This window comes from Ranitomeya variabilis, chromosome 7 (assembly GCF_051348905.1).
Source record: "Ranitomeya variabilis isolate aRanVar5 chromosome 7, aRanVar5.hap1, whole genome shotgun sequence".
NCBI classification, from domain to species: domain Eukaryota; kingdom Metazoa; phylum Chordata; class Amphibia; order Anura; family Dendrobatidae; genus Ranitomeya; species Ranitomeya variabilis.
Genome location: NC_135238.1, coordinates 161,624,636 through 161,696,724, shown reverse-complemented (window position 1 = coordinate 161,696,724; position 72,089 = coordinate 161,624,636). Strand labels below are relative to the sequence as shown.

General features: G+C 44.2%; 1 protein-coding gene across 2 annotated transcripts; it reads right to left on the bottom strand.

Annotated features, from left to right (window-relative positions):
* Positions 1 to 29,741: 29,741 nt before the first annotated feature.
* ADPRH (ADP-ribosylarginine hydrolase) lies at positions 29,742 to 59,073 on the bottom strand. 2 transcript variants are annotated; one of them, XM_077272143.1, is made up of 4 exons: positions 58,970 to 59,073; positions 46,579 to 46,933; positions 34,589 to 34,949; positions 29,742 to 33,462 (listed from the first exon to the last, which is right to left on the bottom strand). In XM_077272143.1, the coding sequence occupies exons 1-4, from the start codon at positions 59,003 to 59,005 to the stop codon at positions 33,075 to 33,077; spliced, it is 1,140 nt and encodes a 379-aa protein (XP_077128258.1). In that variant the 5' UTR covers positions 59,006 to 59,073; the 3' UTR covers positions 29,742 to 33,074. The 2 variants fall into 2 exon arrangements, with proteins under 2 accessions (XP_077128258.1, XP_077128259.1); XM_077272144.1 differs by having other exon boundaries at positions 30,677 to 33,462; positions 58,899 to 58,986.
* Positions 59,074 to 72,089: the final 13,016 nt, after the last annotated feature.

The following is a 72,089-nucleotide window of genomic DNA, read 5'->3' as shown; positions in this document are numbered from 1 at the left end:
CCTCGGTTCATCGGCCCTTATAGAATATTGGAGATTCTTAATCCTGTTTCTTTCCGTTTGGACCTCCCTGCGTCCTTTTCCATTCATAACGTTTTTCATCGGTCGTTATTGCGCAGGTATGAGGTACCTGTTGTACCTTCAGTTGAGCCTCCTGCTCCGGTGTTGGTGGAGGGTGAGTTGGAGTACGTTGTGGAGAAAATTTTGGACTCTCGTGTTTCCAGACGGAGACTCCAGTATCTGGTCAATTGGAAGGGTTACGGCCAGGAGGATAATTCTTGGGTCAATGCATCTGATGTTCATGCTTCTGATCTTGTTCGTGCCTTCCATAGGGCTCATCCTGGTCGCCCTGGTGGATCTGGTGAGGGTTCGGTGCCCCCTCCTTGAGGGGGGGGTACTGTTGTGAATTTGGATTCTGGGCTCCCCCGGTGGCCGCTTGTGGAATTGGACTTGTCATCCTCTTTCCTGTTTCACCTGTTTCCATCAGTAGTGGGTGTCGCTATTTAAGCTCATTTCTCTGGTGGTTTCTTGCCGGTCAACAATGTTATCTGATGCCTCTCAGTGCTTGTTCCTGCTTCTGACAACTACTAGATAAGTTGGACTTTTGTCCATGTTTCGTTTTGCCTATTTGTTCCAGTTCACAGCTGAAGTTTTGTTACTGTGTCTGGAAAGCTCTCGTTGATCAGGGATTGCTACTCTGGTGTTATGAGTTAATGCCAGAGTTTAAGGTAATCTCTGGATGGTGTTTTGTTAGTGTTTTTCTGCTGACCATGAAAGTATACTATCTGTCTTCTGCTATCTAGTAAGCGGACCTCAAATTTGCTAAAGACTATTTTCCTGCTGCGTTTGTTGTTTCATCTGAACTCACCGTCATTATATGTGGGGGGCTACTGTCTTCTTTGGAATATTTCTCTAGAGGTGAGCCAGGTCTTATATTTCCCTCTGCTAGCTATTTAGGTCTTAGGCCAGAGCTGGGCATCTAGCAATAAATAGGAAATGCTACCTGGCTATTTCTAGTTGCGCGGCAGGCTTAGTTCATGGTCAGTATAGTTCCATCTTCCGAGAGCTTGTCCCTCTATAGGCTTGCTATGATCTCTGCCTGCAGAGATCATGACAGGAACTGTGACCGGGAACCCTCAGAGCCGAAGCGCAGAAACCGGGTACCGGGAGCCCGAGGCTTTTGTGGGATTCTAAGACACATAGCAGAACCGGAGGGCACTAAACTACATGTAAACTGCCCACACCAAGCCTGAGGTACAGCAGTACTCTAAGAGCCTGGGTCGTGGTAGAGACCCTATAAAAAGGCTCAAACTGCCTACCGTGCAGGCAGCTTTTCCTGGACAGGAGAGATAGGATACCTTGCCAGTAAGCTTCGAGCAGCAGGGGCCTCGCCATCTTAGGGCAAGTAGGAAAGGCTTCCGGCCTCACCTGGGAGAGGGGTCACCTTTGCCTCCAAGCCGGCTGGACCACATCACCACCTGTGCCTGGTACCCTGGACTGTGGACTACTACCAGCAGTAAACCAGGTAAAGACTTTACAACTTGGGTCCTCCACTTAATCGTCGGCATACAACATCCTTGCCACACACCTTGGGAGCCCTGGGGACCCCGCTTCACCTGTGGGAAGTGTCACCATCCAGCCGCCATACCATCACCCCAGAGGACCCCTTTAAGCGGCTTCGGTCCCTTCTGACTGAGAACCACAGGTGACGTCAAGAGCATAGACTTTACAAATCCCCTTAAAGACCTTTCCCTTTAATTCGGCTCCCAGGGCCATGGACCGGGTCGCAGCCACCTTGACATCTCCTTTAAGACCGGACCCGGTATCGAGTATCCCACTGCCCTGGCGGGCGACTCAAAAGCGTTTTTAACGCACTCATCTGCATGCGCATGCCTGCGCATATTTGACGGATTTTTGACGCTTCCAATAATGCAACATGTTGCGTTCACCTGAACCCGCCGCACACTGGGAAACGATGAATGCGTACTCAGATGCATGCGAACTGATGCAAACACATGTCCCTGCGTACACCATGTTAAAGATAGGTACGCATGATGCATGCGGATCTGTGCGGATGATATGCAAATGAGAAACCACCCTTATCTAGTGGACAATATTTGGCTGCTATTGATGACGAATATACTCATTACTCGAGATTTCCCGAGCACGCTCGGGTGTCCTCCAACTATTTGTTAGTGCTCGGAGATTTAGTTTTCATCGCCTCAGCTGAATGATTTACAGCTATTAGCCAGCATAAGTACATGTGGGGGTTGCTTGGTTGCTAGGGAATCCCCACATGTAATCAAGCAGGCTAGTAGCTGTAAATCATCCAGCTGCGGGAAGAAAACTAAATCTCCGAGCACTAAAAAATACTCGGGGACCACTGAGCGTGCTCGGGAAATCTCGAGTAACGAGTATATTCGCTCATCACTATTGGCTGCAAAAAATAGAAGGTTACCTTCAATGCCAGTAAGGCTCCGGTCTAATGAATGATTATAGAAGCAACTTTTTAGCAGAGAGAATCACAAAGCGAAGGAAGATCGCGCCATTCAGTGATGACATCCGTTAGATCACAAAGGAGGTAACGCTCCTGCAGAATGGAAAATCAAAGCCTTGCTGTACTATTTGAAATGCAAAGAAGCTGATAACATCACCAAAGAGAAATAACACATCAATGACTCTATATAGGGCATATCTTGGTTGCAAAAACCCAGTAAGAATAAGGCTAGCTTCATACGCCTGACATTCGTGGTACAAGCATATATTGTAGCGTTCGAGTCAGATGTTTTACGTGGCCCATGAATGACGATTGTGTGTAACCGATCTACGGAAGATGCCAGAAGAACATTTTGGTGGTGGTATAAGAACTGACAAGTGCAGTGAGATGATGAAGCATACTAACTACCTGGAGAAGGAAAATTCGGGATCTAATTTCCTAAAAATTTTTTTTACCCATATCTGCACACTGACGACTTGGTGCACAGTGAGGAGTGAAGTAAAAGCTCATGTTCTTACACAAGTACACATCATATTTAGGAAAAAAAAACAACTTCATACTTGTAAAACAAAGTGATAGCATCAATTTATGTTTTGTAGGTTTCTGCCCCCTGAGATACTCACAGATTCTGCAGTTCTAGTTTAGCAAGTTGTACCCTGAAATCAAAATTCATCAACCCAAATTGCAAATTAGGTTTATTGGTAAAATTTACAAACTAACTTCTATTTGCAAGTAACCTGTTAAACAAAATGTAACTACATGAAGCCAACTAAAATAAGTAGTATTTTCTCTAAAGTCACCAGTTTTCTGTTTCTGGGTGATATGTTATGCTGTTAATAAAATTTACTTAATGTTAATCTGTTTCAAGTACACTTGTTTCAAAATTATACACAGTATCAGCAGGAAAATGACATTGTTCATACAGAAGGGTACTGTCTCACAGTGGCACTTTGATCGCTACAACGGTACGATCCGTGACGTTCCAGCGATATCCATACGATATCGCTGTGTCTGACACGCAGCAGCGATCAGGGACCCTGCTGAGAATCGTACGTCGTAGCAGATCGTTTGGAACTTTCTTTCATCGCTGGATCTCCCGCTGTCATCGCTGGATCGTTGTGTGTGACAGCGATCCAGCGATGCGTTCGCTTGTAACCAGGGTAAACATCGGGTTACTAAGCGCAGGGCCGCGCTTAGTAACCCGATGTTTACCCTGGTTACCAGCGTAAAAGTAAAAAAAAACAAACAGTACATACTCACATTCCGGTGTCCTTCAGGTCCCTTGCCGTCTGCTTCCCGCACTGACTGACTGCCGGCCGTAAGGCAGTGGCACAGCACAGCGGTGACGTCACCGCTGTGCTCTGCTTTCACTTTATGGCGACACTCAGTCAGTGCGGGAAGCACACGGCAAGGGACCTGAAGGACACCGGAATGTGAGTATGTACTGTTTGTTTTTTTTTACTTTTACGGTGGTAACCACGGTAAACATCGGGTTACTAAGCGCGGCCCTGCGCTTAGTAACCCGATGTTTACCCTGGTTACCCGGGGACCTCGGCATCGTTGGTCGCTGGAGAGCTGTCTGTGTGACAGCTCCCCAGCGACCACACAACGACTTACCAACGATCACGGCCAGGCCGTGTCGCTGGTCGTGATCGTTGGAAAGTTGCAGAGTGTGACAGTACCCTTAGTGGGTGAGAGTGGACACTTCTATCTAAATCTGCAGTGACCAGATAATTACAGCAGGGAGATTTGCTGGGAAAAAAGATAACAAGGCTGAGATTTGTTTGCACAGAAGTGTGCTTCCCAGGCAGGCATACGTTTCCTCTGATCAAAAAAAAACTGGACAATTGCAGGTGGACAGTCTGTCTCCAGTGTCCAGATATGAATATTGGGGATGGCATTGATTCAATAATTATGGGACATATATTTTCAGCATCATAGTGAATGGATGAACAGAATAAATTCACTCACATCACCGTAAGGCTGGCAGCACCCATCCAATGTAATAACTGTAAAATGGATGGTGCTATGCAGGTCATGTTTCCAACAGACATACCACATCCCACAATCAGCCCCATATGAGCTCATAAAGAGGAGGTATGTGGGGGTAGACTTGCCTAAACAAAAAATAAAGTTTGGTTCTCTATCTTTGCTCATTCTGGAAGACATAGTTCTCTCTGAGAGTGTTCCGTTTTCCCAATCAGAGTGCTTCCCTCCATAAAGATAAGAGCCATTCCTGCAATATCAGGTTTAGTAATTCCCTTTGGTTATTCCTATTTATTCTATGTAATTGTATATACAGTACTGTTTTGTTCCCGTTTTGCATCATCTTTGTATATTCTTTATAAGCATTTCTTACCTTTCTGGATTAAATATATAAAATGTAATAGCTCTGTTCCTCTTGCTCTGTAAACCACACCCCTGAAGCCATATGTTACCTGGTAATGGGTGTCCAATCAGCCTGTATAAACAATTAGTGGTGGCTGCTAGTAATGGTTCCTTTTTTGTTATTGTGGAGTTTTCATTGACCATACTGGAGTATATATATATACTGTATGTATATTCCATGAGCCGGAATTGGAGGTGTATATACCATACGCTCATTGTTATTTCCCCAATAACTGGCCTAGTAGTGGAAGCAGCTGCAGCCTTGTCCATCACTTGTCCATCAATTGTGTAATTGCCCTAACGATTGGAGGCAGATGAGTTGCGTTCCCCTGACAACTGGTAACAGCGGTGGGATCTGCACGACCCCCTAACTTTTATGCTGGACAAACTGGTGGCAGCGGTCACTCCCCCGGCTGTCATGTTTGACAATCTTGTCCCATTATAGGAGCATAGCAATGGAAAACAGTTGGAGACAGGTTCGTCATTAGACGCACACCAGCGGAGCACGGCTGTCCTCCCTGACTATAATAAGAACCGTCATCTTTCTATCAAGGTATCCATCACATTTCCCACCTAAGTGTTGTTCTCATAAGTCTACACTCAGGCTGTCTTTTCAGAGCTTCTCTCTGCCCTAAGGCCGCCCGTGAGCATTCCTTTCAGCCCTCAAGCAGTCTCCTCAATGCTTCTCTCTGCTCTCTCTCCCTTGCTCTACTCTCTGCCCTCAGGCCACCTCATCAGTCTTCCTCTCTGCCCTCAGGCTGTCCCCTCAATGCTTCTCTATGCCCCTGGGATGTCATCTCAGCAATCCTTTCTGCTCTCAGGCCATCTCATCACTGTTTCTCCATAACCTCAGGCTGACTTCTCAGTGTTCCACTCTGCTCTCAGGCCATCTTCTCAGCGTTCTTTTATGCCTTCAAGCTGTCTCCTCAGCATTCCCCTGTGACTTCAGACAGTCTCCTCATCATTTCTCTTTACTCTTAGGCCATCTCCTTTGTGTTTCTCTCTACCCTCAGGAGGACATCGCATCAGCATTTATCTCTGCTCTAAGGACATTCCCTAAGGATTACTCTCTACTCTCAGTGTTTTCTCCTCAACATTCATCTCTGCCCTCAGGCAAATGAGACTGAACTTCTTTGGACATGTGGAAGCTCTTTTCTAGCCTTTGTCACTCCATACAGTTTTTATTGTCCATCCATTGTCACATTCTCCAGTTTAAAGGGAACCTATCACCCCGTTTTTTTCGGTATGAGATAAAAATACTGTTAAATAGGGCCTGAGCTGTGCATTACAATAGTGTAGTTTGTGGACCCCGATTCCCCACCTATGCTGCCGAAATACGTTACCAAAGTAGTCATTTTCGCCTGTCAATCAGGCTGGTCAGGTCGGATGGGCGTGGCTTCTTCCCCCAGATATTGCGTAGTTTTCCGTTGGTGGCGTAGTGGTGTGCGCATGTCCAAGGTCCCCAATCCTGCACGGGGGGGTGAAAATAGCAGCGATGTCCGTTATTCCATTGGTGGTCGGTGGGCGCGGCCATCTTCCTTTGGCCGCGCGTGCGCAGAAGCGGCGCTCTGCTGGCCGCGGCTTCAGGAAAATGGCCGCGGGATGCCGCGCGTGCGCAGATGGAGATCGCGGCGGCCATTTTCCTGAAGCCGCGGCCAGCAGAGCGCCGCTTCTGCGCACGCGCGGCCAAAGGAAGATGGCCGCGCCCACCGACCACCAATGGAATAACGGACATCGCTGCTATTTTCACCCCCCCGTGCAGGATTGGGGACGTTGGACATGCGCACACCACTACGCCACCAACGGAAAACTACGCAATATCTGGGGGAAGAAGCCACGCCCATCCGACCTGACCAGCCTGATTGACAGGCAAAAATGACTACTTTGGTAACGTATTTCGGCAGCATAGGTGGGGAATCGGGGTCCACAAACTACACTATTGTAATGCACAGCTCAGGCCATATTTAACAGTATTTTTATCTCATACCGAAAAAAACGGGGTGATAGGTTCCCTTTAACTAACTGGCTTCTTTGCTTGAAGTCACACAGAATCGAGGTTGTCAGTCACGTATTAGGAGGTGGCGCTGGGTGGGGAATAGAAAAGGGGAAACAGAGACTTTGGAAGAGCTTGAATGTGCTGAAAGCACTTCAGCCTCATTCGCATATCAATTCAAATGCTAATTTCTCAGTAATGGAGGAACTCACTGGCCATGTAAAGGTATTGCTGGACTTGTCTTTGAAAGAGCTACATGAACATAAAAATAGTTTTGGGGAGAAGTTCTGCTGACAGATCCTTTTAACTTCATTGAATGGGGATAATCCCAGTGTGTGTTGACTGCAAACCTATGGCAGAATCTTCTGCCTCATATTTCTGTTGCGATTTCCACCTCCATTGTGGCACCGGCAGCGCAATAATGTTACTGAATTGCGCCAACACTCTCTTGTATGAAGAGGATTCAGTGGTTCTAGATATGTGGGGATCAGTATAAGCTTTAACTTTTTCTGGAGTGAACTGGCTTCATTACTCAATTTGCCATATGGTCAGAGCCCAATTCGGGCAGTGACTGTAGTTCATATGATGCCCAAAAATATCTGAACTTCAAATAGGTGTATGCGTATTTTACACTGCACATGATGCCAACAGTGTCCGCAGCTTCTTCAAGGGTTTCCCAGCGGTGAATGCTGGTAAAGTGAGGTTCATTGAGACACCTGCTGTTCATCGCTGGTACATGTGGCAGCAGCCTATTGATTTCTTCTGTAAAGGAACTCTGCCATCTAGTGGCAGACTGACATTATTACCTCATCGATTAGAACAAAGTAGGAACATTTCTTGCAAAATTTTGATGGTTGTGTGATTTTAGTAATATGGAGTCACATAGGAACAGCAGGATAAGGCTGAGCTTAAGCTTAAACATCAAAAAGTTTCACGGTTACTACAGACAAAAAAGCTGCAACAAAAATGTGCATAATTCTTTTTCTGGAGTTCTACCATAGCTGACATCTACCGTAATTAGTTCACATTTATGAACTGAATTTCTCAACTTGGTATTTATATAAGTTGTAAAATAAAGCAACATTTTTAAATCTGTACCACAATGTTGTCAGATAATGTTGCAACAGAAATGTACCATTCAGACCAGGATATGTGGCAACTTTCGCACATCATACAAAGTACAAACTAAAATGAGCAGTGCCGTCTGAAATTAAACTCATGCTCACATAGTGCTGTTTTTGATGCATCTTTTAAAAAAGAGGCTTTAAGGGGATTTTTTAATTTAGATTTAGCACCTTCTCTAATTGGTGCTGTTCCATTTATCCTTTAATAGGTTATGTTTTTCTTCCGTACCCCTCCGTTTCAAAGTTGTTTCCCACCAGTTATAATGATGCAAATTTTCGTTCAATCAACTAGTTGTAGAACGCAGAACTTTACTGTGGACATTTACTGTTTTTCGTCTGATGCTCGCCAATCAAAACAGGGCCTGTTAACAAGAGCAAACTACAAGAATGGCAACAGGGGGCGAAAGAGGAGCTAAAACGATATTTTTTAGTGCCTGGAAAATTCCTTTTGACGAGTGCTCAGTTTTAGGCAACACTTCCTGGCTCTGTTACAATTATTGATTTGAACGTTTCATTGCCAAACTGACCTGACTGTACTTAAATCTCTGGTCAGTGTTTTCTTCCAATCACAGCTTGTATTATTTTTATTATTATTATTCCAATACCATGCTTTTATAAAGATCTTCATCTTGTTAGACAGCCATCCAAATATTCAGATAATACAATATTTACAAATAGTCAACTTTTGTTTAACGCTAGGGACGAGTGAACACTAAAATGATTGGATGCTCGTTACTCAAACTGACCAATTCCTAATGCTCGGGTGCTCGTTTCCAGTAACGGGTATAATGGTAGTCAATGGAAAACCCAAGCATTTTTATAGCAAAGCTTTCAGTTAATGAGATTCTCATGCTTCAGGGTGGGCCGGAGGGAGGGGTATTCATCTGTATGGTTGATGACAGGTCACTGATCCCTCAGTGACCTGCCCCCTATTTTACATACTGTATATCGTATTGTTTGGGGGGAAAAAATGACATTCATCATGCGGGCGCCGGCACCTGCACTGTAGCATGATTGGATCCATAATAATATCCATAAATTCATTTTATTTAGTGATCTGATAAATGCTACTGCACAGGTGCCATTTTGAGAAAGAAGTTTTTTCTCAAGAAATTTATATCACTAAATAAAAGGAATATTTGGCTACTATAGATCCAATCATGCTTCAGCGCAGGCGCCGCCGCCAGCTTGATGATTGTAATTTTTTTCTCAAAACAATAAGATATACAGTATGTAAAATAGGGGGTAGGTTACTGAGAGATCAGTGACCCGTTAGAAGCCATACTGATAAATACCTAATCAGAGCACCACATGAGGACCCCCTCACCCCACAGGCCGCCCTAGAGCATGAGCATATCATTAACTCAAAACTGAAAATAAAGATTAAACAACAACCACAAGACAGATTTCATCAACCAAGGTATTATATTAATCAGCATAATGGCACCGACCTGACAGTGTCAATGCCACAACCAACACGGGTAATTCCAGCAGATGACACAACAAACACCAACAACGGAATGGAAAAAGGCAGAGTAAGGCCCTAACAGTAAGGAGCGAGGAATGGGGCACCTCCTAACCACAACCTGAGCCTATCCCTAAGCTCCCCTAATGCTCTATGCAGAGCCTTCCCCCTGCCGCCACCCACAAGGATGCACACCGCAGTCATCTGATGCTCAGGTTTACGGCAAACGCAGCCCGATGGTGATGGAAATAATGTAGGCTCCGGAGATGCAATAAATCTTTAGAGTGACAACTTGTGGAATATGTTGTGTACCTGCATTACTGGGGGTAACTCCAACTGAAACATCCTAGGGCTGAGTACAGCCAACACCCGATACGGCCCGATCACCCTAGAACTCTAGGTCCTAGGTGCGTACTTCCACTTGACGTTTTTGTGGACACCCACACGTACTCATTCATACACAGGTTCAGACCTGAACGTTTATTTCCAAGCGTACGTTTGCCAACAGACGGTGCTCTCATTGAGAATCAGACAACAGAGGCATCCCCCCATGTCACCAAACTCATACTCTCGCTACATTCAAGGGGAACCACCAGCCTCCCATGACACCTTCTCCTGAGAGGTCATCGAGACTCAGGGTTTACCTGTGGTGAGGGTTGAATCTTGCCTCTATTCCCTGGTAGCAGCTTAGCTGCCTCTACCGGCGAAGATGGGGTGGCTTCAAGATGAATGACAGAGACTGTAGCTCCCAGGCAACAGTTTTTACAAGGTCCCAACTAATTCCTTCCCTGGAATGCCAATCTACAACCCCTGTAAAAATTATGGAATCATCGGCCTTGAAGGAAGTTCATTCAGTTGTTTAATTTTGTAGAAAAAAAGCAGATCACAGACATGGCACAAAACTAAACTCATTTCAAATGGCAACTTTCTGGCTTTAAGAAACACTAAAAGAAATCAAGAACAAAAAATGTGGTAGTCAGTAATTGTTACTTTTTTTAACCAAGCATAGGGAAAAAAATATGGAATCATGAAAAACAAGCAAACAAAAAAACACTCCAAAACATCACTAATATTTTGTTGCATCAAATCTGGCTTTTATAACAGTTTCGGTCACAGACGTTGACTCCAGTTTCCACCTATTCGTTCCTCATTTGTTTTGTTTTCCATTTCTTGTTTTGGAAACATATTGCTTTAAGTTTCCGGTCTTGATGCTTTGATGTCTTCCTTGGACTACCAGTATGTTTGCCTTTAACAACCTTCCCATGTTGTTTGTATTTGGTCCAGATTTTAGACACAGCAGACTGTGAACAACCAACATCTTTTTCAACATTGCGTGATGATTTACCCTCTTTTAAGAGTTTGATAATCCTCTCTTTTGTTTCAATTGACATTTCTCGTGTTGGAGCCATGATTCATGTCAGTCCACTTGGTGCAACAGCTCTCCAAGGTGTGATCACTCCTTTTTAGATGCAGACTAACGAGCAGATCTAATTTGATGCATGTATTAGTTTTGGAGATGAAAATTTACTGGGTGATTCCATAATTTTTTCCCCTCAGAATTGAGTGACTCCATAATTTTTCCCCTATGCTTGGTTAAAAAAAGTAACCATTACTGACTACCACATTTTTTGTTCTTGATTTCTTTTAGTGTTTCTTAAAGCCAGGAAGTTGCCATTTGAAATGACTTTAGTTTTGTGCCATGTCTGTGATCTGTTTTATTTCTACAAAATTAAACAACTGAATGAACATCCTCCAAGGCCGGTGATTACAAAATTTTTGCCAGGAGTTGTATAAGAAGCCCCTATATAGTTACCATGAGCTGCATCACATTTAAAGCACCACTCCAGCATTTGTTTTTATTTCACCACTGGAGTGGTGCTTAAAATCCAAAACCTCTAACGAATGTCTGATACTCACATTCATCTGTTTTCTCCACCGCTTGGGTCAGTCTCCTACATTTTGTGACCTGTCTGCTGCTCCAGTGTTTCATGTCACTAAGCAATTTGAGTTTATGAGAGCCGCGTTCTGGCCTCATTCTGGCTCTCATAGACTTACATTCAGAGGTTGTGACGTAGCTTCTAACTCATAAGATGGAGCCACGGGACTGGAGCTGTGGCAAAAAATGGTCAATACGCCAGAGGATGAGTAAATGACCGGGGTAGGGGACTTGCGCTTAAAGCACCACTCCAGCAGTGAAAAAAACCCTGCTGGAGTGGTGCTTTAAATAATTTAATAATAAGTACAGTAATTTATTATTATAAATTAATAAACGCTTGGAATAAATGTCTGCAGACACCTTATGTGACTGCAGATTGCCAAATCATGATAGGGAGCGCCTGCTGTCATAAGTCCTCAATATCACTAGCGTTATCATGTGACCATGTTTGCTATGTGCATGTGTTGACTAGAAAGGCTTGGCTTCTCCCAATAGAAGAGAATTGAGAGAAGCCAAAAGAGTCATCACACGACCCCTTGCTGACATCAGCGATGCCGAGGCCATTGTTTCTGTACATGAGGGGACTTGGGACATTATTTTAAATGTCAAGTTGGCACTTAAGAAGCATTATTGTTTATAGGGGCATCAGTTTCGTAGCTACCGGGTTGTAGATGGTGCTGAACTGGCTGTCAGTCAGGGTCAGGGGCGCAGTTACAGCTGCTGCTCTCTACATACAGAGACTGAAACCATGCCAGCACTGTCCCTATGTCTGGAACAGCGAGGCTGCTGGAAGTAATAAAGTTAATTTCCTCCTGGCAGCGGGACTCTCAGTGTGGGAGCTGCATGGTGTCAGAAAGCTGTTAACTATTATACTGTATTTTGGGGGAGAAGTGGGGACATCATTCTATATATAGGGGAACTGTGCTGCACTTCATACTGTGTGTACGGGAGCAGTGGGTCCATCATACTGTGTATAAGGGAGCTGTGGACCTACCACCATACTGTGTATAGAGGAGCTGTGGGAGCATTAAACTGTATATAAGGGAGTGGTTGGCCCATTATGCTATATATAGGGGAGCTCTGGGGGACATTATGCTTTCTATAGTGGAGCTCTGTCAGCATTAAACTGTGTATAGGAAAGCTATGGGCTCATCATACTATGTATAGAGAAGCAGTGGGTTCATCATACTGTGTATAGTGGAGCAGTGGGGACACCATACGGTGTATAAGGGAGTTATGGGCTCATCATACTGCATATAGGGGATCAGTGGGATCATTATACCATGTAGAGGGGAGCTGTAGGCTCATCATACTGTGTATAGGGGAGCAGTGGACACATCATACGGTGTATAGGGAAGCTGTGGGACCACCATACTCTGTATAGTGGAACTCTACATGCGGGGACTTAGGGGACATTATTAAATGTTAAATGGGCACTTAAGCATTATTGCCACAGGGTAATAATATTCCCCATCCTGCCCCTGTGTATCTCATTCCTGGCTTAAGCCATATGTTCTCCCATCCTGCCCTCTTGAGTATCCATTCTGCCCCATATGATCTCCCCATCCTGCCCCATCTGTCTCCATCGTGTCCATCCTGCCCCATGATCCAATCCTGCCCCCATGTCTTTCTGCCCCGTGTCTCCAATCATGCCCCGTATCTCCATTCTTACCCCACCTGTCTCCAGTCCTGCCCCCAGTGTGTCCAGCATTCTGCCCTCAGTGCTCCAGCATTCTGTCTCAGTGTGTCCAGCATCCTGCCCCCAGTGTGTCCAGCATTCTGCCCCAGTGTATCCAGCATTCTGCCCCCAGTGTGTCCAGCATTCTACCCCCAGTGTCTCCAGCATTCTGCCCCAGTGTGTCCAACATTCTGCCCTCAGTGTGTCCAGCATTCTGCCCCCAGTGTGTCCAGCATTCTACCTCCAGTGTGTCCAGCATTCTACCCCCAGTGTGTCCAGCATTCTGCCCCAGTGTGTCCAGCATTCTGCCTCAGTGTGTCCAGCATTCCGCCCCAGTGTGTCCAGCATTCTGCCCCAGCATTCTGCCCCCAGTGCTCCAGCATTCTGCCCCCAGTGTGTCCATCAGTCTGCCCCAGTGTGTCCAGCATTGTGCCCCCAGTGTGTCCAGCACTCTGCCCAAGTGTGTCAAGCATTCTGCCCCAGCATTCTGCCCCTGTGTGTTCAGCATTCTGCCCCAGTGTGTCCAGCTTTCTGTCCCAGCATTCTGCCTCCAGTGTGCAGCATTCTGCCTCCAGTGTGCAGCATTCTGCCCCAGTATTCTGACTCCAGTGTGTCCAGCATTCTGCCCCAGCATTCTGCCTCCAGTGTGTCCAGCATTCTGCCCCAGCATTCTGCCTCCAGTGTGTCCAGCATTCTGCCCCCAGTGCTCCAGCATTCTACCCCCAGTGTGTCTATCATTCTGCCCCAGTGTGTCCAGCATTGTGCCCCCAGTGTGTCCAGCACCATGCCCAAGTGTGTCCATCACTCTGCCCCAGCATTCTGCCCCAGTGTGTCCAGCATTCCGCCCCAGCATTCTGCCTCCAGTGTGCAGCATTCAGCCCCAGCATTCTGCCTCCAGTGTGTCCAGCATTCTGCCCCAGTGTGTCCAGCATTCTGCCCCAGTGTCTCCATGATTCTGCCCCCAGTGTGTCCAGCATTCAGCCCCGAGCCCCCCGAATCACCGCTCTCAATAATAATAAAAAAAAAGTTCTTACCTGACCGCGCTCCTGCGGCGAAGGCGAAGCTCCCTCCACTCAGCCGCAGCGCTCACTTGCCGGCAACTGACACTGACGTCAGACGCCGGCAACGTGTGCGCTGTGGCTGACGTCAGCGGCCAGCCTCCGATTGGCTGGCGGCTGTTAACTATTGATGTGCGGGCGCAGGCCCGCACCCGCACGTCAATAGTGTTGGCGCAGCGCTGCTAAGGGCCCGGTTTAGCCTGCCGGTAGGGGCCCCCTCTGCCCACCGGGCCCCATACGCCAGTCAGGGCAGTAATGCCCTGATGGAGGCCCTGGGGCCAGATGGAAAAGATGGCAAAAGTGAACGACTCCATAAGAAAGAACATCAGCTGTAAGTCACCATCTATAACTGTACTTAGATCTCTTATATGGTCTGCAGGACTGGTATCTACACTGCAGGATCCCCATATAGTAATATCAGTGTTCGGTTTTGTATACATATTTACTTTCAGTCACTGCGTGGTCATCTGCTGAGGTTCTCCTATATTCACAATTAGGATGCGCCACCATAGCTGTAGTCAGGATTACCTGGTTAGGGGCCCACTAAGATTTTTCACCCCCCGCCCTCCCCAAGCTGAAACCCTAGCCACGCCTCTGCTCCCAGCCATTGGCTGGGGACACTTTAGAATGATGCGGGTGGACCCTAAGCAACGTGCCCAGGGATGTGCGCTCTGTGCATGTACTCCGGACATCAGCAGCAGGAGAGGAGGGAGGAAGTGCGGGACCGCAGAGGTAAGTGAGTTGTCATCTCTGCCGAGGAATGGAGGCAGAGGGCAGAGATGCAGGCACTACAATATGGTTGCTATATGGCGCTAATTTCCTTATGTGAATGGCTCCTGGTATCTTCAGTATTTGTACTATGCCTGTTATATCGCTAAATTATAATCAGGAAGGTTTCCCATAACAAAGATGGTGACTGTATGTGCAGGCACAGCTACCGCACATGCGCGATGCTCTTCTGGACATTCCTATTGGCTGCTTGGTCATGACGCGACCATGACGCGCATGGACATGTGCAGTCGTGTTTTTCACTTTATTTTTGGAGTGCTGCGTGTTTATTTTATTAGATATATATATATATATATATATATATATATACACACATATATACAGTATATATATATATATATATATACACTCACCGGCCACTTTATTAGGTACACCATGCTAGTAACGGGTTGGACCCCCTTTTGCCTTCAGAACTGCCTCAATTCTTCGTGGCATAGATTCAACAAGGTGCTGGAAGCATTCCTCAGAGATTTTGGTCCATATTGACATGATGGCATCACACAGTTGCCGCAGATTTGTCGGCTGCACATCCCAAAGATGCTCCATACAAGGCAGGATGGATCCATGCTTTCATGTTGTTTACGCCAAATTCTGACCCTACCATCCGAATGTCGCAGCAGAAATCGAGACTCATCAGACCAAGCAACGTTTTTCCAATCTTCTACTGTCCAATTTCGATGAGCTTGTACAAATTGTAGCCTCAGTTTCCTGTTCTTAGCTGAAAGGAGTGGTACCCAGTGTGGTCCTGCTGCTGTAGCCCATCTGCCTCAAAGTTCGACGCACTGTGCGTTCAGAGATGCTCTTAGGCCTACCTTGGTTGTAACGGGTGGCGATTTGAGTCACTGTTGCCTTTCCATCAGCTCGAACCAGTCTGCCCATTCTCCTCTGACCTCTGGCATCAACAAGGCATTTCCGCCCACAGAACTGCCGCTCACTGGATTTTTTTTCTTTTTCGGACCATTCTCTGTAAACCCTAGAGATGGTTGTGCGTGAAAATCCCAGTAGATCAGCAGTTTCTGAAATACTCAGACCAGCCCTTCTGGCACCAACAACCATGCCACGTTCAAAGGCACTCAAATCACCTTTCTTCCCCATACTGATGCTCGGTTTGAACTGCAGGAGATTGTCTTGACCATGTCTACATGCCTAAATGCACTGAGTTGCCGCCATGTGATTGGCTGATTAGAAATTAAGTGTTAACAAGAAGTTGGACAGGTGTACCTAATAAAGTGGCCGGTGAGTGTATATATATATATACATATATATATATATATATATATATATGTGTGTGTGAATTATAGCAAAAAGTGAGAGCAGCACAGAAAAAACTAATTCTGGGTGCAAAGCCCCTCAGGCATGTACCAAACCTTATAATGGGAGTCCAAAAAGTCAGAGGCAGCACACCATTGCAAATTAGTTCAAAAAGTGTTCAAGTTTAATAGCCCATCATGGCGACGTTTCAGCTCATGGACAGCCTTTCTCAAGCCTTGAGAAAGGCTCTCCATGAGCTGAAACGTCGCCATGATGGGCTATTAAACTTGAACACTTTTTGAACTCATTTGCAATGGTGTGCTGCCTCTGACTTTTTGGACTCTCTATATATAGATATGTATATATCTATATTATGACACCCTAGATTATGCATAGGATGAGACAGACAGACAGACAGATAGATGACTTTATTAAATTAGATGAGTTTGAACAAGCATCACATGGCTGAAGCAAAGTTGTTTACACACAATTTTGAAAAGTGACAAGAAGTTTGTCCAGTCCATTTTTGGGGTTTTGTGTGAAATTATGCCCAATTTGCTTTTTTTCCTCTGCTTTTTTTGTGTTGTTCCAATACATACAAAGGAAATAAATGTGTATAACAAAATAAGTGTAATTGCAATAATTTTGTGAGAAATATTTCATTTTCCTGGAACAATTTAAAGAGTGCCAACATGTTTGGTCTGTATATACATATATAAATATGTGTATATAGATATATATGTATATAAATAATATGTCACAATAGATTATGTGTAACGGGCTGGGTGCTGGAACCACTGTGCCGAAGCCCAATGAAGACCAAGAAGGGCGTGACTAGGAGCCACACCCAATCTGACCACGGATACGCAGTAGCGTACGACAAAGAGGCGAGGAGAGACAAGGGTGGTGGTCCAGGTCCTACCACAGGACTGACCTTGGGTAGATGGCCGCTGACCCCCTAGGAACGAGTAGCTGAGGTGGCCTGAGGGAATGTCCAATAAATGCAGGCAGGTGAAGTAAGATGACAAGAACCACAGATGCAGACGAGACTGGCTGATTGCGAGATGAGCACTTGTAAGTGCAACTGGACCAGGTGACATAGAGATGAGCTCTGGCAAGTGCAGCGGGAATGGCTGATGTTGAGATGAGAACTGGTAGGTGCAATGTAACCGGCTTACGTTGAGATTAGCTCTGGCAGGTGCAACGAGACCAGCTGTCGTTGAAATGAGTGCTGGTAGTTGCAACGGGACCAGCTGATGTTGAGATGAGCGCTGGCAGGCGCAACGGGACCAGCTCATGTTGAGATGAGCGCTGTCAGGTGCAGCAGACATACGAGAAATGGGACCTGAGAACTCGCAAGAGCGTTAGGAAACAAACTCACAACATTGCACAGGCACCTCCATATTAGAGGAGGTGCTTTTAATAATAAGTGTCCTCCAGCAATTGGCTGGGAACACTTTTGAGGGACCTATGTGCGGTGCACACACTCCGGGTAGCAACAGACCCAGAAGGAACACGATGGGGGCCGCGGCGGTGAGTACACTGGCATCTCTGAAGGGGGAGAGGGACAGCAGGCAGAGACGCCAGCTCTACAGTACCCTGGGCTCCTAGGACCTCTCCTCAGGACCAAACCCATTCCAATCCACAAGAACGAAGGTCTTTCTTCTTACCCTCTTTGTGGCCAGAATGTTCTCTACCTCAAAAACGTCCTCAGCGCTGACAGGAGCCGGAGCGGTACCAGGAACATTAAAGAAAGAACTGAGGACAATATGGAAAGAATTGGGAATTTGCAAAGAGGCTGGGTGTTTGAGTTTGTAGGCTACTGGATTAATTTCTTTCAACACCTTGAAGGGACCGATGAAGCAACGACCCAATTTATAGGATGGTATACGGACATACTTAGATGAAAGCCATACCTTATCTCTGGGAAGAAAGAGAGGCGAATACAGACATCTCTTGTTCGCGTGTCTTTTCATCTGCTCAGAGGATTTTACCAAGGAAGCCTTTGGTGTCCTCCCAGATTTCTGAAAAGGTCCTGACAAGGGAAATTGGCAGCAGGAATATTGGAGGTATAGCCAGAGGAAACGGGACTTTGAGGTGTTGACTGTAGACCACAAAAAACGGCGATATGGCAGAAGACTCGCTTATGTAGTTATTGTATGAGAATTCAGCTTAAGGCAGGAGTTCAGCCTAGTCACGGTGGTGAGCATTGACAAAGTGATGAAGGAAATTAGTTTGTATCTGATTGACTCGTTCCACTTGGCCATTGGACTGAGGATGGGAGGATGATGAGAAATCCAAAGTAACAACCTAGTAGCTTACAGGTGGCCCTCCTGAAACGAGAAGTAAACTGAACACCTCTATCGGAGACTATTTAAAGCGGTACCCCATGGAGGCGAAAAATATGAAGAATAATTTCTTTTGCCAGTACTGGCACAGATGGAAGACAAGATAGCGGGTTGAAGAGGGCTATCTTGGAGAAATGATCCACAACCACCCAGGTGACAATACTCTCAGCTGATAGTGGCAGATCCGTGATAAAATTCATGGAGATATGCTACCAGGGGACAGATGTCACGGGCAAGTGAAGCAATTGACCAATCGGAAGCTGTTTGGGAGTCTAATTTTGGGCACATGAGGGACAAGCAGAGATGAAATTCACAATATCTTTGGCCACCAATGGTGTCGAGAGATAAGGAGAGCTGTTTTCTTCTGTACACAGTCCATGTCCCACTACCTTAGATGAATGACCCCAGAGAAGAACCCGTTTCCTATCAGGTACAGCCACAAAAGTCTTACCGGAATAAAGACAAGACTAGTCCAGATGAGCAACCATGATTATTTTGGAGGGCTCGATGCTGTGTTTAAGATCCTCCTCCTGGTTGGAGGTCTGGAAGAACCTGGAGAGAGCATCTGCCTTGACGTTTTTATTAGCCGGTCTAAAATAGAGGGTCAAGTTGAAGTGAGGAAAGAACAAAGACTACACAGTTTGTTGAGGGTTAAGCCATTGTGCGGATTGCAGATAAGCAAGATTCTTGTTGTCAGTGTATATAACAACAGGGTGCAACAAGCCTTCCAGGAAGTTTTAACACTCCTCCAGTGCCAGCTTGATCATGAGCAATTCTATATTGCCAATAGAGTAATTGTGTTCAGTTGCAGGGAAGAGCTTAGAGAACAAGTCACAGGACACCCGAGCGTGCTTGGGATATCTCGAGTAACAAGTATATTCGCTCATCACTAATCAGCACAATTTTGGAAACATAATTTTTTTTTTGTTTGGAAGTTATAAGGGTTAAAAGTTGACCAGCGATTTCTTATTTTTACAACAAAATTTGCAAACCATCTCACATTTGAAGTCACTTTGTGAGACCACCTCACATTTGAAGTCACTTTGAGGGGCCTATATGACAGAAAATACCCAAAAAGGACACCAGTCTAAAAACTGCACCTATCAAGGTACTCAAAACCACATTCATGAACTTTATTATCCCTTAAGGTGCTTCACAGGAATTTTTGGAATGTGGAAGAAAAAAATAAACATTTACTTTTCTTTCCTTTAGACCTAATTTTTTTTGCTTTTGCAAGGGTAACAGGAGAAAATAGACCATACATTTTGTTGTGCAATTTCTCCTTAGCATGCCGATACCCCAAATGTGGGGGAAATCTACTGTTTGGGCACATGGCAGGGCTTGGAAGGGAAGGAGCACCATTTCACTTTTTGAATGCAAAATTTGCTGGCATAATTAGCGGACACCATATTATGTTTGGAGAAACCCCGATGTGCCTAAACAGTGGAAACCCCCAACAAGTGACATCATTTTGGAATAGACCCCTTAGGGAACTCATCTAGATGTGTACTGAGCACCTTGAACCCACAGGTGCTTCAGAAAAGTTTATAACGTTAACCTGTGAAAAATAAAAAAAATCACATTTTTCCCAGATAAATCTTTTTTAGCTCAACGTTTTGTATTTTTATAAGGGTAACAAGAGAAATTGTTCCATACAATTTGTTGTGCAATTTCTACTGAGTGCGTAGATACCCAAAATGTGGAGGAAAACAACTGTTTGAGTGCACAGCAGGGCTTGGCTGAATAGGAGCACCATTTGACTTTTTGAATGTTAAATATGCTGGAATAATTAGCAGTTGCCATGTCGCGATTGGAGAGCCCCTGATGTACCTAAACAGTGGAAACCCCCAACAAGTGACACCATTTTGGAAACTAGATCCCTTAGGATCTAGATGTGTATTGAGCACCTTGAACCCACAGTTGCTTCACGGGTTTTTATGTTTGACTGCTGTCACACAATAAAAGACGCTTTTTATTGCAAAAGCTGGTTTTTGCATGACCATATTTTGAGAGCTATAATTTTTTCATATTTTGGTCAACAGAGTCATGTGAGGTCTTGTTTTTTGCGGAATGAGCTGACGTTTTTATTGGTACCATTTTCGGGCACATGACATTTTTTGATCGCTTTCTATTCTGATTTTTGGAGACAGAATGAGCAAAAACCAGCAATTCAGGAATTGCTTCTTTTTTTTTTAATACCGTTCCACGTGTGGTAAAATTGGTAAGACCGCTTTATTCTTTGGGTCAGTAAGATTGCAGTGATACCTCATTTTTTTATGTTTTGGCTCTTTTACACAAAAACTCTTTTATAGAAAAAATAATTATTTTTGCCTCGCATTATTCCGAGAGGTATAACTTTTGTATTTTTCTGCTGATAGAGCTGTATCGCAGCTTGTTTTTTTGCAGGGCAAGATGACGTTTTCAGCGGTACCATTTTTATTTACAACCGTCTTTTTGATCGCGTGTTATTGCACTTTTTGTTCAGTGGTATGATGATAAAGCATTGTTTTTTTGCCTTTTTTTTTTTACGGTATTCACTGAAGGGGTTAACTAGTGAGACAGTTTTATAGAGTGGGTCGTTTCAGATGCGGTGATACCAAATATGTGTACTTTTTTTTTTTATTATTTATATAAATAAATGTATTTATTGGAACATATTTTTTTTCTTTATTTAGGTTTTTTTTTTTTTTTTAATATTTTTACACTTTGTAAAACATTTTTTTTTCTACTTTTTTACATTATCCCAGGATGGGCCATCGCAGGGAGAACAGGCAAGGATGATGAGAGTTAAACTGAGCATACAGCGCCTGGAAACAGCGCAAAATGTACTGCTTTTTCCCAGGCGCCAGTACGTGTCACACTGATGACACACGGTTATCATCTGTGTGTCACCAGTGTGCCAGTATGCAACACACATTTTGTCTGTGCTGCATTTGAAGAAAGGACATGTCTGCAGGTTATTCACACGAACATAAGGTCTGTGTGAAAAATCTGACATTTGCGCACCACCACAATTGAATACATATGTCCGTATTTGCGGTCCTTAAAAAATGAACCGTGTATGGACATAAAAATGATGTGTGAAGGGTGCCTCAGATAGTGTAGTTAAGGAGAGGGAATTTTTAATTCAAGTATATTAGAAAATTATTTAGATTTGGCATTAAATACAAAGGAATTTAGGATGAAAATTAATTTGGACTTCAGGCCACCACCTTCAGTAGGGAAGAATGGAGTACATGCTGTGGAAATACAAAGTAGGACAAGAGCTAAAGAGAGGGACATTTTAGTACACAGCAGTTTTAGGGATGACATGTACATTTATTTCACTCTGCAGTACAATTATATCACCCACTCATCTAATTTCCAGGATGAAAGGGCTCTATACAGAGCTTAAACCTTTTTGACTCTACTCAGCAATTTCCATTGCTATAATTCCGAGACAAAGCGGAAGGCCATTCAAATCAAAAGCAGAGTTGAATCCATTCTGCAGAACCATTACATTTCCAGAATCACTCCAGAAGATCCAGAATTTCAGTGCTCAGGTCACAGGCATAAATAGAAATATCGAAGCCACATAGAACTTTTGCTAATTGGATTCTCCCACCTTTTCTGCCCCCAAAATGTTCAGTGAAGTAGGTTGGGGTCATATCTCTCAACTTTTATAAACATGGAGAAGCACAGGTATTGTTGCACGTATACAGTAATTATGTCCCTCTTAAAGCTCCAAAGCCCCTTTTATTCTCTCCCAAAATACGCTTTTCATAGCTATTAGGGAGTATGATGCTCCTAAAACTACCCCTACCCACACGTATAGAGTATGATATCCTCACAGTGAATCCCCGCCTCACAAATTCACTCCATAGTCCTCTAAACCACATACAACCGCATTTGCCAGAAGTGCCCGATGGCCAGTCCGGCCCTGCCCACAGTATCCCCGACATAGTATAATACTCCTACAATATGATAACTCTAAAGTGCCTCATCCTCAAAGTATGATATCCACATACTTCCTCCACAAAGTATGATGGCCGGTCAGTATGATGGCCCTGGCATTGTCTGATGGACTCTACTCAATATGATGCTTCCACACTCAAGTATCATTGTCCCCACAGTATGATGCTCCGCCAGCCTCTCACTCAATATAATACCCGCACAGACCTTCACTTCTAATGATACCCCACTGCACATCCCCCACATATTATGTTGGCACTCACAGCCCTTCACTCACAATGATGGAACCCACATACCCCCACTCAGCATAAAGCCCCCATAAGTACTGATATTTGAGAAAATAAAAATAAACTCAACTTATGTGCCATGAGTCTCCCACCTGCTGCTCCGGTCTGTGCAGTGTAAGGACTCCACACAGCAGACGTGATGCAGTGACATCGTGCCTGCAGTGCACCGAGTCTCAGACAGACAGGCGCAGTCTAAGTGGTGGATATGTGGCATATTTAGGTTAACATGCTTAGTGTTTATTTATTAAACCGTGAGAAATTGTATGCTCCCAAAACTGGTCACGCCACACAAATTAGTTAACAAACAACATTTTCCAAATGTCTACTTTACATCGGCTTCATATTTTTCAAATATCTTCTACATTTTTTTAGAATATTAGAAGGCTTAAAAGTTCAGCAGAAATTTTTCACATTTTCAAGGAAATTTACAAAATCATTTTTTTTTGTTGCAAAATGGATTCAGTAATGGATGGATAGAAAACACATCACATATGTAGTGCTATTGAAGTGCCAGAATACCAGAAATTCCCCAAGGGAGTCTCCATTTTGGATACTTCACTCCTCAAGGAATGCATCTTTGGGGCATTGAGAGCATTTTGAACTCATAGGTGTTTCACAGAATTTTTTAACATTGGACCATAAAAACAAAAAATGTCATATTTTCTTGGAATGGTGTACAAGCTCTATGTCAAAATTTGCAGAGCACCTGAAGTTGCAGAACAGCAGAAACCCCCCAATTGACCCCATTATACAACATACACCCTGTACTAAAGTGAGCATTTTGACTCCACAGACATTTTACAGAAATCAATGTGTTGTGGATGGCGTAAAATGAAACTAAACTAAAATGAAACTTCACTCAGCGGATCAGTATGTGGCGGTGGTTTCTGAGAAGTTGGATAAGGAAGTTGCCTTGGGTCAGATGTCTGGACCGTTTAGTGACCCTCCTTTTGTGGATTTAGTAGTCTCTCCCTTAGGGATTGTTCCTAGGAATGAGCAGGATAAATTTCAGCTCATTCACCATTTGTCTTATCCTCGCGGAATTTCTGTGAATGACCGGATTGACCCAGAGCTTTGATCGTCGTTTATATGTAATTTGAGGAAGCAGCACGTTGGGTCAGAAGTTCTGAGAGGTGGTCACTTATGGCTAAGATAGACATTTAATCTGCATTTAGGTTGTTACCAGTCCATCCTGAAGGCGTTAGATTGTTGGGTTGTTGTTTTTTTGGAGGGGGGTTACATTGATAGATGTTTTTCCTTGGGCTGTTCTCTGTCTTGTGCGTCTTGTGCATCACTTGAAGTCTTCAGTACCTTTTTACAATGTGCTGTTTGTGATGTGTCATGTTTTAATTCACTGATACATTGATTGGACAATTTTTTATGTATTTGGTCCTAGTGATTCTGCTTGTTGTGAAACCATTCTTAGTCGAGTAGGTGGCGGAGTGGTTCGGGGTACCTTTAGCCATGGGCAAAATGGAAGGCCCAAGGAAGTGTCTTTGTATTTTAGGCATTGTGATTGATTCAGTTAATTGGAAATTTCGATTGCCAGAGGAGAACGTTGTAGCATTGAGAGAGGAGGTTGCCAGAGCACAGCATTAGCAAAAATTGTTGTTGCGAGTTCAGTCGCTTCTCGGAAAACTTAATTTTGCTTGCCGCATCATCTAGATGGGGAGGGTTTTTTCTCGTCTTTTGGCTAGTGCTACATTTCTTTGTCTGCAGATCACAAAGCGGATTTGGTGGTTTGGGGTAAATTTTTGGAGCAATATAATGGCCGTTCGTTGCTTATGGAGGAGGTAGTAGATAACTGTGCTTTGGATTTATATACAGATGCGGCAGGTGGTTTTGGTTTTAGAGAATACTTCAGGTGTCAGTGGTATGCATCCAAGTGGTCTTAAGATTGTTTTTTTTGTCAGGCCTGGTTAGAAATTTAGCATTGTTGGAGATTTTTCCCATTTTGGTGGCTGTTCATTTGTGGAGGCGGGAGTTTCAGGACAGGAGGGTGTGCTTCAACTGGGAAAACATGGGGGTAGTGTGTGCAATTAATAGTCTTACTGCATCATCACTTCTGGTGATTCGTGTGCTTTGGCAGTTGGTGTCTATCCATAAATGCTATAAATGCTTATATTATGGCGTCTCACGTGTCAGGTGTGCAGAATTCTATTGCTGACTCACTTTCTCGTTTACAGTGGTAGCGGTTTTGGTTGTTGACCCCGGATGCAGAGGACAAGGGATTGGAGTATCTGGTGGAGCTTTGAAGCGTGGTCTCCGAGCCACAAAGTCTCTGATTAGGTTTTCCTTGGCTGCCAGCACGTGGGCCAGTTAACAGTCAGTATGATGTTTATGGGAAGGATGGTTGGCTTCAGGTGATTATCATTTGAATGATGAGGACCAGGTAGGAGTGCTGCTGATGTGGTTAAGTCAGGTGGCAGCGGAAAGTTGGTCATCGGCTAAGGTATCGTGGGTTACCATGGCCCTGGCATTCAGTTTTAGGTTGCGGGGTCAGAAGGATTTAACAAAAATGTTTTTGGTTAAGCAGGTGGTAAAAGGGTTTCATAGGGGAAGTAGTTGAAAGGACTCTAGACGTTCAGTTTCTTTTAACGTTCTAGAAAGGTTGGGTAGTATTGGGTGTCATCTGTAGTTCGGAGTTTGAGGCTTGTTTGTTTCATTTAGCTTTCTCACTTGATTTCTTTGGGGTGCTAAGGGTTGGGGAGATTGTGTTTCCTACCAAAAGAAAAGTAGGTGGGTTTCTAGCTAGGGATGTTGTGGCTACAACAAAGGGGATGAAATTCTGGATTCGGAAGCCAAAAATGGATCAGGAGAGAAAGGTTAACTGGGTAGTTTTAGGAGCAGTTCTGGAATCCATTATGTGTCCATTATGTTGCTTACAGCTTTTTAATGGGACCCAGCCTAGTCGTGAGAGTCCTTTATTTGGACAGGAAAGACCCATCCGTATGACACAATATCAGTTTACTGCAGAGTTTAGGAAGGGTTTACAGTTGTTAGGTCTGGATGCATATCGTTTTGCACTTCACTCTTTTCGTATTGGGGCTGCAACGAAAGCAGTGGTGTGTGGGCTTGGTCCTGAACAGTGCAGCAGATTGGGAGGTGGGATTCTAGGCACTATCGTGGTTATGTTAGTTACATTAGGCCTTAGAGTTTAGAGGCAGAGTTTCATAGCTAAGGTGAAGTTGTGGTAGGGTTCTCATGGTAGTAAGATGTTGTTTTTAAACCATTTGCATTTTTGCTTCATGCTCCAAATCTCTGTTAATTTGGATCCTGGGCCATTCTTATGTCCATTGTGGAGCACTATGAGCGAATGTAAGAAAAGAGGGTAGACAGCGCGGTTTTTCCAGGAAACCAGCGGAGATCAGGATGGTGACCAGACTGCAAAGCATGTCCTACGAGGAACGGCTAAAGGATTTAGGAATGTTTAGCTTGCAAAAAAGAAGGCTAAGAGGAGATTTAGTAGCTGTCTACATTATTTGAAGGGATGTCACAGTGTAGAGGGATCATGCTTATTCTCATTTGCACATGGAAACACAAGAAGCAATGGAATGAAACTGAAAGGGAGAAGATACAGATTAGATATTAGAAAAAACTTTTACAGTGAGGGTGAACAATGGAGTGGAATAGGCTGCCACGAGAGATGGTGAGTTCTCCTTCAATGGAAGTCTTCAAATAGACATATGTGAGAGAGACATCTGTGAGATGGTTTAGTGAATCCGGTGTTGAATTATTAGGCAGCTTGTTTTCCCTCAGGCAAAATAGGCCAAAAAAATATTTAACTTTCTCTGAAAAGCCAAAAATTGTTAAAAGTCTTGAAAGTGTAGTGACCAGAATCCATTATCCTCTAAGTGCTGTCATATTACAGAACTACAACCTTCATGGAACACCCAGAGGTACAAGGGGTTCAGTGCTCAGAGACATGGCCAATGTAATGAGGCTGAAACCCAACCGCCACTGAAGAAGACACAGAGGTCGAAACTTCAACACTGGCTATATTCATACCCAACACCAACCTATTAGAATTATACATCATATTGATAAGATATTACATTGTTATTTAAGGTAAGTATATAATACAAATTCTGCAAAAAAATTTTTTTTCAAATAACAAAAAGTAACATTAGTGCCTTTTATTGCACTTCTAAGACTGATCATAATTACCATACTTCTCATCATCAAAGGATCCATCATAATAAAGGGTGGAGTATTTGGTCAATATGAATTTGATAACCGCTAAATAGTATATGCTGATATATTGCAATATTGAGGGAGATTGCATTTTTTTTAGGGAGGCAGTAAAATTAATTCCGGGAGCAACTCCTTCATGTTTATAGGAGTAGAGAATTTCAAAAGGGTAGGATTCATAGGTATATAGATAAAGAAAAATAATCTTTGAATATTCAACTAAAAAATATATATCTGGTCTCTCTTGAGTGGAGACCTAGTACAGCAAGAAAGGTGCCCATATTCACATGTATAACTGAAACAGCTGAAGGATAATTGGTCATTTAATCCCTTGAGTATCAGAGATCCTACTTGAAAAATTCAATGACACTCCATTTGGTGTATCAGTTTGTCCCAGTCACCCTTCCTGCCATTTTGTCTAATGACCTCCAATACGCAGAAATTGAAGGTCCAACTGTCCCCTCCATGAAATCCCCTTGCATGCCTAGCAATTGGGGTATCCTTACCATTTCTCATGTCCACTATGTGTTCACCAATCCATCTCCTGATCTCCCTCTTGGCTTTTCCTACATAAATATAGGGGCATTGGCAAGTAGCCATAAATACTACCCAGCTCATCTTGCAATAAGCAAAATCGCACATGTTGAAGGTTTTTCCGGGAGACGTACTGGTGAAGCTCTTACAGGGTCTCATCGAGCTGAAAAAGGGGCAATCACCGCATCTTACAGTTCCTTTAACTTTCCGATCTAGTCATGTTCCGGGATTTGTTGGCCCTTTGTATAAACTGTGCACCAGTGGATCGACTCTTTACCGATTGGATTGTTCCTTTTTGTAGGTGAATTTTGGTTTGCCACATCCTTTAAAATCTGCTCTGAGTATACCCCAATGTTTTTTAATTACCTGGTACGGTCCTTCTGCTTGACTATTATAGTTGCCCAGTAGGCGTATTGGTTCCTTACATTCATTTTTTTATCTTTGGTAGTAACTGAATGTCTCTTTTGATTTAACACATAACGGAAAGCTGTAGCAAATGTTTCTCTGGGGTATCCCCTTTCCGTGAATCTATATTTCAGATCCAAAGCCTGTGTACGAAAGTCACGTGTGTAATTAATTTTCCCTGTTTAACTTTTCTGACTATCAAATCAAGTAAGGGTAACTCTATATGATTGTATTCTGAGGCAAAGGATAGGCCAATATCATTGATGTTTAAATTATCGACAAAATATTTTAAGTCTTCCACAGTGCCTGACCACAATATGAAAACATGATCAATATACCTGGTCCACATGATGATATTAGGAAGCCACCAGGTACATTCTTGGAAGACTGTTGATTCTTCACACCAGCCCAAAAGGAGTCTGACGTATAAGGAGGCACAGGGACTTCCCATAGCCATCCCCCTGAACTGGTGGTAGAATTTCCCGTCAAAGATGAAATAGTTATGATGGAGGGTGAACTATACTCCATACAACGGTTCGATCTTGATTTGCAGTAATGATCTAAAGCAGCAGCGTGGAATGCAGCTGTATAGTGCCTCAAAGCCCACAGAGCATAATAGTGTATCAGAAGATATCACTGTAGATTCAATCTTCAGTAGGAGATCTGATGCATCTCTCAGGTATGACGGTAAGAGATGTCAGAAATGGTCATAATATTTTGTCAATCTAGATCCCTACATTTTGGGAGATTTAATGAATCCCTGATAGGTCTGCCTTTTTTAACTGGTCCAGACCCTTATGGACCTTGGACAGAGTAAAAAGTGGGAATAGTTGGTGTCTTAGGAACCCAGGAGTCAAATTCACACTTTGAGATAACCCTGAGATTCAATCCTTCCTCAAGTATCTCCAAAAGTGAATCTCTAAATGACTGTGTTGGATCCCTCATCAGAGTTTCATAAGTTGATTTATCGAGGAGAATGGAGTTACACATATCTAGATAGTTAGTATGTTCAAGCATGACCACGTTGACCCCTTAATCTGATGACTTCATAATCAGATTTTCATTTCTTTCCAGAATTGTTAATGCTTACATCGATTAGTGAGATTAGACTCCAAATTCTTGTTTAGTTATTGGATTTTTCTAAAATCATCTTCTACCACTCTTGGAAAAATGTCAATACTATTTAGTTCTCCTATACAGTGCATTTTGGTACTCTTCTTTTATAAGTCCATTAAAAGGACCATTCACTTCATCTCTACTATACTGTCATCCATTAGGTCTACAAGGGTCTGGCCCCCTCCAAGTCCCCCTCTTCAATCACCAATTTTTTACACCTATCTTTATTATGATTTTTGAAAAATGTATGCCACTTTAATTTGTGACCAAAGAGATTGATATCCTTTGCCCACTAGAATGAATTATAGTTTACCGTAGGCACAAAGTTCACACATACGGCAGCGACGTTAGTCACATCAATCAAAACTAGGCGCTTGCATAGTGCTGTCTTATGCTCTGCTCACAGCAGAGTAGAGCAGAGTGCGCCTACGGGGTCCTATGAGGCTACTGTGCAGGTGAAATAACTCGGGTCGCAATGTGGATGATGTGTCCACATCAATCAAACCAGGAGAACACGATTAGGAGCAGAGAGGAGGCACAGGCGCCGCAGCGAGGACGCTAATCAGACCACCTTGATTTACATACAGCGTTCAAAAATTGGTGACACATTTCCTTTAAAACAGGTTATTTACTGTGAGGGAAAAAAGTCACCTCTTAGTGTCTGGTAGGCTGTGGTTGGTGCTGCCCAAAAAGTTGACTGTTAACAGATCAAGAAACTGACAGACTCCATGGATGAAGGACTTATGTCTTTTATTGAAAATAAAAGTGACTATATTGGGAACTGATTTTTTTTTAATACTATTCTCTCTCAGTCCATTTGTGGCTCAGTCTTTAGAATAAGGCTTCATAAGGCTCTGTGACAGATTGGCTCACACACTTTGCTCAAAATTTGCCCCAAGAACTTTACATTATTACAAGAGTTGCAATAGTGGAATAAGTGTACTTAATATATGGTTCTCTTGTCAGCGATCTTGGACAAAGCCAGTAGTGGAGCACGGCTGTTGCTTCTTTCATTGATTTTACTTAGTTTATTATTTATAAAAAAAAAAAAAGACTGTATGCAATGCAGAATTCAGAATAAATGGAGAAAATGTCAAGGCTTTTAAGGCTAAGCGTTCACTGCAAGTTCAGCTGCAAGCAGAAGATCTGATGCATCTAGTACCACCAAGCGCAAAGTTATCCAAGAATTTTAAAAGAAATATTAAATCCCTTTCAGCTCCCATACAGATGGTGGCGGCCTCCAACTAGTCTTGGTCTACATTCTGGTAGCAGCAAAGTGACTGCTGCGGACAATACCTGGAGGGACTTGGGAACCGCAGGAGCATCGGAGCTGGAGCACTTGATTATTTTAGAAGTACTGTTTTTTTCTACCTTTGCTCCTCAATTTTTCCTTCCCAACTCTTGAAAACCCTTTAATTAGGCCCCACATGATAACAGCAAATATATTTATACAGCCATAACATCCTAATCTAACAAGTGACACTCGCCATCTGCCCACATAACACTTCACTATAATATAATGTTTCAGAATTTATATTGTTTAGGAGAAGAAGTCAGATAAATGCAAGTCCATTTTTTTTTTTTTAACATTTACTAGTATAAGCCAAGAGCAGTATTACATTTTTATGGTACTGTCATAAAAAGCATCTTTCTTTCTTTTTTTTTTTACACCATATTCTTAAAAGCTAATTATCATTTGATAAGTTCTGTTATCTATTCTAGGGTCTGTAAAGTGATGTCAATCACTGGGGGTCCAAATCTCAAGGCCCTCATTGATCACTCAAATCACTGCTCTGAAGTGTACTGTTCCTGCAGGAGAGAAAGCACGGAGTGGTGTACAGGCTCAATACTAATTCTACGGGTCTGTACACCACTCGCAGCACTTTGTAGCCTCTAGAATAAATTTTAAAAATAAAAAAACCTTATAAGATGAAGATTACTCGAGTCATTACTAATGAAACCTTGATGGATCAAGGATCCAGCGTAAATGTTATAACAATTTATGAAAGGCTAGGACACAGAACACAGAAATTCAGGGCAACTTACAGGGAACCTGTCACTAGATTCATGTGGCCTGAACCTCATTCAGTCATGAATCAGATGCTGGCTGCCTCATTTCTGAGAAAACAAAGTTTGAAAAGACCATAGGGAGAAAAGTGACTAGTCCAGCTGGCTTCTCCTCCACCGCTCTAGTTGATTGACAGGTCTCTCCCTTGTGCGTATATTTGGAGAAACCTATCAATCACCAAAAGCGAAAACAGGAGAAGCTGGCAAGAGTCGACACTGGAATATTCACGTCTCTCCATATTGTATCAAGGCTATGTTCTCTCTGAAACTCCGCACCCAGTGTCTCATCCAATGCGGTCCGAGGTTCAGGCCACATGAATTTAGGGCCAGATTTGATTAATACTATCAAAAAAACATTTCTACAATTCTATGTACAGCTTAACTTAGTCATTTGTCAGAGCTATATACACATAGTATACGTTTGATATAACACACATTTTGACCTCAATATCTGCACAGAATATTATTTTACATACTATATGTGGCATTTCTTATATTCAGTGTAATTTACTACTATGTCTCCAGTAGACACTTTTTAATATGATAAATGCCCAAGCATCACCAGACAGTCACAGGTTGCCTAAGCACGATAGGAATTCTATTTTCACAGCAGGTTCAGTGATCCCTGCCCTAAAGTATAGGCACGCGTATACTCGAACGATATGAATATATTTAGATTATGAAGTCGTAGAACCTCTAGGGAACTATCTTTGTGAATTGCTCGTGTTTTGCATTTCGACACCATTTGTTCTTAGCCAAAGATTTGAATAAAAGAGGTGAATGAATATAAATAATTTGTTCCGAGAAATACTCAAATCTCCTTACAACAAGAGCATACAGTATATAAACAACAGGTGGGTGCAGGTGCGTGCGTGTGCGAGAATGCGAACGTATATACTTGTATCTTAGCGGGTATAAACCTTCCCCAGAAACTGCTGAGATTATTATTTTTTTCACATCTTGCCTGGACTAAAAGAAGTTTACAACGTAGATTCCCCTTTCCATTTTTGGTCACCGGTGGCGGGGGCTACTGCATTGGTGTCAGCTGTTCTTATATTTTTCAATACTTTTTTCCTACAGCACGTTCACATTATTTTACTGCAGGAAGCCTTTTGGAGATATTTTATCTTTATCTTGAACTTGTTTAAAGATTGAACTACTGGTTTCATCCCCTACTGGGATTGCTGGGACGAATACAACAAGTGACATCCTAAAATGATCAGGAAGACAATCAGCTCTTCACTTTCATGGATCCAGCTGTCTAAATTTCTTTCCTCCCGCTGATACATTTACGTGTACAGCTGATGACTGTGCTGTTCTCTTAAACAGCGCTGAATAGCTATTGGAAGCTAGTCTTATGTATTGTATATGGTTAATAGACAGTCAGCAAATGGTTAAGGCATGTGGTCCATCCATCAGGCCATGGGGCATGTAAGATACATGAAAAGAATCTTTACAGTATAAAATTCCTTTCGCTGAGGTTTGGCATGTGAGATGTTATTTTTTTAATTCTTCTTATAGAGAAACTGACATTAAGGAACTTTAAGACTTATGATAAAAAAAACGAAATCAATCGCTATGTACCATCTCACAGATTACCACTAAAATCATCTTGAAACATCTATAGTAATAGAAATATGCGATGAGATCATATTGGTGACATCTGTAATACTGGACCTTATTTCCACATGGTTCTGTAGAGTCACCTTCTGCACTTTTCATATTTATAGTGTAGATTCATTCTAATCAATATTCCATTTGTTATAATGTTGCTTTATGTTTCCAGTTACAGAAACCAATGAGCAATACTAAAGATGTATGAGTGGTGCATAGATGACTTTCATTGTATAGAAGCATTGTGGTCGGAGAGCACAGACTTCCCCCAATTGTCTATGACTTACCAGAAGATAATTTTACTGGGAATTGCCCTTGTTAATAGTATAAATTTAATTTAAAGTGAAAGGAACCTAATACTTTGTGGAAACATGAATCCCATGCTCTATGCAAGATGATAGAGATCCTTTCCAAGCTTTTCTAGTTTATCTCTGTACTCCAATTTCTTGTAGTTGGCTTTGGGGACACCTTTGAATCCATACATGCTTCCAAACCAAGCACCTGCAATGGCTGCAGTGGAATCACTATCGCCACCGTGGAAAAATGCACGGTGAGAAAGTTCTGTCCAGTTGTCACCAGAACCAAGGATTGCATCGTAAGCGATCATAGGTGCATCGTGTCCACTGCTTCCACCCCATCCGCTGTAGCTGACAGATTTATAAAACTCATCTCGTTCTTGAACATCGTACTTCTCTGGAAACTTCGGCTGAGAAGTTCCATCCAAAATTCCCCTTTCTTTAAGATAAGAATTCCACTGTCCTTCAAAGTAAGACCTAGACAACATATAAGATGAAGGTTAATATTACCATTTCATATATGAATACATATTCTCTGCTGGTGTGCCAAGCCACCAAACTCAACAAGCCATTAAAATATTAAAATCTCAATCCGTACAAATATCACAGTTCAGATGTTAGCACAATGAATATCCCATTTATTCTTTGTCACACAATGTTAGGTAAAAAATAGAATAATATATGACTATGAATTGTGTGTCCAGAAGAGTTGCCAACTTGACTATTTATTTTTTCTGGACAGTTTATCAAAAAATCACGGACAAACAATATTTTTTACAGACACATTGGAAAACCATAAAATGATTGTAAGTGATACATGTCTACAGCACATAACTGATATGAAGACATTCTGTGCATTCAACGTAAAATGATGATATTTACAGTCAACATAATCCTTTTTTTTTTTCTTTTGAGGCTGAAAAAGCTAATAAACCGGCACCTTACATTTTTTTTATGGATTGTCATGGAATGTCTGGACAGTTGGCAACCCTGGTGTCCAGATGTGCTATGAAGGGAACATTGTGACCACTGGTAACATCATTTCCCTAAACAAGCAGTAGCTCTGCCATTCCAGAAGTAAATTATCGCGTCTGTGACACTGTAGAACCAATACCATGTGAGCCAAGGAAAAAAAGTCACTGGTGACCACAATGTTCCTTGATGGCAGAATAAAAGGTATCCAATGTGAGGGTCCCAAGTAAAGCTTTCTAGAGAGTAGCATGAAGGAGAATTCTGAGGGTCACAGCTGATTCTTCAAATTGATCATTTACGGTAAGTTTGATGCTTGTCAAAAAAAACCCCACTATCTAGAGGAGAATAATGGTGGATATCAACCTCAAGCTTGCAAGTCTGTACGTCTTAATGGCCAAAATGTTGGTTGTAATAGAAGATGCTGGTAGTACAAATCAGTATTCTCCTTCTTACAGCCTATGTACATACTAATACAACCATGGATTATGTGACGTTTGTTTTGCTGGGTCAATGTATAGATTGTATTCTCAACTGTGAGTTTTTCCATTTGCTGTGAATGCTGTTGTGTCAGTATCCTGTGTACAACAGACAGTAAGAAGATGTGTTTTTCTATTATCATAACTATGCTCACCATGCATCCAGGTTTTCGGAGACATATTGCCCAGCATCTATGACATAGTCTTTTACCAAAGGCAACACGACCAACAATTCCTTCCCCCATTCGTGTGGAGGCTTACGATTTATGGCATAAGCAGTGAACAATGCGGCAGCCACTGAACCAAGATAGCCTGTAGGATGATGATGTGTCATCCTACCGCTCTCTACACTGATGCGTATCAGGTCATTCAGCTGCTCTGGACGTGGAAACCTCAATCCTATGCACATAGCTCTCATAGCCGCACCACATCCTCCAGCGTGACTTTGAAATGGGATTTTCCACCCGTCCGGTGTCTCAGGACTTAGCAAATGTGCATTGTCTACGCAGGTTCCTCCTAGAGGCAGACAGAAAATGTATCAGATTAGCCAATAACATGTTATTGAACACTTTTTTTAAAGCCTTGCTTGACAGATCTACTCTATACTTTTTAATTTTTTTTTTTTTTACTTTTAATGTCTTTAAGACACAAATCCAGTAAAATGTTTTATCTTTTCCTTAGATTAAAAACTATCTCCAGTAAATAATTTTGTTTTGAGATGTCTAACCAATTACTGTTTTAAGCCATTATGAGATTCATTCTAGTGTGAACCAACTGACCCTCACTCCGACTATCCTGATCCCACACTGACTAAACAAGTCTATGTGGTTCACAATGTTACATAGTTACATAGTTATTAAGGTTGAAGGAAGACTGTAAGTCCATCTAGTTCAACCCATAGCCTAACCTAACATGCCCTAACATGTTGATCCAGGGGAAGGCAAAAAAACCCCATGTGGCAAAGAGTAACTCCACCATGGGGAAAAAAATTCCTTCCCGACTCCACATACGGCAATCAGACTAGTTCCCTGGATCAACGCCTTATCAAGGAATCTAGTGTATATACCCTGTAACATTATACTTTTCCATGTGACAATCTTATATTTACTGTTCTGAATTGGGCATCCAGGGTCGTATTTTTGCCCAGCCACTACACCAATACTTCCATCCTGTGCCAGTCATTACATTGGTAGTCCATTTCCTACAGAATACAATATAAAAGGTATCTCTCTCACCCACAAAGCTCTCCACAATTTTGCACCACCCTACATCTCCCCTTCATTTTGCAACTGGTCTAATATTAACATCCTCCATAATCCGAACCTCGTACCTTCATCTCCAAGACTTCTATCGTGTTGTGCCAGTTTTCTGGAATGCATTACCCCAGACAACCCAACTAATACCTAGCCACCACATCTCTTTAGACAAGCCTATCACCTCACTGATCTAACTCTTCCCTGTTGCCCCTTTCCAAGTTTTCCTCAGCATCTGGTTCCTCTTATTCATCTGTCTGCACATCCTCCATGCTCACTAAGTAACTGTACTTACACAGATACTGGCTGATGACCTAAATGCCCTATTTATTATAATGATGGCTGCACCATACATAAAATGCTCGTTCTACCTATGGTGGCCTCACTTCTCCTGTATTTATTGAACTATTTGTTACTTTGCAATGTTTTTATTGTCTGAACTGTACATTTCTCTATGTTAGTGCTTTATCAATTAATTATCAATTATTATCACATAGAACAAGTGACTTCAGCTCTACAGTCGCGGACAAAAGTTTTGAGACAAATTTATCTATTTTTTTATAAAGTTTGCTGCTATGGTGTTTTTAAATCTTTTAGTCAAATGTTTATGTGGTAACTGAAGTACAATTACAAGCATTTCATGTTTTTAAGTCCTTTACCCCCCTTACCCCAAGGTGGCTTGCACGTTACTGACCAGGTCAATTTTTACAATTCTGACCACTGTCAATTTATTAGGTAATAACTCTGGATCACTTCAATGGATCCCATTTTTCCAACAACATTTTTAAAAACATTTTTTTAGGGACCACCTCACAATTGAAGTGACTTTGAGGGGTCTACAGGATAGAAAATCCCCAAAAGTGACACCATTCTAAAAACTTCACCCCTCAAGGTGCTCAAAACTACATTCAAGAAGTTTATTAACCCTTCAAGTGCTTCATAGGAATTTTTGGAATGTAGAGAAAAAAATGAACATTTAACTATTTTTCACACACAAAAGAAATAGTTTAGACCCCATCAGTATGAAGACTGTTGTGAATTCCGTTCTCGGGCTCCCTCCTGTGGTCATGAGTGGTACTGTGTGAGTTTGGTCTTGGGCTCCCTCTGGTGGCCTTTAGCGATATGGCTGGTCTTGGCTGGGCTCAGCTGTTTCATCTCCTGCTAGGCTGGGCCTATTTAGCTCACATGGACCTTTACTTGTCGCCTGCTGTCGGTGTATTCAGTCCTGATCCTGTGCTCTCCTGAATATTCCTTGTGACCAGTCTCCTGCTATGAGAAGCTAAGTTTGCTTGTTCAGTTTCTCATTATTTCCTTGAAAACGTTTCTCATTTTATTATGAGTTCAGCCCAGCTTGCTTTATGTGATTTTTTGCTTGCTGGTTAGTTCTGGGGTGCAGAGTGCGCCCCTCACATCGTGAGTCGGTGTGGGGGTTCTTGTATTCTCTGCGTGGTTTACTTTTGATAGGTGTCTGTGCGGTCAGTACAAAAACTATCTATTTTCTGCCTATCTAGTATTAGCGGGCCTCATTTGCTAAATCTGTTTCATCTCTACGTTTGTGTTTTCCCCTTGACTCACCGTTATTATTTGTGGGGGGGCTATCTAAAAATTTGGGGTACATTTCTCTGAGGCAAGTGAGGTCTTTGATTTCTCTCTAGGGGTAGTCAGTTTCTCAGGCTGTGACGAGACGTCTAGGTTTTCAGGTTACGTTCCACAGCTGCCTTTAGTGTGTTTGGATAGGATCAGGATTGCGGTCAGTATAGCTTCCACATCCCCAGAACTTGTCCTATATACTCAGGGTATATTTGTCAGGTCAGTTTGAGATCCTACCACCAGGATCATAACAGTACAGCAGGCCTGAAAGTGTTAATGCAGCTAAAGAGGGAGAAGAGAAATCTTAAGGTCATTTTTTTTTTCCTCTGCACTGTGTTTTGCCTCTCTCCTCCCCTTAATCTCTGGGTGGTTCTGTATGCAGCTACTAATATGGACATTCAGAGTCTGTCTTCTAGTGTGGATCATCTCACTGTAAGGGTACAGGGCATTCAGGATTATGTAGTCCGCAGTCCTATGTCAGAGCCTAAAATACCTATTCCTGAGCTGTTCTCCGGAGATAGATCTAGATTTTTGAACTTTAAGAATAATTGTAAGTTATTTCTTTCTCTGATACCTCGCTCATCTGGCGACCCTGCTCAGCAAGTCAAAATTGTTATTTCTTTGTTGCGGGGTGACCCTCAAGATTGGGCATTCTCTTTGGCGCCAGGAGATCCGGCACTGCTAAATGTTGATGCATTTTTTCTGGCGCTTGGAGTGCTTTATGAGGAACCAAATCTGGTAGACCAAGCAGAGAAGGTTTTGCTGGCTCTCTCTCAGGGTCGGGATGAAGCAGAGGTTTATTGTCAGAAGTTTAGGAAGTGGTCAGTGCTCACTCAGTGGAATGAGTGCGCCCTGGCGGCGATTTTCAGAAAGGGTCTTTCTGAAGCCCTTAAAGATGTTATGGTGGGGTTCCCCACGCCGGCGGGTCTGAATGAGTCAATGTCTTTGGCCATTCAGATTGATCGGCGTTTGCGGGAGCGCAAACCTGTGCACCCTCTGGCGGTATTTTCTGAGCAGAAACCTGAGCCTATGCAATGTGACAGGATTCTGACCAGAGTTGAACGACAAAACCACAGACGTCAGAATGGGTTGTGCTTTTACTGTGGTGATTCTGCTCATGTTATCTCAGCATGCTCTAAGGCTACGTTCACATTAGCGTTAAGCTAATGTGCGTCGGGTTTGCGTCGGCGACGCAGCGGCGACGCATGCGTCATGCGCCCCTATACTTAACATGGGGGACGCATGCGTTTTTTTTTGTTGCGTTGTGCGACACATGCGTCTTTTTTGCCGCAAGCGTCGGACCAAGAAAACGCAACAAGTTGCATTTTTCTTGCGTCCGATTTTCGGCAAAAACCGACGCATGCGTCGCAAAACGCAGCGTTTTTGCGTGCGTTTTGACGCGTTTTTGCGTGCGTTGTGCGTTGCGTCGCCGACGCAACGGCGCACAACGCTAGTGTGAACGTAGCCTAAGCGCACAAAAAGGGTTGCCAAGTTTGTCACCATTGGTACTTTACAACCTAAATTCATTTTGTCTGTTACTTTGATTTGCTCTCTGTCATCCTACCCAGTTATGGCTTTTGTGGATTCAGTTGCTGCCCTGAATTTGATGGATTTGTCATTTGCCAGGCGCTGTGGTTTTATCTTGGAGCCTTTACAATTCCCTATTCCGCTAAAGGGAATTGATGCTACACCATTGGCCAAGAATAAACCTCAGTACTGGACTCAATTGACCATGTGCATGGCTCCTGTACATCAGGAGGTAATTCGCTTTCTGGTGCTACATAATTTGCATGATGTTGTCGTGTTGGGTCTGCCATGGCTGCAGGCTCATAATCCAGTCCTGGATTGGAAAGCAATGTCTGTGTCAAGTTGGGGGTGCCAGGGGATTCATGGTGATGCTCCTTTGGTGTCAATTGCTTCTTCCACTCCTTCTGAAGTCCCTGAATTTTTGTCGGACTACCAGGATGTATTTGATGAGCCCAAATCCAGTGCCCTACCTCCTCATAGGGATTGTGATTGTGCCATAAATCTGATTCCTGGTAGTAAGTTCCCTAAGGGACGACTTTTTAATTTGTCTGTACCAGAACATACCGCTATGCGGAGTTATATAAAGGAGTCCTTGGAGAAGGGACATATTCGCCCGTCCTCGTCCCCTTTGGGTGCGGGGTTCTTTTTTGTGGCCAAGAAGGATGGTTCTCTGAGACCCTGTATAGATTATTGCCTTCTAAATAACATCACGGTCAAATTTCAGTATCCCTTGCCACTGTTGTCCGATCTGTTTGCCCGGATTAGGGGGGCCAGTTGGTTCACCAAGATAGATCTTCGTGGAGCGTATAATCTTGTGCGCATAAAGCAGGGCGATGAATGGAAAACAGCATTTAATACGCCCGAAGGCCATTTTGAGTACTTGGTGATGCCTTTTGGGCTTTCTAATGCCCCCTCTGTGTTTCAGTCCTTCATGCACGATATCTTCCGAGAGTACCTGGATAGATTTATGATTGTGTACCTGGATGATATTTTGGTCTTTTCTGATGATTGGGAGTCTCATGTGAAGCAGGTCAGGATGGTATTTCAGGTCCTGCGTGCCAATGCCTTGTTTGTGAAGGGCTCTAAATGTCTCTTCGGAGTCCAGAAGGTTTCCTTTTTGGGCTTTATTTTTTCTCCTTCTACTATCGAGATGGATCCAGTCAAGGTCCAGGCTATTCATGACTGGACTCAACCTACATCTGTGAAGAGTCTTCAGAAGTTCTTGGGTATTGCTAATTTTTACCGTCGCTTCATCACTAATTTTTCTAGTGTGGTGAAGCCTTTGACGGATTTGACCAAGAAGGAAGGGTTCTGATGTGACGAATTGGTCTCCTGCGGCCGTGGAGGCCTTTCAGGAGTTGAAACGTCGGTTTTCTTTGGCTCCTGTCTTGCGCCAGCCCGATGTCTCTCTTCCCTTTCAGGTCGAGGTTGATGCTTCAGAGATTGGAGCAGGGGCTGTTTTGTCGCAGAGAATCTCTAATGGCTCTGTGATGAGACCATGTGCTTTCTTTTCAAGAAAGTTTTCGCCTGCCGAGCGGAATTATGATGTTGGTAATCGAGAGTTGTTGGCAATGAAGTGGGCATTTGAGGAGTGGCGACATTGGCTTGAGGGAGCCAAGCATCGTGTGGTGGTCTTGACGGATCACAAGAATTTGACTTATCTCGAGTCTGCCAAACGGTTGAATCCGAGACAGGCTCGATGGTCGCTGTTTTTCTCTCGTTTCAATTTCGTGGTTTCATATCTTCCGGGTTCGAAAAACGTGAAGGCTGATGCCCTTTCTAGGAGTTTTGTACCTGACTCCCCGGAAGTTTCTGAACTGACTGGTGTTCTCAAAGAGGGGGTGATTTTGTCTGCTATCTCTCCTGATCTGCGACGGGTGTTGCAGGAGTTTCAGGCCAATAGACCTGACCGTTGTCCACCGGAGAGACTGTTTGTCCCAGACAGATGGACCAGTAGAGTTATTTCCGAGGTTCATTCTTCGGTGTTGGCGGGTCATCCTGGGATTTTTGGTACCAGGGATTTGGTGGCGAGATCCTTTTGGTGGCCTTCCTTGTCGCGGGATGTGCGTTCCTTTGTGCAGTCCTGTGGGATTTGTGCTCGGGCCAAGCCTTCGTGTTCTCGTGCCAGTGGATTGCTTTTGCCTTTGCCTGTCCCGAAGAGGCCTTGGACGCATATTTCCATGGATTTTATTTCGGATCTTCCTGTCTCTCAGAAGATGTCTGTCATCTGGGTGGTTTGTGATCGTTTTTCCAAAATGGTCCATTTGGTACCCTTGCCTAAGTTGCCTTCCTCCTCCGATTTGGTGCCATTGTTTTTTCAGAATGTGGTTCGTTTACATGGTATTCCGGAGAACATTGTGTCCGACAGAGGATCCCAGTTTGTGTCCAGATTTTGGCGATCCTTTTGTGCTAAGATGGGCATTAAATTGTCTTTTTTGTCAGCCTTCCATCCTCAGACGAATGGTCAAACCGAACGAACTAATCAGACCTTGGAAACTTATTTGAGATGTTTTGTTTCTGCTGACCAGGATGATTGGGTGACCTTTTTGCCATTGGCTGAGTTCGCCCTCAATAATCGGGCTAGTTCTGCTACTTTGGTTTCACCTTTCTTTTGCAATTCTGGTTTTCATCCTCGTTTCTCCTCAGGTCAGGTTGAGTCTTCTGACTGTCCTGGGGTGGATTCTGTGGTGGATAGGTTGCAGCAGATTTGGAACCATGTGGTGGACAATTTGACTTTGTCCCAAGAGAAGGCTCAGCGCTTTGCTAACCGCCGTCGCTGTGTGGGTCCCCGACTTCGTGTGGGGGATTTGGTATGGTTGTCTTCTCGTTATGTCCCGATGAAGGTTTCCTCTCCTATGTTCAAGCCTCGTTTCATCGGTCCTTATAGGATTTTGGAAATCCTCAACCCTGTGTCTTTTCGTTTGAACCTCCCAACATCGTTTGCCATTCATAATGTGTTCCATAGGTCGTTGTTGCGGAGATATGTGGTGCCTGTGGTCCCTTCTGTTGATCCTCCTGCTCCGGTCTTGGTCGAGGGGGAGTTGGAGTATGTGGTGGAGAAGATCTTGGATTCTCGTATTTCGAGACGGAGGCTTCAGTACTTAGTGAAATGGAAGGGTTATGGTCAGGAGGATAATTCCTGGGTTGTCGCCTCCGATGTCCATGCGGCCGATTTGGTTTGTGCCTTTCATTTGGCTCGTCCTGATCGGCCTGGGAGCTCTGTTGAGGGTTCGGTGACCCCTCCTCAAGGGGGGGTACTGTTGTGAATTCCGTTCTCGGGCTCCCTCCTGTGGTCATGAGTGGTACTGTGTGAGTTTGGTCTTGGGCTCCCTCTGGTGGCCTTTAGCGATATGGCTGGTCTTGGCTGGGCTCAGCTGTTTCATCTCCTGCTAGGCTGGGCCTATTTAGCTCACATGGACCTTTACTTGTCGCCTGCTGTCGGTGTATTCAGTCCTGATCCTGTGCTCTCCTGAATATTCCTTGTGACCAGTCTCCTGCTATGAGAAGCTAAGTTTGCTTGTTCAGTTTCTCATTATTTCCTTGAAAACGTTTCTCATTTTATTATGAGTTCAGCCCAGCTTGCTTTATGTGATTTTTTGCTTGCTGGTTAGTTCTGGGGTGCAGAGTGCGCCCCTCACATCGTGAGTCGGTGTGGGGGTTCTTGTATTCTCTGCGTGGTTTACTTTTGATAGGTGTCTGTGCGGTCAGTACAAAAACCTATCTATTTTCTGCCTATCTAGTATTAGCGGGCCTCATTTGCTAAATCTGTTTCATCTCTACGTTTGTGTTTTCCCCTTGACTCACCGTTATTATTTGTGGGGGGCTATCTAAAACTTTGGGGTACATTTCTCTGAGGCAAGTGAGGTCTTTGCTTTCTCTCGAGGGGTAGTCAGTTTCTCAGGCTGTGACGAGACGTCTAGGTTTTCAGGTTACGTTCCACAGCTGCCTTTAGTGTGTTTGGATAGGATCAGGATTGCGGTCAGTATAGCTTCCACATCCCCAGAACTTGTCCTATATACTCAGGGTATATTTGTCAGGTCAGTTTGAGATCCTACCACCAGGATCATAACAGAAGACTAAGAACACAATAGTGTTTGAAACGCGTTCAGTGAGGGCTGTTATGTGATCCTCTTTTCAGCCACTTGTTATTGGGACTTTTATCATGATATTTAAAATAAAATTGGATTTTAACTAAAAATATTTCTTTCTCCTGGAGCTGGATTTCTTCAAGTTTTTCCTGCTTTTGTTTGTCTACCTACTTTTTGAGGAGTGACTACAGGTTCTCAGTGGCAATGGGACTTGGAGATTTTCCTTGCCATGGACCCAGAATATCAATGTTTGCTGAGCCACTTGGTGATCACTTTTGTTTTGTGACTTGGTCTCCATCATGTTGGAAAAACCATTGTTCATCAACAAACTGTTCATGGATCATTGAAAAAAGTTGCTTTAAGAGGATATCTAGATATCCATAGCAGTGTTATTAAAAAAATTGTGAATGAGCCCACTACCTGTGATGAAAATCAACTCCACACAAAATGCTTTGCTACTGGCATGACACAGGACTCTGTAGCATTCACCTTTCCTTCTTCAGACAACTCTTCCAGATGTTCCAAACAGTTTTAAGGGGCTTCATCAGATAAATAACTTTGCACATAGATCAGGGATAGGACTGCGCTTGTAAAGTAATTTTCTCTGATGAAACCATTTCAGACTGTTTGGAATAATTGGGAGAAAGACTGTACAGAGACGAAATTGTGAGCACTACCAGGAGTCTTGTGTCATGCCAACAGTAAAGCATCCTGAGGCCATTCATGTGTGGGGGATGTTCATCCAGTGGAGGGGTCACTCACATTTCTGCCTAAGATCACTGCCATGAATAAAGAATCGTATCTAAACCAACCCAATAGCAACTCCTCCCAACAATCCTGGAGCAATTTGGTGATTAAGGGTATGTGCACACATTGTGGATTTTGCTGCGGATCCGCAGCTGTTTTCCCTGAGTTTACAGTACCATGTAAACCTATGGAAAAAAAATCTGCAGTGCACATGGTGTGGAAAAAAAGGCGCGGAAACGTAGCGTTGTTTATTCCGCAGCATGTCAATTCTTTGTGAGGATTCCTGCTCCATAATAAGAATCCGCAGGTGTAAAACCGTATGTGAAATCCACACAAAAAACGCCAAAAACCGCGGTAAATCCGCGGTAATTCAGCAGGTAATCCTCAGTGCGGTTTACCTGCGGATTTACCAAAATCAGTCCGGAAAAATCCGCAGGACTTTCCGCAACGTGTGCACGTAGCCTAACAATGGTTTTTACAGAATAATGGAGACCATGTCACAAGTAAAAAGTGATAACTAAATGGTTTGGTAAATAAAACATTGAACATTTTGGGTCATTGACCATGGAACTCCCCAGATGATAGAGGAAGTTCGCAGAGAACAAATGGGCACACATACGGTTCAGTGCTGCTGCTCAGCCATTGACCTAGTCCTTGTTGACTGGCTGCAATGATCAAGAAACCACTGGAGACTAGACGGAGGTGGACATGACTTGGGGATGGGTGGACCGAGAACTCCTGCAGCTTTTGTTTGTATTGCGGTGTAGATTTTAAACAAGAGTGTTGTTGCTTTAAGAGGAAGGAGCTTAGATGTTTGTGCCTGGTGTATTACTGTGAAGAGGGTGGGGCTTATATAGGGAGGCAACTCTGGCTCTCCCTCTTTCTCTCACAGGATGGACAGGATGAAACATTACCTGCCCTCCCACCCTGTTTATAATCTCGGTCCTAAAAATTTTTAATTATTGCTTGTATAATGATAGATGCTTTATTGTATTTTTGAATTTGTCATTGTATATCTTGTACCAGGTTCAATTGTATATTGGCTATAAAGAGTTATTATTTGTGGTAACCTTCTAAGCCCAAGGGAAGGGCAATCCTTCAGCCATGGTTCCCTGGAGGTTTCCTCCACAGGGTTTTTTTCCTTTCCTGAGTGCTGTAGGATGACTCTTTGTGAGTCGGAGGTTTGCCAAGTTTAGTCCCATTAATGCTGTTGCAGGGACTTCTAGTTTTTTAAGTTTACAAAAATGATTTAATTATCAAAAAAAAAAAAAAAAGCCAAATGATACTTGGAATTTATAACCCGTCACGGCTTTGCGGTTTAGGAGTCAGGTGGAAGTTGCAGACAAGTTAAGGTGGACTCATTTTAACTAATAGAGGATGTAAAACCTCATGGTGGTGAGCAGGCTCGGCTTTGGTGGCCAGCCTCAAGGACGTTGTAATTGTAACATCAATCAGGGGCGGGCACAGTGGTTAAGCACAGGAGTGAGGATAATAGGGTCATTGGTGCCCTGAAAGTTTACTGGCTCTGCTTGAATGGCAAGCCAGTGTGTGCCGCCCCTTTATGGCTGTCTGTCCTGGTGCTGTATGTCAGACAGCTGGGGATATCGCAGTACTTGTGAATCCCAATGTACTAGCACTCCACCTGACTCCTACTGTGATTATTTAATCCTGTGATTTGAATAAAAGCTGTGGCCATTTTGACAACCAAAATAATGTGTTTTGTGTATTTATTTTAGTACCTAGGTTTACACTAGTTATGGTGGTTTTAAGATGGAGTGGGGTCCATCCCATATCCAAAAGTCATGTATTTGTGACACGACCGCTGCAGTCTATCACAGTGCTCAGCAGATTGGTTGCAATGGCCACATGCACTGGTGTTACTGTTGCAGCTTGTCATCCAAGACTGGAGCAGTAGTGGGGAGGCAGTGCTGGACTGGTGGACAGGGAGTATTCCTGTAGAAGTTATTTTCTACAGCAAGCAGTAAAAAGTATTCCAGGACGTTTTAGATTCTTTTGTCTATGTAGCTGTATGAGGGCTGATTTTTTGCAAGATGAATGATACTTATCAATTGCATCATTTTGGGGTTCATATGACTAATTAACTTTTATCCACTCTTTCCATGAAGGGAATACACCTTCAATTTTCTAGTTGTTTTTTTCTTTTATTTTTAAGGGAACCTGTTTTAAACTAAAACAAAAACGATATTTAACAGCAGCTATAGTGCTAGTCTGCAGGTAAGCACAGTTTTAAACATACAGTATGTGGCCCTCTAACTGGATGTTTGCCTACATGGGTAATATGAAGTTCTAGTCCTGCAGCCTCTCGCTTCCATTCATTGGACCATTGCTGGGGTATGTGAGCAGTCAGCGCTCACTACATAGGTGTGTGCTGTAATGCCCCCACTGCTCCCTGGCTGACATTCATCCTGCTTTAGTTTCTGGGTTTGTCTTTCTGCTGGATGGATCCATTTTTTTCCATTTTTTTTTAACTTCGAGTTACATAAAACATTAACTTTTTTTCTTTTTTGAAGGGGGGATACACTGTAAGCCAATGTATTACAGCCCGTCTGTAACAAACTGCCAATTTAGGAGGCTGCGACAGAGGCCGTTGGTTGTCTACAGACACCCCTCAGTTATGTCATTGGGGATAGTAGAGTGACAGAGGGAGCCTGCGTTATCAAGTGCTTAAATGGCCATATTCTGGGGTGACTCTGGTTCCAGCCCTTGTAGGGGGATGTGAGCCATACATTATAGTCGTCATCCCTTATATCCAGAGCACACACAGCTAACTGCCCATGTCATCCAAAGGACATAGCCATACTTCCATTTGCTTCTCTACCATGAGCCTACAGATACCTCCATGTGTGTAAGGGGTTGAGAAGGATTATTTGTAAAGTCACCTCTTTATTTTGTATGCATCTGAGCCATAATGAATATTACCTGGTGCTCTGCCATCCATGTCCTCCATACATTCCTTGTACTCTTTCGCCAGTAATGGATATAAATTGGAAGGCTCGATGTTTTTCCCGGCCTTCACCAAAGCTTCTGCTGTGGCAATATGCATAACGGTGTCATCACTTACAATCCAATTCTTGACATCTATGTTCTCGATGCCCCCTAGTTTGGCCAGTTCAGCATGGATCTTCATCCCCTGCCTGCAGAATTCCCAGTTACCATTTTTGTAACCGAGGGCATCTCCGGCTGCGCTGAGGACCATGGCGGCCACATAATTCTCCACTAATGCAGAACACATGCCAGCTCCAGAAAAAGGTTTACAGAGACCTGTAAACAAGAGCTGGGAACAGAACGTTACAGTTAATGCTTTGAATGTTCTCAGGTTCTCTTTAAGATTTTGGGAAAAATTTACATGTGAGCATTTCCATATAAAAATTACTAAGAAACTTTAAGATAAAAGTCCATGAAATACCATCTTGTGTAGTCCATTTCCTTTGTCCATCTGCTCAGCCAGTCTATTACAGTCTGTTTGTTGCTTGCATAATATATTTATGAAGCAGGAATCACTGGATGAACATATAAATAGCCAACTAGGATAGGTACAAAAAATTAATAACTACAATTGTGACTTGATCGATGAGAAATATGCTTTCCTAGCAGCAATCTCCAAAACTGTGAAGACCCTTAAGTCTGTATGTCTCCCTATGTACACTGATCAGCCATGTGGCAAGGGCTTTCAGGCAGAAGAACAGCTCTAAACTAATGCAAACAGGTTTACTGCAGTAGTTAATGGGTTTTCAATGTTGACACCCCGTGTGTGATAAGCAAGCGCACCACACTTCTCCCACTACAGCATTACAGAGTTAACCTTTTATTAGTTGCATCGGGTCCATAGCAGACCCAGCGAGTTTGTTTTCATCATATTTCTGCAAATATGGAAGGTAGGTAATTGTCCGTTTCGATAGCTTCCTAGCCCAGGCGCCCGTCCCTCCTCAGTGCATTGTGAGACATGGTGTCAACTACACATGCCACAACGAGGGGCTTTGAGTCCAATGGACCCCGCGCGACTAAGGCCCCTTCACATGTTCGTGTCTCTGGTACATTTGACATTCATTTTCACACGTACCTGAGACATGCTTCCACATGGAAAAATTAAAACCAATGGTGATCTTCACATGGACATGTCTTTTTTTGCGGCTCTACGGTGGACAAGGGCCAATACAAGTCAATGGGTCCATGTACACACGTACAGCATACAGATGACCGACCTTTGTGTGCCGTCCGCGTGGTACATACCAGAATAAAATGCATCCAAGAAATTACTGATTTTTATGTGTTAAAAAAGCAAAGATAAGATAGATAAATATCCGTCAGATATATAAATTTGTGCCGATCATTTATTATCTTTGCACATCTTTAACACATAAAAATGAGTAATTTCTTGAACGCATTTTATTCCGGTACGTGTCACATGGACGGCATACGGGATGACACACATACGGCCAACAGAAAACCACACGTACAGTAAAAACTAAACATCTCACGTGTACATTTTTTAAGCGGATGTGTGAAGGGGGATAGTGAAGAGGAATAGTGTAGTCCTTTGTTGGTGACCCTTCTTGTGCTGGAAGTAGCCAAAGTCCTGTCAAAGGTCGATGTCACTTGTGTGCAAGATCTACTGATAGAAAAACCAAAACCATATGTGCAATGAGAACCATAAGATGATATGGGATTCTTGTGCTAAATAATTACTTGTTTTTTTATAACACATAAGTTGATGTTTAAATTTTGTTGATAAAAGTTTGTATTATCGTTCAGCTAAGATGTTGTACCTTAAGTTCCTAAATAAAGTAAAGATTCTTCTTTCATATACCGTATGTTGCTTATATGTTGATACATGACTAACTGAAGGTTAAACATAGAGGCCTTAAATGAGGGAATCCATCTCTAAATGATGCTGCAAGTAATTCCCAATAAAATCCCCATACCCTGCTATGTCTTTCACCTCAGAGTCTTGCTTGTCTGTTTAAAACATCTAATTATCAAATATGGATGTGTCCTTCCTTATCTGGTCTCCGAACCAGAACTATCCCAAGATGTATGGTACGAGAGATGGGTTCTCCGGGGCTTTTATAATGATGGCTTATCCTCAGGACAGGTTATCAATAGCTTATCGATGGAGGTGTGACAACCAACGTCTCCACTGATCAGCTGTTACCGGTGCCAAACTAATATGATCAGGTGCGGAAGAGAACTGCACAGCTCCACTAACTGCATAGAGGCCACGGCCGAGCCTTGCATATCTGCCTCCATATTGATTTGAATAGATGTGTAGTACCCACCTTGGCCACTATACAGTTGACAGAGCAGCAGTACAATATCTGTGATTTTCTGGCTATTATGGCATCATTTTAATAAAAAGTTTATCCAATGCCTTTAGGCTAGTTTCAGCCATTAGGCATTTGGTGTGGATTTCTAAACAGAAACCCACAACGTTTCTGCATCTAAAATCAAGGCTTACTTTCCCTCTTTATTTGCAGAAACACCCCCCCCAAAAAAACCCAAACAATGGCAAGCCAGCAGATTGCCAAACCCGTATCTTTAGGAGGGGAACACATGGTATTAACATGCATTAGTGTTCCTCTCCTGTAGGGATAAAATGGTAGGAATGGGTTTCCCGTCAAGGTTTGTCTTCCCGCTTTTCCATACGGGGAGAAAGTTAGGGATTGGTTGGAGCATATAGCCAGTCACAAAGATTGTGTTTCTCCACCCTGCAACGCCTGCTGATAGGGCATGGTGCATGAAGAAGGGTTGCTGTACCTGTAAAGAAAGAAATGGATGCCTTGCTGGATGAACTCTGCAGAAGAATGGGAGTGGAAGGTGCCATGGCATGCCTCCACCGCTGCCCCAATGGACAGCCAGACGATGTTCCAGGGCTGAGTGCCGATTACAGACTGACCAGGCAATAAGATGAACGAGCCGCAGCAGTCGAACCGAAGTCGCAATGTCATCCGGTGGTGTGGGCATGCGTACTGGCTGCAGGAGTAAAAGGAGAAGAGTCCTGTATTTCCCATCACCTGTGAGAGCAGAGGACCACCAGGATGCGACGGGAAAGCAGGGGTCCAGCTGACACCTCTTTACATGACAGGACCCGGCTGATCTCAGATGACCACCGGTTGGAGGTAGCCGTTGCTGATCTTGGGATTGCCAGTCCATAAGCTAAAGAGCCAACAGAGAGAGGTCTTCAGGCGTGACCCAGGGTGATAAGAAGAGCCCTCCTAATGTACAATACACGTTAGAATAATTGTCTCTTTTTTATCATCTTTAAAAGATTTACTGCAACCCTCAGCTGAACTTTCAATGTCAGCTAGCCAGTTCGCTAGAACCCCAGGTGTAGCAGAGATATGGAGACCCCTAGATAATGGTCTAGGGGGTGGGATGGGGGGGGAGCAGCAGGAATCCATAGTAACCCCAATAGTGTCAGGGGTGAAAGGGGTGGGTGAAGATTGCTATAAAGAAGCTCTAGTTTGTTCAGTCTCACTCCTGGGATATCACTTTCCCAAGGCAATTAAAGAAAAACATTTGGGTAAGTGAGTTTATAGAGATCCTGCCTTTGCTACCAGCCTCTAAGGAATGTTTGGCAAGGCTGGAGAATGATGAGGATAGACATAGACCTATACCTAGGTCTTTTCACAATTGGCTACAAGCCTTTTGTATTTATGCCAGTGTTATGGGTGAGAAATTCCCCAGTAAATGTTCTGGTCTGTTTCAACATGTTGAGATAGTGTTACAAGCTGATAAAATTGTTGGTAGTTGGAGCTAGTATTTTTATGAAGAGAATGTTAGGCAGAGATGGTCTGTTTACCTATCCTTTAGATGGGAGGGATAAAGACGTGTGTTTGTGGCTTAATTTAATGCTACCAAACAAACTTGCCAATATACAGGGTCAAATGAAAGCTCAAAATACGTTCAGAAAATGTAAATGTTTTGCTTTCAATAAGGCTGGGTTCACATTACGTTTACAGCAGCCCCGTTCAACACATACGGTAACGGGCTGCTGTAAACGCAAGTGCCGGTATGGCAGCACGCTAGCGCAGACAGAGCATTTGCTAGCTCTATCTGCGCTAGCAGTGACGGACCCGGAAACACTGCAGCCTGCGTCTCATGGTCCGTCACTCAATGAGCACATCCCTAGCACACGCTCATTGTGGACGTGCGCTAGTGATGAGTCCAACATAGGAATTAATGGCGGCCGTTAAGGACTACGTTACACCGCGTTTATGCCGTGGTGTAATGTAGTCCGTCTAACGGACGCCCATAGCGTAGTGTGAACCCAGCCTAAGGCACAGTGTAAGGCTGGGTTCACACTACGTTATGGGCGTCCGTTAGACGGACTACGTTACACCGCGGCATAAACGCGGTGTAACGTAGTCCTTAATGGCCGCCATTAATTTCTATGTCGGACGCATCACTAGCGCACGCCCACAACGGGCGTGCACTAGGGATGTGCCGTCATTGAGTAACGGACCCTGAGACGCGGGCTGCAGCGTTTCTGGGTCCGTCACTGCTAGCGCAGATAGAGCTAGCAGATGCTCTATCTGCGCTAGCGTGCTGCCATACCGGCACTTACGTTTACAGCAGCCCGTTACCGTATGTGTTGAACGGGGCTGCTGTAAACGTAATGTGAACCTAGCCTTAGTGGCCCAATACTTCTAAGTGTAAGCATGAGTGTTCCTTTTGTGGAAGGTTGCATCCTATAGCCAGGTGTTTTAAGAAAGCAAGCCTGTCTGGACAAACCTCCACAAAATAATATTTTAATAAATGCAATGACTCTGGTAAATCTTGAGAAAATGTGGCCATGGCTAGAGCGGTACCCAAACCACAAGATGGTCAGATTATTAATGGTTTTGCAGATGGGTTTACAATTCCCCAATTTACAGGGGAAGGGTGCATATGGGTAAATACTTTAAAATCAGTGGAAATACACCCAGATGTTATTGAGCAAAAAAAAATTAAAAAAGAAATATAAGAAGGAAGAGTGGCTGGCCCTTTAAATCCTTTACCACCTTGGGTTTTTCCATTTTTGCGTTTTTGTTTTTGGCTCCCCTTCTTCCCAGAGCCATAACTTTTATTTTTCCGTCAATATGGCCATGTAAGGGCTTGTTTTTTTGTGGGAGGAGTTGTACTTTTGAATGCCACTATTCATTGTGCCATATAGTATACTGGAAAACAGGAAACAAATTCAAAGTGCGGTGAAAAAAATGCAATTCCACAATTGTTTTTTTTCACCATGTTTACTGAATGCTCAAACTGACGTGCCACTAAGATTCTCCAGGACATTACGAATTTGTAGATACCAAACAGGTGTAGGTTTATTTTTTATTCAAAGTGGTGAAAAAAAAATCCAAAGTTTGTCCAAAAAACCCCCCAAACCTTGCCATTTTCCCCGAGACCCATAGCGTCTCCATTTTTCGGGATCTGGGGCCAGGCAATACCATTTTGAGGTAGATACGATGTTTTGATCGGCTGTTATTGCATTATACTGCGGCAGCCAAAAAAATTCTGCCGTTTTTTTTTTTTTCTCATTACGTCATTTACCAATTTAATTGTTTTATTTTGAATGGGGCAAAAGGGGAGTGATTTGAACTTTTATATTTCTTAAAACCTTTTTGTTTTACTTTTTTTTGTAATGATTTGTTATCTTTATAAGTGTAGAACTATGGTTAGTGGTTATTATTATGCAGTATAATGCCGTTATTGGTCTCCATTGAAAATGAATGGATCAAATACAAAACAAAATGGTGCATTTCTGAGAAAAAAAACAACAAGCCAATTTGCACATGTATTCCGTGCCAAATAGAACCCGCAGCACGTGGATGAGATTAGGCTAAAATCTATACTAAATACGCAATATGTGAACCCAGTTTTAAAGATGCCCTGTAATTCACCTTATCCAGTGAATAGGTTTAGAAAAGGTCTGGTCGTTTGGGGACACATGGCTGGGACTCCCACCCGCAATCAGGATCTTCAATGAAGCAGCGGTTGAGCACAAGCTGTGTGGAGCCACTAAAAGTCAATGGATCTGACAGAAAGAGTTGAGCACTGGACTTTTGTCTCAGTCAGCCCCATGGACATAGGAAGTATGGGCAAAGAACACGTTTGGTCACGGCTCAATTCAAAAGTCTCCTGCATGTAGTTGCGCAGTGAAGAGCATTGGGAGGCTCGGTGCCCCTCTTCTGGGAGGCTCGGTGCCCCTCTTCTTGAAATCCTGGGCGTCTCATGGGATCAGACATTTATCACCTACCCTGTAGATAAGGTGATAAATGTCCATTGCTGGAAACCCACCTTAAAGTCACACAAACAAGGAAGTTCCTGTCAGGTAGTTAGTCATGCTCAGGCACACATTAGACAGAAGAGCTCACAATTACTGCTGCTGTGGTAAACACTCTCCTCTTCATTGTAGTGCTGCACAGTTTCATTAGAAATCCTTGTGTCCTCTAATGCTTGTGGTTACAGTCAGCTTATGTACGCCTGACATAACTGCTAAAATAAGACTGTCCCCTCCTTCATGACACACATGCAGGGCGTCTGTGAGGACTCGACAATCACAGCTCCCACCAGTGTCTCAGGGAACAGCACGCCCATGGTTGGCATTTGTCAATGAGCACTTGATCCTCACATCCCTTTAGTGCGGCTTGTCTATTGCAAGCTGCGAATAACTGGGCGTAAGAGAAGGAGGAGATATCTTATGTAGGTCAATGGATGTCATGTATCAGGACTGGATAAAATACCGTAATCTACTAGTGGTCGAGTAATGAGAACAATACAAAACAATAAGAAAAGCACATTGGCATCAGCTCAGGTGATTTACCCTCCATTGGTGCATGCATATAAAGACGGCAGTAACGCATTCTGCCACAGCTACGTCTGTCACCTCCTTTTTGGTATATAACCTGCGGCCACCGCCATCAGGGGCTTATCTACAGCATTCTGTAATGCTGTAGATAAGCCCCCGATGTAACATGAAAGATGAGAAAAACAAGTTAGATTATACTCACCCAGGGGCGATCCCGCTGCGGTCCGGGTCCGGTGCCTCCCATCTTCATGTGATGACGTCCTCTTCCTTGCTTCCTGTCGCAGGGAAAGGTCAGAGAAGCCCAGCGCCTGCGCACTGCGGTACTTTGGCTCTGCCTTCAAGAGGGCAGATAAAGTAAGCCTGTGCAGCAGCTGCGACAGGAAACAAGGAGGAGGATGTCATCGCATGATTATGGGAGGCGTCGAACCCAGATCGTGACACCATCAGACCGGATCGCACCGGGACCGCCCCTGGGTGAGCATAATCTAACTTGTTTTTCTTATCTTTCAGGTTACATTGGGGCTTATCTACAGCATTACAGAATGCTGTAGATAAGCCCCTGATGGAGGTGGCCACAGCTTACATACCAAAAAGTAGGTGATAGTTTCCCTTTAATGGTTAAATTCTTGATAAGAAAAAGGCTAAAAATAGGAAATATGCCAGGGCTGGACTGGCCATCTGGCAAATGCCAGAAGGGCCTGTCTGGTTGTGGGCTGCTTTGTCTGCTACATTGTTAACAGAGTCCATGTCTAAACACACCCATACTGTCTTAGGCTGGTTTCACAAGTCAGTGGCTCCGGTATGTGCGGTGACAGTTTCAACACGTACCGGAGACACTGACACACGTAGACACATTAAAATGAATGTGTCTCTGCAGATGTCAGCGAGTTTTCACGGATCGTGTGTCCGTGTGCAAAACACGGAGACATGTCAGTGTTCGTGGGAGAACACAGATCACACGGACTCATTAAAGTCAGTGGGTGCATGTAAACACATACCACACACAGATGCAGTCTGTGTGCTTTTTTTTTAAGTCATAGGGTTAAAATTGAAACAAATTGCTTCAATACACGGAAACGGACAGCACATGGACACACAGATAGCACACGGATGGCATACATGCCCACACAGACATGGATAGCTCCAGGACCGTTTCTTCCGGTACCGGAAATATCTGGATGTGTGAGACTGGCCTTAACAGTAGGCCAGGGCTCAGCAGGCCACGGGTATCATTAGGAATAATGGTCTTGTAGTAAACCTTGCTTTCCTCTATCCAGGGTAATATTAGCAATATATCCCATCTGTTGCTTGGGGACAGAATGGGCCTGTGTGATTTCAAATGCCAGGACTGAATTTCAGCCCCAGTCCATACCTGAAATATAATAGTATGTCTTACAGAGCATATTCACCTTCCAGGATAACGCTGGTCTCTGCCTTTGGATTGCACTATATGTGACTTAATATAATGTTAACTACCGTATATACTCGCTGAGTGTCCCTGCATCTCCGTTGTCCTGGCGCAGCAGCCATTCCTGTGTTGAGCGGTCATGTGGTACCGCTCATTAAGGTACTGAATATGTACGCGTCTCCACTCCCATAGGCGTGGAGCGCATATTCATTGCCTTAATGAGCGGTACCACGTGACCGCTCAATACAGGAACAGCTGCTGCGCCAGGACAACGGAGATGCAGGGACACTCAGCGACGGAGTGAGGAGGGGGAGTATGACGGGGCGGACAGGGGAAGCCACGCATACGACGGGGGAGCCACGTATACGAGGGGACCGGGAGAGCCACGCATACGACAGGAGAGGATGGGGGAGCCATGCAATGACGGGAGAGCCATGCATACAAGGGGACCGGGAGAGCAGGCCCAGATTTAGGGGGGCCCAAGGGGCCCGGGCCCTGGGCCACCCACCAAGCGCCCTGGGCCACCCACCAAGCGAGGGCCTCCCACCAATATAGGGATAAATATCTCAAAACATGTAAAATACACGTCTCTTTGCTGTGAACCGTTTCTAATGATAAGGAATATTTAACAAAAGAGAAACTATTGAAAGTGTAGGGACCCGGCTACAGTCCTACATCTCAGTGGCTGGCGCAGAGCGGCAGAGTAATGGCACCTGACCTGCCTCTGCATCCACTGACCTGGCTAGCCTAGCCAGACTTCCTTAGTGCCCTCCCTGTACCTAATGCTTAGCTTATGGCATGCGGCAGCCTTCTACCTATTCAGCTATATGATCGCTCCCTTGGATTAGATCACATGAGAGTTTATTCAGCGACCTTTGAGGAAGGAGGCGGAGCCATGATGTCGGCGGGAGAAGAGGATTCTCCACAGCGGAGCGCGGCAGGACTTCACTCTGGATCTTCAGTCTTCACAGTGTCGTGGTGGGTGAGTATGATCTCTGTCTGTCTGTGTGTGTCTGTCTGTGTATCTTTCTTGCAGCTCTTGTCCTACACAGTACCATACTGTATATACAGGTCCACACTATATCCTGCATTACAGTGTGTCTGTGTATACTGTATGTATGTAGTGTGGACCTGTTTACAGTATAGTGCTGTGTATACACTTTATACAGCCTCTATTCTATATATAGCCAGCACAGCAACAACCTCTGATATATACAGCAAATATTGAGATAGCTCTAAGGATATATCTAATTTTGATAGTAACAAACTGCAGTGGTGAGTGTTCCTTCTCAAAACTCAAATTAGTTGAAAACCTATTAAGGACATCCATGAAGCAGGAACGACTTGTAAATTTGTCTATCATGAGCATCGAGTCAGATATACTGCCTGAATTGGACTTTGGTAACATCTTTAGTGATTTTGCAGCACGAAAATCTAGGAAAGTGCCTGAATTGTAAAAAATGAATGATTTTACCTGAAATACTCTGCGTAAATGATTTTTGTAAATAAACTTGCGTTCGTTTCATTTTGTGTTTTTGCATTACATATTGCAACACCTGGAAAAATGGGCCTTCCTCCAAAATGGGCCCCGGGCCACACACCACTTAAATTCGGCCCTGCGGGAGTGCCACGCATACGATGGAGAAGCCACGCATATGACAGGGGAGCCACGTATATGATGGGGGGGCACGGGGGAGCCAGGTATATTACGGGGGAGCCACACAGAGCAGGACAGGGATGAGGGGACAATGCATACCCGGCTCAAGTTAATAAGCTTACCCAGTTTTCCTTGGCAAAATTAGGTGCCTCAGCTTATACTCGAGTATATACAGTATATGGCATTAACCAGTGGTCTTCGCCTTTGCCACTTGACAGCTGGTGTTCTATAGTTTATTTGAAAAACCTAAAATTCTAGGTTTTTTTTATATAGTTTTCAAAAAAATTCATCATCTAGTTTCAATAATTATAGGTTCCATCCGCAGGGTGACGATCAGCAGTTCGGCATTGACAACTACAGTGGGCTCCTGCAGACCCTGGGCTGTCATGCCAACCCATTGGCAACCTGCAACCATGTGACACGGGCGCCGATGAGTGGGGTTTATGACTCGCTTGCGGCGCTGGAATGTTAATTGTTTCTGGCAGGACTTGACAGCAGCATTTAAAATGTTAACAGCAGCAGGTGGATCGTGATTCCACCCGCGGCTGTTAGGGGCACGTGTTAACTGATGAAATCAGATGACATGTCGAAAAAGTTGAGGGATCATTGCCAGAGCCCGCGTCAAAGGTAGAAAGGCGACCTTGGACGTACTTATTCATCCAGGGTCATAAAGGGCTTTTCCGGTTTCAGAAAACCCACTGTTCCCCAGCTAATTAAAAAAAAAAAAAAAAAAAGTTCTTTATTTAATGCTCATTCAGATGTCCATTTTTTTCTGTTTTTTTTTTTTTTTTTTTTACATGAGTTCTATCAATGTTTGTCATGGACAGCACTCAATAGTATAGTTCTTGGGGCTGTTCATATGTGCGATTGTTTTTGCAGACCGAGTGGTCCTTGCAACATCAAGGCAACATGTCACATATTGAATCAAGTGTCAGATCAAACTTGGCAATGCAAATCTATGGATCTGTGAAGGGGAAAACAGAAAGACAACATTCTGATGCCATTGGCTGTCATGTAAGAAAAAAAAAGTTCATTTTCCTATCAGAGAAAAACTAATGATTCTCGGTGAAAAATCGAAAGTACATGTCCAATGCACAGATTGGAAAAAAAAAAAAAAAGTCACATCGTGAACTAGTTGCATCCGATCATCGAATCACATTCGATCATTCATGTCTATTGGTCTGAGAAAAAAAATTGGAACACACTCGGAAAATTAATTGCCCACCCTTGGTCATACTGTAGTAGACTTCATTTTCTGCGGACATGGGTACACATGCCTCAACATAAAAACTCTCAGCATCAAGAAGGAAAAGTCATGGTATTATGGAAATCACAGGATGGATAGACATGTTAATGATATGCAAAGGATGTAAAAATGGAAACAAATTAAAAAAAAGTCTTGATTTATTCAGTATTGAATATGAGTGCCACGTGCGGAAATCCCAGCACTTTCACACCTTGGATGCCATCAATGAAATTATTATTGGTTATCTGAGGAATGCTCTTGGGCAAATCATCAAGATCCACTGCTGGCAGCTCCCTTTGTAATTGTCGACCAATGATGTCCCAGATGTGCTCGATGGAAGATAAGTCTGGAGATGCCGCAGGCCATGGTAGCAAGTTTAGGACACCTTCTTGGTGTTTCCATTTTAATGTTGAGACGTGTACATGTTTATGCGGTGGTTGGCAGGGGGTTAGCGTCTGGGGGTAGGATGCTTATTACGGTGCCCCTCTAGTTTAGATTATGTGTTTTTAACATATTGAGTATCTTTGTGCTGTAATAATATAGTATTCTCTATGCTGCGTTATCGTTGCCTTTGACACTTATCAGCCCTATGTGCAGTTTTACTATATTACATTATCTGGTTTCCTATGGGGGTCTCTGTGGGCTATAAACTTTTCTCCATTTTTTTTTTACACAGACACAAAAATAATAGAAAATTATTGACTCCCATGATGACATACTGGTCTTTTTCACCTCTGGGTGTCACTATAAGGTTTACAAATATTTAGGAAACCGACTCTTGAGACTTTAGAAGGAAACGTTACTCGTTATTCTTTCCTTCCTGTAAGTGATTCATCAGAATTCTTCAGTCAGTCTCTTCAAACTTATACATGGAGACTTCAAAAATGAGCAAATCCGGCTAGTGATTAGTGATGAGCAAAAACATACAGGCAGTACCTGCATGAGTTACGGGTGTCGAACAGCCACAAGACATGCAGCCGTGGGGTCTCAAGCATATTTTTCGAGCACGCCAAAGACACTCGGACAGCACCGGAGCATGATAACACATTATCCCAGCACATTCGCTCATCACTACTGGTGACCACAGACGGCTGCTCACGCCTGACAGTAACAATAATGACATTCCTCAGTCTCTTACCTTGCACTGGAATCTACCTAAACCTCACGTGTTAGAAGCAGAGGCCGCGTTATATTCTGCGTGTTACTCACCAGAAGCAACTCCCAACCTCTTTTCCTGCTGAACATGAAGGAAGTGTAGCACTGCGCATGAGCACAGCTGTTACAACAGATCAGCAAGAGAGAGTGTCAGCGCCACCTGGTGGCAGAAACAGAGTACGATTTAAAGATCTGTCGTTCAGTTATGTCTGCATGGTGAATGTACAGAAATTCCACATAAATATACACGAATAGTGTTGATTGAATGCTCATGAGCTGTAAAAGTTGGGCTGTCCTTAAGATAAACAGGCCCAGTCAAATATTTTTATACAATGAAGACAATTTTCCAAAAAGTAAGTTATCAGTTCAGAAGTTGTCAGTAAACAACCCATAAATGATCAAAAATGTGTTTTTCTTTATTTCTTTTTTTTTTCCACACAAGTATGAAAGAATCAGATGTGGACACAACATATTTTCCCCCATAATATATAATTGTAAACTAAATAAATATTTTATTAAAAAAAAATAGTAATAAATAAAAAAAATAATGAATAATAGTAACAATAAAATGTACAGTGCAATTGCTGAGCAATTAATAATTTACCGGACATTTCTCCATACTTCTCATAGAGGCGATGCTGGGTATTGGGGTTCGCTCGCACTGGCATATATATTTGTGAGAGTATCATGCTGATTTTGCTAATAACACTCAAATGTGTCATTTGAGTGTTCGCCAATTCTCTTACGTGACAGAACCACAGCACAGGTGCGGAGAAGACGGAGAAAATAATTTCTCCATCTTCTCTGTGCTCGTACACTGGACTGCACTCGGATGACATCAGATTGCAGTTCGATGTTTCACAGGCAGCCATAGGCTTGTATGGGTGCGCATGATTGCTTGCTGCGATTGTTTTTTTCATGTTGAATCAGCATGAGAAAATAATCGCAGATCTGAATTGCCCCATAGAATAACATTGGGCCGAGTGCTATCCGATAAAACACTCAGCCGTGTTATATGCCCTTTGTCTGAGTTCATGCACTGCAGCCATCATACATTTTTATCTAGTCAAAAATGCAACATGTTGCACTCGGCGCAGCGTCAAAATGGCACATGCGGAGGCATCCGCATACATTCACATGGCCTGCGTACCTAATGTTAAAGACAGGTACAGCAGGACGCATGCCAACGTAGGTGGAGATGAATGGAAGAGGTGCAGCAGTTGGCGGGGCTTAACAGTGAAAGTACGAGGAAGTACGCAGCCCTCCCCAGCTATGCCCTATGCAAGTGTGAAACCAGCCTTACTCTTTACTAGCCTAACCTGAGACACATGTAAAATGCATACACTTTTAAAAAGGAATATATTTGAAACATCGATCTTTACACTTGTTAAAGTTCTGTATAAATAGTAGAATGGCAGGCACGGTACTAACTAAGGAACGTGCTTCTGACTGCGGAGCCCCTATGGGAAAGCTGGAAGGAAAATCTGTGCAGTGCCCAATCCCCCCCACTTTTCCCCCAGGTGATGCAGTAATTTGGGACGCCCAGCTGACCAACGGGAAGAAAGAGAAAGGCCGGCGTCACACTGGCGAGTTTTACGGATGTATGAGCGCAGAAAATACACCTGTAAAATACGCATAACACATGGCCCAATGATTCTCTATGGCCCAGCTCCTATCAGCCATATTTTACTGATCCGTATTATACGTTCTTCTACGGCCGTACAAAATCCCAGCATGCTGCGTTTGTCACCGTAATGCGCAATAAAATCGCCAATGAAAGTCTATGGGGGCGAGAAAAATACGGATTACACACGGACCAACAGTGTGACTTGCAAGAAATACGCAGCGGTGTTCTTCAGAAAAGCCGGTAATTCAATTGCCGGCTTTTCATTTCTCCTTCCCAAACCCGACATGATATGAGACATGGTTTACATACAGTAAACCATCTCATGTCCCCTTTTTTTTTGCATATTCCACACTACTAATGTTAGTAGTGTGTATGTGCAAAATTTGGGCGCTGTAGCTTGTAAAATAAAGGGTTAAATCGCGGTAAAAATTGGCGTGGGCTCCCGCGCAATTTTCTCCGCCAGAGTGGTAAAGCCAGTGACTGAGAGCAGATATTAATAGCCTAGAGAGGGTCCATGGTTATTGCCCCCCCTGGCTACAAACATCTGCCCCCAGCCACCCCAGAAAAGGCACATCTGGAAGATGCGCCTATTCTGGCACTTAGCCTCTCTCTTCCCACTCCCGTGTAGCGGTGGGATATGGGGTAATGAAGGATTAATGTCACCTTGCTATTGTAAGGTGACATTTAGACAGATTAATAATGGAGAGGCGTCAATTATGACACGTATCCATTAGTAATCCAATAGTACGAAATGGTTAATAAAACACACACACATTATTAAAAAGTATTTTAATGAAATAAAGACACAGGTTGTTGTAATATTTTATTATACTGGTAATCCACCTGAAGACCCTCGTTCTGTAACAAAGGAAAAATAAAAAAACAACAATATCTCATACCTTCCGTCGCTCAGGTAAAGTCCCACAAAGTAAATCCATCTGAAGGGGTTAAATCATTTTACAGCCAGGAGCTGTGCTAAAGCAGTGCTCATGGCTGTAAAACCCCCGGGAATGAATGGATTGCAGGGGAATGACCTGTAGTTACCCTGAGTTGCGGTGAGGCACCCTCTGCTGGATGTCCTCATATGAACTCGAGCGTGGGAACTTTTACCACTCTGGCGGAGAAAATTGCATGGGAGCCCACACCAATTTAACCCTTTATTTTACAAGCTACAGCGCCCACATTTTACACATACACACTACTAACATTAGTAGTGTGGAATATGCAAAAAAAAGAGGGATATGAGATGGTTTACTGTATGTAAACCATGTCTCATATCCTGTCAGGTTTGGGAAGGAGAAAGAAAAAGCCGGCAATTGAATTACCGGCTTTTCACATATATCGCGCTGAATTAAATATAAATACAGAATATATATATATATATATATATATCTGTCTCAATGACATATATATATATATATATATATATATATTATATATATATACTCTATATATGTTTTAACGAACATTTGAGCACATAAATCCATTAGATGTCGGTTTTGCAAGACTGCGAGAAAATATCGCAGTACGGATGCCATACGGATTACATACGGAGGATGCCATGCGCAAAATACGCTGACACACCCTGCCTACGGATGACATACGGATCACTATTTTGGTGACTTTTCTGCGTATTACGGATGTAAAAAATGGACCGCATTGTCTTACGCATAGTGTGACACCGGCCAAAGGGTCGTCAGGCCACACCCACAAGGGTTAAATTCAGGTGCCCGGGGTCAGCATCTAACTCTTTCTCCCCGGCCGACCCCTGGAAGCTGTTGTTGGATCTCCGCCTGCAGCAATGTCTGACCCCATGATCGAGGCGCTGCGGCAGAGAGCAGCACAGGAAGGTGAGCAATGCTTACAATCCCTTATGTCTGGCCTAGGAGCTCATCTTCCTGTGTCCTCTCACGACTCCCTAGCCTCCCCTCCGGCCCCCTCATCATCCCCCAGGGCTCTGTACTCTCCTAACATCTCCTTGGGTCACACGGGCCGCATCGCTCGGACTCCCTCTGTCCACTCTTCTGGGCTACCAACCCCCCTTCCCCGCCTGCGGACTCACCAGCTACGTTTGTGGGCGATCTGTCATGCCCTGGCCAGCCCATGGCCCCTTCTGCAGCCACTGGTGTACCCACTCCCGATGGTGCAGCGATGCGGGCAGGTAGATGCTCTGTGCGCTCCTCCCACCCCCCAAGCGTCTTCATGTTGGCAAGGGGCCGGCGCTTCCCAGTCACCGTGGCCATGCTGCTGGTGTCCCATCCACCGCTCTGGGGGCGTGGTGGGGTTATCGCTGGGCGCCAGAAAGCCTGGTCAACAGGCCTGGATGTACTGGGCTCCATCCTCAGTAGCTCCCTCCCTCATGGCTGCGTGGCCCGGGCAAGCCTGTCCACTTCCAGCCCACTGGCCCGAGCTTCTGCCCAGAGCACAGTGCGAACCAGGGGAGCCCCACCCACTTCCTCACCTGGCGTCGCGTTGCCCAGGCCGCGCTCCCAAGCTCGCAGGTCCTGCTCACCCGGCCGCTACACCACCGCAGACCACCAGCCAGCTACAACCTGGCCCGCAATGTCCCTCCTGCAGGCATAGCTGCAATGCCTGCACGGGGGTCCACGGGGTCAAGTCGCAGAGCCCTCAACACGGTTTAAGAGCGCACTGACTGGTCCAACCTGACTGACCAGCGCGCTCTGCAGCCAATACAGTATGACACAAGCACAGACATTGTTGCATGCAACACGAACACGCCAATAATAAATGGCGCACCGCCAACACCCCCCAAACACTCAGACACAAATCGATAACAATTTTCCACACACCCCTGTCCTGTCAGGCACATCACACGCGGCTACTCTCGTTGTTTTAGCTCCATCTCTTTCATCATGCCCCACATTTTCAGTCACGGCCCATAGCCAGCATAATGACCCCCTTAGCCCGAAATAACCTCCCCAACACATTCTGCAACCACGACAGTCGCAGTCATATATGCCACAGACCCTCCTCATCCTCCTCCGAAGACTCCCGCCATCACCTTCGCTGTTACTCTAATTACTCCCCCTACCGACACAGATGCAGCTTACATAGGTGCTGTCACAGATCTCGTTCCTCCAGGTGGCATTCCCCATCCACATATGGATGGTTCAACGGTTCTGAGAGCCACGATAGGCAGTACTGGAGAAGACGGTGGTCACCCCCTTTTATCCATTGACGTCGGAAGGGGGGTACCATCTTCACTCTCCAGGGCCTCCAGCCAGACCATCGACAATATGAGGGCCAGAGTTTCACTATCTGCGGCAATCGCTCAGCCTCGGGCACACGACAAGCCTCTAATGTCACGTGCCCCATCCTTGGCTGCCGACAGGGGAGACTCACCCCTATCTCCAAGGGCCACACTATTTCCCTGGGCTTCCTGCCAACACCAAAGTACAGCTACAACGGGAGCCAGAGGAGTTACTCGCACTCAGGCTCATGGATGTCTCCAACAACCATGTGCTACGTCATTGGCTACCAGCCAGTGAACCCCATCTCCACCTCCCTGGGCTTCCTGCCAACATCAAGTCGTTGTTACGGCGGAAGTCAGAGTCCCTCCACCCCCAGGAGACACTTGGCCTGCATTTGACAGCGGTAAGTGTTTTGAACTCAGCGAGTACCACGCCATACACAACATATGAGACAGCGAATTAGGATCTACTATCAGGGCACCAGTCCACCAGTTGACTCGCCCTGCCGGATCAACCGACATCAGGACAATGCCTCAGCTAGCCTTCATAAAGACACATTTTTCTGCGGAATTAGCCCGCTAGGTGCACACATAGACTTAGAGACAAAACAGAAAATATGAGATAACGATTACGTGGACATATGGTCGCTATTATCAGCAGACCAATGGACCGTAGGTAAGGAGAACAGGTGAACGGTTATACGATAGAAATAGACCAAAAATAGTGCAAAAAAATGAACCATGGGCTTCAGACCTTCGCAGTCAGAGGCTGCATTATGGGCCAAAAACATCCATAACGCTGTTCTGAAATATTTATCTACCAGGACCTAATATATAGTTCATACAAGTCCCACGGCGGATCCGCATGGAGACGGTACGACAAAGAGTTCCGCAGGCAGCTGGCCATGCAACCCGAGCTAGGCTGGGGAGTAAAAGCGATGGATGTATGGTTATGACTTATGCTATCCCCAAAACAGCCCCCCTTTTCGGCAATGGCCACTAAGTACCCAGCTGCCGCAGGACAAAATTCAGTGGTCGTACGGAGACCAGGGGCCTGCTTGCTGTTTAAAGAAGGATACTGCCGCTTCTACGAGTCCTGTAAATATAGGCATGACTGCTCAGCTTGCGGAGGTGGTCACCCAGCAGCAAGATGTACGCGCCAGGCAAACACAGCACCTACAAGGCATAACCACGGTGGATGTAACCGCAATGGGCCCCTGGCTAAGACTTTACCACAGTAAAGAAGCAGCGCTGCAGCTTTATCACTGTCACGATCCATGTTTGGATCTGTGGCAGATTTGCTTTCCCTCAGATGAAAACCTTTTTTCCTTTCAGGTCATTGGGGTTAATGAAGTTTTCCTCTCCCGGTGGCCGCTGGTGTTATTGCATTGTTTTGCATTGCTGCTGGGTCAGCTGATATTGGTGACCACTCCCACCATCCTTCATAAGGTCACTTGGTGCATCAGCTGACTGTTGGTTATACAGGTCCTTCTGGAGATCAACCAAGCAGGTGGAAGGAGTTTTCTGAGTGCAGTGGTTCTTCTGCTGAATATTCATACCTGCTGCATTACTCTGCTGTACTTTGCATTGCAGCAGAGAAAGCTAAGTGTTGTTTGCTTATACCGTGTTTGTCTAAACTTTCCCTTTGTTCTTTATTAGTACAGCGGTGGGACCAGTACTCTAACTAGCCAATGCCCTACCCAGGGATAGGTGCAGGGCGAGCGAGGGCTAAGGTATCCTGCTCGGCGACAAGTTGAAAGAACCTGTATAGGGACGTCAGGAATAGAGTTGAGCGACTTTCATTTTTTTAAGATCGAGTCGGGTTTTGTGAAACCCGATTTTGTCCAGAGTCGAGTCGAGTGCAGTCGGCCGATTATCGCTAAAAGTCGGGGATCGACCGAAACACGAAACCCAATGCAAGTCAATGGGGAAGCATAGTCGGCAGTGAGTGGAGGCCAGGAAAACACCTACAGTGCCCATTTTAATGCCAAAAACATCCATTCTTGTTTCTGAAGCTTGTCAATCTTAATTAACTTTATAATAATAGTTGGGCATAGGGAATTGGGGGTCATTTGGCAAAAGTTGTGGGGGGAGTAGGGCCGGCTCAAGTTTTTCGTGGGCCCAGGAAATGCGGACTACGTCACGGCGGTGTTGCAGGGAAAGGTAAGTATTTCAACGTTGCAAGTGCTGTGATCCTGAGCAAGCAGGGGGGGCCCACTCGTTCGCATTGGCACTGGCACAGGGCCCCTCAAAGTACAGCGATGTGTGTTTGCATGGCGGGGGCGCCTCCCACCAGCAGCGACACTTTTGCGTACTCTGAGGGGCCCTGTGCCAGTGACGTCGCCAACGAGTATGCCCCCCCACCTGATGAAGGAACCTGCACTTTCATCTGCACCTTCCTCTCTGTCCCTGTGTAAGGTGGTATAACATGCGGGAAGGGGAACCTTACTTTCAGCAGGGTCAGATTCTGGCTGTGTAGAGTATAAGGGGAATGTAGTGGTCTAGGTCAATGTACCAGCAGACTCATCTAGCAGTGGCTGGGCAATGGGCAGGATGAGGAGGAAACAGATATAGGGCCAAAGAATAAAGTAGGCTAAATGCAGTTCAAAATTGGTAACAGAACTAAACAGGCGGCATTGCTTTGTTCAGTGGAGTAGCAAACCCAAGAGCAGCAGACACTGTTTCAAGGGCATAACCACACTAGTAGGCCAAATGCAGTTTAATATCTGATAGTATAGGGCGAAAGCCAGAATGTGGAAGCTCAGCTTTGTTCAGTTGAGGACAACACCAGGCAGGGGCAGACAGACACCTTTAGTAGGCCGGAACAGCCAATTGCATTTTTAAAAATGGTAATTTGGAACTGAAGGTTGAAGCTCAGCTTTATTCAGTTGAGGACAACACCAGGCAGGGGCAGACAAACACCTTTAGTAGGCCGGAACAGCCAATTGCATTTTTAAAAATGGTAATTTGGAACTGAAGGTTGAAGCTCAGCTTTATTCAGTTGAGGACAACACCAGGCAGGGGCAGACATTCACCTTTAGTAGGCCGGAACAGCCAATTGCATTTTTAAAAATGGTAATTTGGAACAGAAGGTTGAAGCTCAGCTTTATTCAGTTGAGGACAACACCAGGCAGGGGCAGACAGACACCTTTAGTAGGCCGGAACAGCCAATTTTTTAAAAAAACAGCAGTTAGTAAGAGGCAGAAGGTAGAAGCTCAGCTTTATTCAGTTGAGGACAACACCAGGCAGGGGCAGACAGACACCTTTAGTAGGCCGGAACAGCCAATTGCATTTTTAAAAATGGTAATTTGGAACAGAAGGTTGAAGCTCAGCTTTATTCAGTTGAGGACAACACCAGGCAGGGGCAGACAGACACCTTTAGTAGGCCGGAACAGCCAATTTTTTAAAAAAACAGCAGTTAGTAAGAGGCAGAAGGTAGAAGCTCAGCTTTATTCAGTTGAGGACAACACCAGGCAGGGGCAGACAGACACCTTTAGTAGGCCGGAACAGCCAATTGCATTTTTAAAAATGGTAATTTGGAACAGAAGGTTGAAGCTCAGCTTTATTCAGTTGAGGACAACACCAGGCAGGGGCAGACAGACACCTTTAGTAGGCCGGAACAGCCAATTGCATTTTTAAAAATGTTAATTTGGAACTGAAGGTTGAAGCTCAGCTTTATTCAGTTGAGGACAACACCAGGCAGGGGCAGACATTCACTTTTAGTAGGCCGGAACAGCCAATTGCATTTTTAAAAATGGTAATTTGGAACTGAAGGTTGAAGCTCAGCTTTATTCAGTTGAGGACAACACCAGGCAGGGGCAGACAGACACCTTTAGTAGGCCGGAACAGCCAATTTTTTAAAAAAACAGCAGTTAGTAAGAGGCAGAAGGTAGAAGCTCAGCTTTATTCAGTTGAGGACAACACCAGGCAGGGGCAGACAGACACCTTTAGTAGGCCGGAACAGCCAATTGCATTTTTAAAAATGGTAATTTGGAACAGAAGGTAGAAGCTCAGCTTTATTCAGTTGAGGACAACACCAGGCAGGGGCAGACATTCACCTTTAGTAGGCCGGAACAGCCAATTGCATTTTTAAAAATGGTAATTTGGAACAGAAGGTTGAGGCTCAGCTTTATTCAGTTGAGGACAACACCAGGCAGGGGCAGACAGACACCTTTAGTAGGCCGGAACAGCCAATTGCATTTTTAAAAATGGTAATTTGGAACAGAAGGTTGAAGCTCAGCTTTATTCAGTTGAGGACAACACCAGGCAGGGGCAGACAGACACCTTTAGTAGGCCGGAACAGCCAATTGCATTTTTAAAAATGGTAATTTGGAACTGAAGGTTGAAGCTCAGCTTTATTCAGTTGAGGACAACACCAGGCAGGGGCAGACAGACACCTTTAGTAGGCCGGAACAGCCAATTTTTTAAAAAAACAGCAGTTAGTAAGAGGCAGAAGGTAGAAGCTCAGCTTTATTCAGTTGAGGACAACACCAGGCAGGGGCAGACAGACACCTTTAGTAGGCCGGAACAGCCAATTGCATTTTTAAAAATGGTAATTTGGAACAGAAGGTTGAAGCTCAGCTTTATTCAGTTGAGGACAACACCAGGCAGGGGCAGACAGACACCTTTAGTAGGCCGGAACAGCCAATGGCATTTTTAGAAATGGTAATTTGGAACAGAAGGTAGAAGCTCAGCTTTATTCAGTTGAGGACAACACCAGGCAGGGGCAGACATTCACCTTTAGTAGGCCGGAACAGCCAATTGCATTTTTAAAAATGGTAATTTGGAACAGAAGGTTGAGGCTCAGCTTTATTCAGTTGAGGACAACACCAGGCAGGGGCAGACAGACACCTTTAGTAGGCCGGAACAGCCAATTGCATTTTTAAAAATGGTAATTTGGAACAGAAGGTTGAAGCTCAGCTTTATTCAGTTGAGGACAACACCAGGCAGGGGCAGACAGACACCTTTAGTAGGCCGGAACAGCCAATTTTTTAAAAAAACAGCAGTTAGTAAGAGGCAGAAGGTAGAAGCTCAGCTTTATTCAGTTGAGGACAACACCAGGCAGGGGCAGACAGACACCTTTAGTAGGCCGGAACAGCCAATTTTTTTAAAAAAACAGCAGTTAGTAAGAGGCAGAAGGTAGAAGCTCAGCTTTATTCAGTTGAGGACAACACCAGGCAGGGGCAGACAGACACCTTTAGTAGGCCGGAACAGCCAATTGCATTTTTAAAAATGGTAATTTGGAACAGAAGGTTGAAGCTCAGCTTTATTCAGTTGAGGACAACACCAGGCAGGGGCAGACAGACACCTTTAGTAGGCCGGAACAGCCAATTTTTTAAAAAAACAGCAGTTAGTAAGAGGCAGAAGGTAGAAGCTCAGCTTTATTCAGTTGAGGACAACACCAGGCAGGGGCAGACAGACACCTTTAGTAGGCCGGAACAGCCAATTGCATTTTTAAAAATGGTAATTTGGAACAGAAGGTTGAAGCTCAGCTTTATTCAGTTGAGGACAACACCAGGCAGGGGCAGACAGACACCTTTAGTAGGCCGGAACAGCCAATGGCATTTTTAAAAATGGTAATTTGGAACTGAAGGTTGAAGCTCAGCTTTATTCAGTTGAGGACAACACCAGGCAGGGGCAGACAGACACCTTTAGTAGGCCGGAACAGCCAATGGCATTTTTAGAAATGGTAATTTGGAACAGAAGGTAGAAGCTCAGCTTTATTCAGTTGAGGACAACACCAGGCAGGGGCAGACATTCACCTTTAGTAGGCCGGAACAGCCAATTGCATTTTTAAAAATGGTAATTTGGAACAGAAGGTTGAGGCTCAGCTTTATTCAGTTGAGGACAACACCAGGCAGGGGCAGACAGACACCTTTAGTAGGCCGGAACAGCCAATTGCATTTTTAAAAATGGTAATTTGGAACAGAAGGTTGAAGCTCAGCTTTATTCAGTTGAGGACAACACCAGGCAGGGGCAGACAGACACCTTTAGTAGGCCGGAACAGCCAATTGCATTTTTAGAAATGGTAATTTGGAACAGAAGGTGGAAGCTCAGCTTTATTCAGTTGAGGACAACACCAGGCAGGGGCAGACATTCACCTTTAGTAGGCCGGAACAGCCAATGGCATTTTTAAAAATGGTAATTTGGAACTGAAGGTTGAAGCTCAGCTTTATTCAGTTGAGGACAACACCAGGCAGGGGCAGACAGACACCTTTAGTAGGCCGGAACAGCCAATTGCTTTTTTAAAAATGGTAATTTGGAACTGAAGGTTGAAGCTCAGCTTTATTCAGTTGAGGACAACACCAGGCAGGGGCAGACAGACACCTTTAGTAGGCCGGAACAGCCAATTTTTTAAAAAAACAGCAGTTAGTAAGAGGCAGAAGGTAGAAGCTCAGCTTTATTCAGTTGAGGACAACACCAGGCAGGGGCAGACAGACACCTTTAGTAGGCCGGAACAGCCAATTGCATTTTTAAAAATGGTAATTTGGAACAGAAGGTTGAAGCTCAGCTTTATTCAGTTGAGGACAACACCAGGCAGGGGCAGACAGACACCTTTAGTAGGCCGGAACAGCCAATTGCGTTTTTAAAAATGGTAATTTGGAACAGAAGGTTGAAGCTCAGCTTTATTCAGTTGAGGACAACACCAGGCAGGGGCAGACAGACACCTTTAGTAGGCCGGAACAGCCAATTGCTTTTTTAAAAATGGTAATTTGGAACTGAAGGTTGAAGCTCAGCTTTATTCAGTTGCAGCTTCTTGGCAATAATATAAAGAAGACGAGACAGGACAACACTCGTTGGATGCCATATCTGTGTTTTCACTGGAAAAAAAACTGTCAGTTAACTACTTGTAGGAGAAAGTTTTTGTAGCTGGAGGCCACTTTTTGTATTGTACCAGTTTTCTGTTGTATGTTTGGAACTGAAGGTTGAAGCTCAGCTTTATTCAGTTGAGGACAACACCAGGCAGGGGCAGACACCTTTAGAAGGACGGAACAGCCAATTTTTTTAAAAACAGCAGTTAATCAGAGCCAGAAGGTAGAAGCTCAGCTTTATTCAGTTGAGGACAACTTGAATTAGGGACTGCAGACAGACTTTGCAGGCTGTCCCCTGTGTGGACCATGCATCCAATACATTAACCCATTTAGCCACAAAGGACACGTAACCTTCCGTGGCCAGGCCTACAGGTCCATGTGTCTGTTGTCAGGTATACCTTTGGACTGACAAATTGACAGAATGCAAGGACAATGCGGTCTTTAACATGCAGGTGGAGGGGTGGGATGGCTTTTCTCGCAAAAGAATTGTCAACTGGGTAGCTCATAGCGTGGTATATCGTAGTTCATCCTGGCTTTATTAATATTAAATTAAATAAAAAAATAGGCTCTAGGCACTTTATTATTGGTTCCAGGGGTACACGGGCAGCAGTGGTCAGGTGAGTGGAGGCCTAGTGGAAGGAGGGACCTTAGACAGGCTTCGAAGGCCTAACATAATAAAATGGGCTGGCGGTAGGCACTTTATTATTGGTTCCAGGGGTACACGGGCAGCAGTGGTCTGGTCAGTGGAGGCCTAGTGGAAGGAGGGACCTTAGACAGGCTTCGAAGGCCTAACATAATAAAATGGGCTGGCGGTAGGCACTTTATTATTGGTTCCAGGGGTACACGGGCAGCAGTGGTCTGGTCAGTGGAGGCCTAGTGGAAGGAGGGACCGCAGACAGGCTTCAAAGGCCTAACATAATAAAATGGGCTGGCTGTAGGCACTTTATTATTGGTTCCAGGGGTACACGGGCAGCAGTGGTCAGGTGAGTGGAGGCCTAGTGGAAGGAGGGACCGCAGACAGGCTTCGAAGGCCTAACACAATAAAATGGGCTGGCTGTAGGCACTTTAAAATTGGTTCCAGGGGTACACGGGCAGAAGTGGTCTGGTCAGTGGAGGCCTAGTGGAAGGAGGGACCGCAGACAGGCTTCGAAGGCCTAACACAATAAAATGGGCTGGCTGTAGGCACTTTAAAATTGGTTCCAGGGGTACACGGGCAGCAGTGGTCTGGTCAGTGGAGGCCTAGTGGAAGGAGGGACCGCAGACAGGCTTCGAAGGCCTAAAATAACAAACAATAGGCTCATGGCAGTTTTACAGCGGTTACATGGATACACGGGCAGCTTGGTGGTGAGTGGAGGAGTATTTAAAGTAGGGACCGCAGACAGGCTATCAAAGGCCTAAAATAACAAACAATAGGCTCATGGCAGTTTTACAGCGGTTACATGGATACACGGGCAGGCAGCTTGGTGGTGAGTGGAGGAGTATTTAAAGTAGGGACCGCAGACAGGCTATCAAAGGCCTAAAATA

Bases quoted from the DNA above. Each gene is read 5' to 3' on its own strand.
- ADPRH (XM_077272143.1), bottom strand. From the start codon at position 59,005: ATGTTCAGCAGGAAAAGAGGTTGGGAGTTGCTTCTG. The intron at 46,934-58,969 runs GTGAGTAACACG...TTCTGTTCCCAG, and splicing joins GAGGTTGGGAGTTGCTTCTG to CTCTTGTTTACAGGTCTCTG. The intron at 33,463-34,588 runs GTGAGCATAGTT...TATGTTGTCTAG, and splicing joins TCCGAAAACCTGGATGCATG to GTCTTACTTTGAAGGACAGT.